The following is a 72,089-nucleotide window of genomic DNA, read 5'->3' on the forward strand; positions in this document are numbered from 1 at the left end:
GTTTATTCAGTTCCCCATTCTGAAAATCTGCTCATTTCTGGACCATGGAACAAGGCACATTTATCTTTTTTCGTTACCCTTTAAAATGACACATCTTTTTAAATTTTGTTAGTTCCATCTATGTGATGTATGAGATCTTCCTGAGCTCATAATATGTCACCACTGCCTCTGGATGACAATATTAGTAATAGATGTTGGGCTGGTGGCAAAGGATATAGCTCCCTGCTCCCTTATTTCTGCTTTTTCTTCTTTTAAGGCCTGAGCCCTGACTATCCTCCTCTGAGAAACTCTGTGTTTGCTAGCAGAATTATAACAACACATAGATAAAAGAAATTTGCCAGCAAGCTCCTTTTAGCTATTTATTTTTATTTCAATTTGCAAAACATAAAAAAGTATGTAGTCTGGGCTGCGAGCACATTTAACAAAGGATTAAAAAAGCAGACCAACTCCTAAGAGCTTTAGCAAACCACTAGCTTTTTCCCACATGCCAGGGCTCTTTGTCACATTTTTCAAGACTAGCAAAGTGAACAGAAAGGGCTCATTGTGGGTGGGCTTGGGACAGAGGTCTAACATGTGTGAACATGGGTTCAGTGCTCTTAGGCTGTTTGCTCCTTCAGTCTTTCTGCCTCTTTCCTCAGTGTCTGCATGGCAGAGGTGTGCATGCACATGCACATGGGCATACATGTGCACATCTTGCTCCAGGTGCATGTGTAGCATCCACGTATTAGAAATTATGCTGTGAGTAGCTATTCACTGCATTAGCTGTTCCTGATGTTTCCTGTTCCAGCTTTCCTCCTGAACTGCCAACATTAACTAACTTTTGCTTGACTGCCAGAACATGACACAATAAAAAAGATAAATTTCAAAGTTCCACAGATAATTTATAACGATTCCTTTCCAATTACCCCCAGTTAGTGTGGATAAACATTTCCCCAGAAGACAAAACACTAAACCACACTCTGGTATTCATCTTGACTTTTTAGAGAGATGGACTTTTACAAAGCGATCTGCTGCTTCACGGGAAGAAGAAAATTCCATTTCTGAAAATCAAGCCTTTGTTTGCAGAGAAACCCATACAGCTTGCATTTGCTGACTCTCTTCATGTGCTGCCAATGTGTGGGGATGGCCCAAGCCTGACTTTTCCTTCCATATTATACTTGGTGCATGTTTGCTTCCCTCGTGGGCTGTGTTTTGAATGTGTTTGTTTAGTTTCTCACTGTCTGCCATACTGGCTTCTTTATTCTTTTCCTTCTCGGTTTGCTGCATATTTTATTTCTGTCTTGCATCTGCACTTTGCTTTGCTTTGCTCAGCTGCGTTTAGCATCCTGATTGTATGAGGATGTGCTTTCTTTGTCTTTTTAACCTCTTCAGCATTAGTGCTCTGTTGGAGAGACTGCAGAAGGGAAGTCCAAAAAAATTAAACCCCTAAAATAAAGTCCTACTGACAGCAAGAAGAAAATTTAAAAGCCAAAAAAAGAGTCTGCAGAAAGCTAAAATTAATAAAACAGGCACAAGATTTTAAAAGCTGCATAATTTCTTCCCAAGCATAATCCAGATGTTACTCAATAAAAGAATCACATTTAAACATAAAAGAATAATATTTATTGCATTGTATAATAACTGTATTTTTTTAAGTGCAAGAAAAATATGAAAATGCCATATTCAGTAATACACAGTTTCCACAGGAATACAAACTTTTCTTAGCATGGTTTATGGCCATTGTGCAATATGGTCCTCTTAATCTCTGGTAGAAGTCTTCAAGGTTTATCATCAGCTCCCAGCATAAATGAACTCAAGATCTGGCTGCTTTTTTACAGAAGCTATCTGGGATCAGTGGGGTCATGCTAAAGATGAAAACGATCTGCACTGCCTGCAGAAATATCTGAGCGGGTCATGCTGGTTATCTTCCTTGCTTCACATCCCTTGTGGAAAACTAGTTGTCAATATTTGCATCAATGGGATGTCACTTGATGAGATACCTCAGATTTCTAAAGTGAACAGTTATACATACCTCATAATCTGTAACTGAACATAACAATAATCCAACTATAGCCAAGCCTGTGAATAGTGAATGTCAGAAGGAGAAAAGAAGCTAACTCAAAATAAGTTTGAAGAAAAGATTAGTAGAGCTGACAGATGGTACAGCACTTCAAGGAAATCACGACTTTCCCCTCCTTCCATCAGTTGCTAAGGAGAGACTATATATAAGAGAGTATCAAGAATATCAGCATTCAGGTAATGCTTAATTCTGATCAGTGTTTGAACCCATGAAGCCATGTATGGATGTAAGATGGTAGGAACATCTTCCATCTTAATCCAACCTGCTTCTTGGGACTGCAGCATCCATCCCCGTGACTATTTCTAAGATGGAATATGGGAATATTCTATCTTTTAAACTCTCCAGAAAACTGTTCAGGAGCATTAACCAGTTCACCATGCAGCTATGTATCTCTTGATTTCCACAAAGGCAAATGGGAACATCTCAGAACATACTTCCTTGCAGCTTAGTGATTCCACATTCAGTAGCTGCTTTAAGCCAGACCAATGATCTTTCTCTTTTCGGCTTTCCACAGGATAGGGTTCAACCCCATCAATGAGTGTATTTCCCTCCCTAACACTCCAGTGATACTTGGCTGAGAGGAGATGATGTAATTGTCATGACTGAAATGAAATTAAGATCAGTTGAGGAGACAGAGTATGAAGAACACACATTTGCTATAGAAATTCATCTGGCAAAGAAAAAAAAAAAACTTGCTTTTTTAAAAAACGATTGCAAGATGCATATTGTTTACTCAAGCTTTAACTGACTGAAGGGGAGAATTGAAAGGGTTGTTGGGAATCAGGCTACATCTAGATGGAGACCAGCCACCAGCAGTGTTCCTGAGGCCTCAATCCTGGAGATAGTTCTGTTCAATATATTTATCAGTGATCTGGATGCACGAATTGACTGCACCATTAGCAAGCTTGCTGATGATACTGAACTGGGAGGTGTCATTGACTGTCTTGAAGGACAAGAGGCCTTGAAGAGGGATATGGATAGATTGGAGCATTGGGTAATGATTCACGGGATGAAATTTAACCACCTGAAATGCCAGATTCTGCACCTAGTACAGAGTAATGCCAGGTACAAGTATAAACTAGAAGAGGAGTGGCTGGAGAGCAGCCCCCTAGAAAGGGGCCTGGGGGTGCTGTTTGACAGGAGGCTCAATAGGAGTCAGCAGTGTATGCCCTGACAGCCAAGAGGGCAAAACTCATTCTGAGGTACATCACACACAGCACAACCACATGGCCAAAACGGGTGATTATCCTACTGTGTTTAGAGCTGGTGTAACCTCATTTTGAACATTGTGTGCAGTTCTGGGCCCCAAATGTGCTTCCAGAGGGGGGGACCAAAGGTGGTGAAAGGGCAGGAAGGCATATCCTTTGAGTTGCTGATCTCTTCTCCCTGGGATCCAGTGATAGGATTTGCGGGAATGGTTGAAAACTATAGCAGGGAAGGTTTAGACTGGACATTAGGAAGCATTTCTTTACCAAGAGGATGGTCAAACAGTGGAACAGGCTTCCTATAGAGATGGTTGATGCCCCACACCTGTCAGTGTTGAAGAGGCATTTATTTGGACAAAGCCCTTAACACCATGTTCAATTTGGTCAGCCCTGAAGTGGTCAGGCAGTTGGACTAGATGATCATTTTAGGTCTTATCCAGCTGAACTATTTTATTTTACATTCTATATTCTATATTCTATATTCTATATTCTATATTCTATATTCTATATTCTATATTCTATATTCTCTTCTAATCCTTCCTTCAATAGAAGCACTGATATATTGCCTGCTAAATTATCTCCTTTGTCTCTTACTTTAATTATATTATATCTACTAATTTCTGAAAAGACAAGAAGTATTGGAGAGACATTCCAGCTGAGGAATAACCAACACAATCCTCAGATTTAGGTGAAGCCATGTTAACAACATTTTCCTCTTAAACAACATGCAGCACCCTAAAAAATGGCTACTTTTTTTAGTAAAGTGATGCAAAAAAATTTATTTGGTGGCCATACACAATAATGACGATTATGATGGGAATATATATGAGTTAATGAGGAGCACTCTTACTTGAGAACTGAAATGCACTAACAGAACAGGACCTTCAGGTGTACAGGATGGAGTCACCATCTCAGAGAAGGATGCAGTTACATGTTGCAAAGTCCTATTTCATGAAAGAGCTTCAGGGGAGGGAAAAGGATCAGGCTTGTACATTTTTGCAATGGAAAGCACCAAAGAGAGCCTAAAGCACCCTTAAGTGTTACTGGGATAATCCCCTAGGCTATAGTGTAGGTGAGGTTTAGGTGACTGTCAGCAAAATGTGCTGCAGATTAACTGCACGTGATGATGACACACAGAATGGAAGGCATAGAAAAAACAAGAGACTGGTAGGGCTAGTAGGAGGACAGGGCCAGTGGTGGTAGCTGGGGGATATTCATAAATTTTATGACTAGAAAGGAAGACAATAAGAAGCAAAGGCTGTAAAAGTGACTAATATGATTTAAGGCCAGCAGGAGAGGGAGCAGAGGTAAATGGATTAAGCAGTCACTGGAGGCAAGTTTTTTGGGTCAGAGCACAACAGTGGGGGTGAGGATAGACAAACATCACTCAGGCTCATTTCCCAGACCTTCCTCAGTATGCACTGCTTCTCTTATTCCACATAACAAAGACTTAAGAACCTCCTCAAGATTCCTCTTTTTTGGCTTGACTGACTTGGCTTCAATGAACTAGCTTCCATACTGGTGCTGTTCAGCATTGATCTTTCCTTTGTTTTTTGCTGTGTGGTCTGTAACTATCTCAGGCAGACCACAAGTGCCATAGTAAATCATTATAGAGGGAAAGTATAAATAACAGAGAAATGCAGCACCTAAACTGTACCTGAATTACACCTATGGTGTTTTATGAATAATAATCTACCCAGTTATACAAATGAATGGCAGAAATAGATAATGAAAGGGTAAGATGTAGAACTTGAACCAGATGTGCCGCAGCTCTGGTCAAATTAAGATGCCGTCAAGAATTTGAAACATTATGCCACACAGGTTTTCTAAAGCATTTAGTAGCACACAGAAAACTTGTTCACTTGGGGAGAAGCTGTGACATATTTCTAACCCAAGAAATATTACAGACCGAGTTGTCATCAGTAAAAAACAAGTTGGACTGAAGTGAAAGAAATGGTAAAAAAGTGACAATAGGAAGCCATTATGGGACACTGGGGGAGGATGAGAAAGCAGAACAGGAAATGTTTATGTAGATAAAGGAAGCCTGCAAAATAGCTACAACAGGAATCATAGAAATTTCAATCATCCTATCACTGAGGGGAATGGTAATTAGGAAGTATCAAATAAATGCAAAAAGCTGAGGACTTCACATAGCCCTGAATTGTCTTTAGTTTATGAATATGCAGCTCTAGATAGAGAAGCAACAGCCTCAGAAAGCTCACATCCTGGCTTTTATCTCCAATCCAAAATAGTGCAGAATTGAAAGAATCAGTTTATTGACCTTCTGGGTTATACTACTAGCTCTATTTTCTCAGGCCTTCTGCAGATGGTTGGGGGCTGGTATATTCACAGAGGATGTGGTTTATTTAACTTCTGGGGATTGACTCTTGTCATGTTTGTAGGGAGCATAAACTATAAATTGTTGCGAAGAGAACTTTGCAAGCTATGAGATGGTTAAGTGGCTACACTGTTTTACCTGAGTTATTCTTAACTGAAGTTGGCATAAAAGATAGGCAATAACTAGTCATTTCTGGAAATCTCAATATACACTAACAAAAGTTTAGTTCCATTTGCAGTTAAAAAAATCATGTACAAAATCCATTTTGCTGACAGCAATACCATATTGGCTTCTGTGAGGTTTAAATTCTCCACTGCAGAAGTGCCCTTAAGAAAGGGAGGCATTGGCAAAGCTTCTTTGTCTTGCAGTTGTAACAGAGTTGAAACACAGTTGAAAAGTTGAAAAGACGTGCATTTCATTGAAGTCCTGAAATACCTCACTAAGAAGTTGAAACAAAGTTGAAAGAACAGTTAAGTGAAAATTACTGGATGTTACTTAGGTGATCTTAAAGCATCTGGTAGCATTGGTTTTCTGTCCATCCCGAGGTTTTTGCTTGCCTTCTACTCAGACTCTGTGCTTCTGCTGCACCGTTCCAAGCCTTCCTTTACCCAGGGTTTCCACCTGGTCCTTCCAAGTTGACATACAGATACCCTTGGTGCTGGCCTCACCCAAAGCCATGAGGCAAGCATAAAATAGGTCGAAGTCCCCTCTCATACTGGACTTCAATAGACTCAGGGAACATCATCTTATACGAATGAGACTACAGTCAGAAAATAAAAAGAGTGGCAAGAGTAACCACCAAATAGTTACAGGATATAGTTCAAAGCATGTTCTTCTGAGAAGCAGAATCTCTACAATTTATTGCACTAGACTTAATTTTTGCAAAGATTCATCTGAACAAGTACTGGTATGTTACAATTCATAGCACATATGTCTGCTATTGTTATCATTCTGCACAACAATAATCACTTTAATACTAGCCCTGACTTCATTCAGTATTACTACTATAACACAGAATATTCCTTGACATCTGCTAAAATGGATAACATGATTTCATAGTATTTTATAATTTTTGGTCTTTATTTGCCCTGGTGAAAGATGTTCTAGCTTGATATTGCTCAAGACATAACTGTTGTGTCTGGAGTCATCCTTGTTTGTGTAACAGGAATCACACTTCTGCAACTTGCAGGGGATTAAAATGAGAATTTATTTTATAAGGAGACTGTGATTCACTAAGGTCTTGATGAAACTGTGGGAGAAAAGTGCATAGTTAATTCTACTTTTCTCTGATTCCATGTGTACACTGGTCTCCAAAAGCTCTGAAGAGAGGTTTTCAAGAACAAACACTAATCAAACCTTTTCCTTGGAAACTCTCACTAGCAGCCTGCAGAAATGCCTGCTTTATTTTAACTAGTACTTTCAGCAGTATCACACAACTGCTTTCATAATTTCAAAACTCTTATTTAAATAGCTGTGACAGTCAAGCCAATTATGCGCCCAAGACCAATTTTTAGTTATCTTTGGTCAGCTTCCACTAAAAACATATTTGTATCCCATTGCTGTCAGCTGAAATATTCTTTGGAAATCAGTATTATTTATCTCACTAGTTACCCTTTAACTTGCTTTTGCTTATTTTTACAATTTTTCCTTTTTTCCCTCTTCTACATTATTTATTTTTTTAAGGCTTACTACTTATTGTTTCTGCTGACCTTTGGAACCCTGAGCCTATGATGCTCTGGGATACTTTTTCCTATTTAAAATTCAAAAAGGGACATTCTAGTTTCCTTTCTTCCCCCCCCCCCCCCCCCCAAATATTTTCTGCCAGCTATTCCCTTTCAATAACATGACTACTTGATTTTGTTTCCCCAACTCATAGAAATTCATGTTAAAATAGGAGTAGAAGAGATTCTTTTGGCAGCCTGCCTGCTGAACTCTAGAAATGCCACTTCACATAGTCCATGCTTTGGATGGTTGAGTGAGTTCCAGAGAATATAGCTGGGAAGAAAAACCTGCAGATTGAAGTCTGTTAATCTGAGGAGAGGGGAAGCCATCCTCTAAATTGTTTCATTTAGATCATCACATATCTGTTTTATTCTGAGTGCTTCATTTTGGCAAAGTAATTCATTCTCTTTGCTGCTTCATTTGCTGGTCACTGTGATAACTCAGACGGCAGGCACTAGTGGTGCCAGTGAATTTTGTGACACTGACACCCATTTACTAATAAGCACATTAAGATATGGCACACAGACAACTATACAGTTATTAGATAGTAATGACTTTAGACCTGTGCTTACCTGAGTGTCCTTTAAGGCAGGAATCTGGCTGGGAAAGGATGGCTTTGTTGTCACTTCATGGTCATCTCTCCAACAAGATGATCCTAATGATATAACTGGGAAGTCCTAAAAGCATTTCAGTCTTTCATAAGTGAAATTAAACTGCAAGTTTACACTCAATCTTCGCATGGAAAATGTTAAAATTCACAGCAGATTTCCAGACATCTGCTTCCCAACTGTTTTTAAAATCTAGGTCATTATATATAGGTGGCATCAGATAAGTCTCCATGGAAGTCTCAGAATATTTTAAACAACAAAATAGGTCAGCTTTCTTTAAAGCTTGTAACCATCTAACACAAGTTTTTGTATGTGTACAGTCCAAGAAAGGTTAAATATCTCTCTTGACCACTCATTGAATAGAGATTTTTACTATTCCACATTCTCATAGCTCTCAAGACAGCATTTTCTAGATGAATTCCCCTGCTATTTCAATCTGTTTGATGGTTTTTGCCATTCACTATGAAACCTATGGCAATATAAATCCTATCTTGTTCCAGACCTTGGTCATTCATTTCCACATGCATTTCCACAGTCATTCCTTGACTGCAGGCATTTTCCCCAAGTTGAAAGTTTGATGGACTACTACTGTTTCTCTGATTTTGTAATTATTATTGTCCTCCAGACTAGGACTGAAACAGCGGTTCCAAATGGTACCCCGCTCTCTTTGTGCAATTTTACACATGCTTGCAAACAAATTTCAGACTAGCAGGCAACACACACTAATCTACATCACGCAGAGCAGAGGTATGCTGTAGTGCAGTGCTGGAGAGACCCAGGTGGTTTCAGTGGCAGAAGGATGATGGATGGGTAAGACATTGCTGGGTGAGGAAAGTAGTGGATGCTCTGACTTGGACTTTCTACAGGTAGAAGCTACTTTACCTGTGGAGCAGAATGTTGGAGGGGATGCTGCTGTAACTGAGGGCAGATGCGTCAGCTTGGGAACCTTTATTCTGGTACCCTTGCCATGGATCAGGTCCACTGCTTAGGGCCATAATCCAGTTACAGACATGTCATGATTACAAGCCCAGACATGTCATGATTACAGCCCAAAGACAGAACTACAATCAAAGCCTGACACATTTTCCCATCACCAGTCTGAGTGCCTGAGAGACCAGCTGAGAGCCAGGTCAGCGTGAGAAGGTCCTCACTAGCCTTAGTGAAATGCATGACATTTGGCAGCTCTATGGGCTATTGAAACCCCTAAAAACATTCCCAGTGCTATCAGAGGACTGCAGATCCTCCTTACAGGCTGCTTTCCTTGTACCATGAGAGTGCTTCAGGAACTCAGATAGTATCACCAACTTCTGAACATAAATTCACCTTCATCTGAAAGTGTTTATTATTTTTTCTCCTGAGCTTTTTATGCCTCCTGGTAATTTTTATGTACTTACCCACAATTGCCAAAGAATAAACTTGTCTCTTTTTTCATTTCTTTTCATTGCAACCAATGCAATATCCTTGTGACCATTGCAAATTCTACCACCACTGAGCTCTTCTGGCATCATGCTGGCTTGTGTTTTTAGGGTAGAGGAGAAGAGGGTTTTGTGTGGTCATTTAATGCATGAGAAAACTCATTAATAGATTTTCTGGGTAACTGAAATGTTGTTTTTTTCTGCAGAATAGAGAGAGCCTAACACTGCAAGCTTCCTCCTGATGCCCTGGCAATTCCAATTTGGTGTGACTGTTTCTTTGGAAGGGAAGAGTAGCTTGAACTCTGTCCTTATTCATTTTCAATGCTGCATCTAATCAATGAAGCAATTGTAATTTTTTGGTGATGTGAGTGTTGGCGTGTTTTAAACTGACAGGAAACCCATCACTTGTACAATTGCTAGGCCACAAGGTGAGAATGAGAAGGAACCAGAACAGAGACTATGAATACAGAGCTGAGCTCACAGAGCTGAGCCCACACATAGCTGAAGAAACTCACACACCACTCTCAAACAGTCGAAATAACCAGTCCCTTCATATTGGCACATTTGTAACCTGTTGTTGAGAAATTAAGGCAATGTCAAGAGCAGATGATAATTACTTAAGCTAAGCTGTATAAAACAGCAACAGATAGACTGCTCAAGCAGAGAGTTACAAAGATTTTGTGCAACTAACAAATAATGAAATAAAAGTATTGTGTGCAAATTGAACCGCCTGAAAAAAAACCAAAGTGAAAAGGTCTGTGTGCACTGTCAGTGGCTCCTTGTATCCCTGGGGAAGGGCGCTCTCTTTCTTGGCCATGGGAATACAATGCCGTTCCCTGAAGATGGCTAGAAGCAATACAGCCATCTACTGACTGACAGAGTTAACCACAGCATCTTTATGTGCTCATTTAACTTGCCATTTCCATCCTAAAATTGTGGCCTGTGGAAAACTGGTTTTCAGCAGAAGCCAATTACTGAAGCGCACAATTAATAGCTGATTAGTAACTTGCTGAGTCTCCCTATTACTCATTGCTTTGACATCTGGTTAGGTAGCTATGTGAATAAGCAGTCCTAAGCATGTGCCATGTATTTTCCCAAGCATGAGATGGCATCACATCTCATGGTTGACACGCAAGGTTGGTGTTTGCTGAACACTGACCACTTCATAAAAGTCTGAGAAACACTCTGGACACCAACAGAGTGTTGTCAGAGCAACCAGGCAAAATAAGGCGATGTGAGTGTTTTACTTAGGAATTATTGAGGGTATTTGCTTACGTTTAAGAGCTGTTTGTAGGTTGTATGCTGATGCACTTGTTTGGAAATGGAGCCTGACATGCAATACCCCATGTGCTATGTGACCTGAGGGCTCACATGTCCTAAGACCATGGAGTCTTGCAGGAAGTCCATGTCTTGCCACTGACTCTCATTAAAACAAACAAATGAAGAACATTTCAAGTTCATGTATAAGGAAAGTGTGAAAATGGAATGAAAATGCATGAAAAAGATTATTTGTGCAATGGTAACACCTAGATCCTGGATGGATGTCAAGAAGCTCCCTTTTACCAAAAGGCTTTTTTTATCCCTAAAGGAAAAAAAATTGTTGCTGAATAATCATATAAGGTTCAGCAGGAACAATATCCATGCTAGCAAACTGAAAAAATACCTGACATATTTTGTGCACAAGTAGCTGGCTGAGCGGTCCAAAAAGCACTCACAAAAACATAGTGAAATAGCAGACTTTGTGTAAATATAAAAAGTCTTGCATTGTTATGAAATGACTGTAGAGATCAAGACTGATCAGAGCAACTGACTCTGCCCAATAAGCCTCATGACAGGTTGGTGAATGGACATGGTGAATGAAGTCCCACGGTCCTCCTTCGGTTTAGGAGGAGCTGTGTAACCTGCAGTGCTGCTGTGAAAGCTCTAAACGCAAACGCTCTGTAGGCAGAAGGCTGATTACATACACACATGATTCCTACCCTTGTTGGAACTGGAGCATCCAGATTTACACGACTAAGACTTCTCTTTGAAGTGTCACTATGAGGAAATTGTGCCTTTCTTCTTCTTGCAACCACTTCAGCATGGCTTTAATTCAGCATGGCTTGAATTAAATTATAACTATGTTTAATCCCTATTGCTTACAAACCCATGGGCTGAATTCACCCTTTGCAATTTTAGAAAGAACAAAAGCCAAGGCATCAAGAATTACAGGCAAAATACCCCTCCTAGGTTATTTTGTTGTTTCTTGTTATTGCAAATTAAATGTTACTATAGATTCTCAGGACACAGTGTAAATCTCAATGTATATGAGCAAAAAGATTTTGAGACTTTAAACTGAGATTCAAGACTCTTCTTATGATATTCAAAAACTTGTAAAAACTTTCTTTAAATAAGAGTGTGATGCTTAATGGACAGAGATAAATATGTTATTATATAATCTTATAGCTACAAGAACAGCATTTCAGGCTGAGAAGGTTATATTTTTCAAAGTACAGATGTCAGGATGACATCTAAAAAGAAAAACACACGTAGACAAGCATGCCAAAATATTTAGAAGGAAAATCCAAACCAGCTTGTTTCCACTCAAAAGTAAACCAGAGTGTCATCACAACAAACATAAGACAATGGCTCAGACATAACAAATTATAAACACACAAAATATATGTATTTCCAGAACAATTGGATCCTGTTTCTGTAAATACTTGTGGACTTGAGTGAATGCATTAAGTTTCCTAGGATTGCTCATGAGCAAAGTTATTAGTTAGAGTCTGTAATTCTCCAGTCATGTGCAATGACATTTGCAAACCTGTAGGACTGGAACTTCAAAAATGGTAACTTGTTCTGAAGAGCGATGGTTTCTTTTCTATGGGTTGGATAATATTTAGCAAGCATTTGGTAATTTTTTAATAAATAATAATAATAATAAGCTATACATACAGCTATGCAGTAGAGCCTAAAAATCAACAGATTTTTCATAATCATTAGACTGGCAATTTTAAAAGGTTTTCCTCTTTTCCCTCACAAAGGCACATTCTCAGCCCAACAATTATTGAATTATGTGGTTATTTTCACTGTATAGCACGAACACACAGGGTGTATGGTACAGGGAGAGAGAGAAATCCTGAAGGCAGTGCTGGGAGTGATACTGCCGGGAGATAATGGCTGCACCACAGTTGCAAGCAGGGAGAAGGTGCATGCTAATTTCAAGCATTTTCATCACTACCCTGCTCCCACCCAGACACCACTGCCATAACCCCACTCCTAGCTCCATTCCTCATGCCACAGATACCACTGGAAGAAAGCAGTGGTGCTGGGCCATGCCATGCCTGGAGCATGCTGAAGAAGGCTTGGAAACAGCAGTCTTGCTCTGCTCTGCCCTTGCCATTTCCTCAGACCATGTCCTGGGAGCTGGGGAGGCAAACTCGAGACAAACAGCACTGCTGTGGTTAGTGGAGGAGCAATCCTTTCTTTAATAAAAAGCTGGGTATTCACTTACATATCTTAATTCTTTCCATGCATGTCCTTTCTTGCTCTCACCCCCTAAATTTTGCTCCAACAGAAAAACAGGAATTTGGTCTCATATCTGGGATTTCTGGATAGCTAGCAACCTGACTGGATGTGCAGTAGTGCAGATCAAATGATGGCTGCCCTGATAAGTGGCCAGCACACATACATAGATCAACTGCACTTCAAGTGAATATAAACGTGAGGTATCTGGACCATGTCACACTTACTACACAGATGACAGTTATCTGAGTATATGCCAGGAGATGCCTGTATCCTCATTTCTGCCTGTGTTGTCCTGAGCTTAAGTTAGGGATGCTGGCACAAACTTTATACAAGATAAGATAAAACACTTTTTAAATATCTGACAGAGTACCTGTAATGTAAATCAGCAGCCTGTCGTGTTTCAGAGGAATTTTTCCTTTGAGCATGAAAAATTCTGGCTGCCACCAAGTTGCTTTCTTTTTTTCTTAGGTTTTGAGACCTAAAAACAGTCAAAGAATAATTAGACTATAGGAAGGAGCTTTCCAATTATATTACATTTTACGTTGCCATTGATCCAGATGAGTCCATCACTGCTTCCGGGAGGTAAAAGGGATGAAACTCTTATAGGCAATGCCTCAACAGAGCTTGTATATTATAGAGAATGAAACAAGCATCTCTTCAGACAGCACTTGGGCAGTTCTTAACTGGGGGATAAGTTATTTTCCCAATAAACTATGCCCTTTCCTAACCAAATGCTTCCTGACACTGCTCTGAACACTGGGGCTTGGGAGTACGTTTAGATGGCAAGTTCCATGCACTAATTATACACTATTGCAAAAAGAACTATGAAGAAAGGGTCACACTTTGTTTCTTCCTAGTTTAATTAAATATTGCTTTGTTCTCAAATTAAGAGAGATCCTTTAGGGCTTATTACTTCTATAGTTATGGACCCAGAACTGTGGGGCAGCCTATCGTGACTGTGCCATGATGTAATGCACAAAGAAGCCCCTATTCTGCAGACAGTTATGCACCTACCGCATTTCATAAATTTCTGTAAAGCACAACCCGCTAGTTGCTTGGTCTACAGCTAGTCACTGTGGAGAATAGTCTCTGTTCCAAAGGGCTTATAACCTAAAAAAAAAAAAAAAAATAAATCAAGCAAGTAGCAAAAAACAAGGAAACATTTAGAGTGAGGAACACTATTCCAGGTCTCAGTGTCGCTTTATCGTATAATACCCTGTCAGTGTCTGGGTAGGAGCCGACTGCAATTTCTTCCACGTGGGCAAACTGCTAGGTCCTTGATGTTAATGGGGCGTCACATGAGTAAAGAATGCTACTGATGAAAGCAGAAGTGGGATCACAACACTGATGTCCTCAGTAGCCTCTTGTGGGCAGTAAGGTCAAAGGCTTTTTGAAAGTTAAAAATCAATTATATCAGTAGACTTCCTTGTATTCACTGCTTTGCAAAAAAGATCTTTCTCTGTAGCGATGCTGATTTGTCTCCAGTTTATCTTAGTAGTGTCTTAGAATTATTTGAAATTTAAAAAGACAAGGAATTTGCTAAATGGAAATAGTATTTTTGACAAAGACAAAGGCTCTTCTAAAAGAAAATCATGACACTACCGGGTTTTGTTAGATTTCCCATGGCCATTTTAGCTATTTGTTTTAATTAATTATTTGAAATTATTCTTCTTCAGCATTCGGCAAAAAACCACTTTGTTTACATTTTAACAATTTTTTTTATAATTCTCATAATGTTTAAAATGGGTGACAAATTATTGATAATATAGATCTAATTCGAACTCATGTTTAGGAATAATTACTGGTACACAAAAAAATTCCAAATAAAACTCCACACTAGCTCTGCAACTAAAAAGCCATTCTATACAACCATAGTCCATGTCTAATTTCAAATCAGAGATCTGATCTGACATCATAAAACACAGAGGTCTAGCTCTTTTATACTGCTGTTTTACAGAATAAAGAAGGGCCCACTCGAGTCCTGTCCCAGAAAGATACTGCTCACCTAAAACTTTTCTATCACTGCAGCTGTTTAACCAGCATATTTACTTTTTGATTTCCCTTGGAACAATAAGATACCAAGACATTATCTTACCAGTCTGTCTCTTTTGAAGCACCTCAAATGTAAGAAGGAAACGTATAGGTAATTGCTACTTCTCTTCAGTCTTGAAGATATCACCAGGGCAAAAATGTTTGCAGATGAATCACATTTTCATTTCACCAGTTCAAGAGGTTATGCCTTGGACATGTGTTGCCAACTCTGCTGGTAACATTGCACACAGTTAAAAGTGTTTTTCAGGATTTGTCAATAAATCCACCTTCATACCCCTCTTAGAAACCAGATCTTGGTCCTATAGGACTTTATTCCAGAAATCAACTGTTGGAACTGCATAGCCCTGTTTAATTCATTAGAAGCCCACTGCTATGTTGCTCTCTGTTCACCAGCTACCTATTGCAAACTGGTGGGGCCTTAAACTGTCACGTTCTTTACAAGATTTGCAAGTGAAAGCAAGTAGTTCTGTATTTCTCTTTCGGTCTGCTCCATTTGAATTCTCTGATGGCTAGAAAGAAGAAAGCTTATTAGCTTTCTTATCAGTGAATATGCTCTCTCTCTTAATAGCCCCTTAATTCTTGAAGCCTTCAGGATTGTAATATCTGAGACTGTGACCCCTTGTGAGGTTTGATGGAAATTTTCTACTGGGCTCAAAGGTTAGGGGGAGAATCAACTGGTACATGTAGGAAACATAAGCATATAAATCCTAAAAAACAACAGAGAAGCCCATTATTATATTTAAACACATACGCATTTCAGCTTGTTTGCTTACAGAAATATCAGAAATAACACTGACAAATTGTATACTTCTTGTCGAAAGATATGTAGTCAAACCTGTCTATCAGTACCGTTAATATGGCAACAAAAAGGCTTCCGAAGACATTTTTCCTGACGGAAATCTATTATGGAAATTCCTATAGTACTGTTGTGAATTAGTAATATTTCTGTTACTGAAGGGATGACACACACTTCCAGAGTGAAAAAACCCATGTGAACATGACCTTTCCCTTAGTTTTCTTAAGGAATAAACCTCTCTGGCTTCATGTATACAACCGAAGGAAGCACAAACAGCACAAACCCACTCTTTCTTCCAAATACATCAAGTTTTCCAGATCATTAATTGAAATGTAAATTCTGTGATTTACAATAAAAAATCTTGGCAAGGAGTGAAATACTGATTTTCTCAAAGTCATTTGTTCTAAAGAAGTAATGTGGGAATCCTTGTGATTGTTTCATGGTAAGGCACAGTTTTTAAAAAATCTCAGAGAGAACTGATGTGTCTGAGCATACAGATTCTCAAGTTCTTTCTGGTTGTCATCCCACATACAGGTCAGTCATTTCACATGACCTCAACTATTAGTATAAATAACAGAAGAGGTTGAATTTGTTGGTTGCAACTCAGCTTGTAGCTGCTGTGATTTTACTTTGTGTTACAGTGCCTAAGCTATCCCCTGCTGGCTTTTGCAGAGGAATGAAAGAAAGAAATGTTCCAGAGTTTTTAGACTGTACACTCACTATCTTTTCAGAAGATAAATAAATAAAATAATTAACTATTTAATCGAGAAACAGAGATGATATTTTACTACCAATAACTTGAGATTTTGATCTATTCCAGCTTGATAAATGGATATCAGCATAGACTAGAATCACAGAATCATAGAATATCCCAAGTTGGAAAGGACCCATAAGGATCACTGAAGTTCAACTGGCCCTGCACAGCACAACCCTAGGAATCACACCATGTGCCTGACAGTGTTGTCCAAATGCTTCTTGAACTCTGTCAGCCTTGGTGCTGTGATCACTTTCCTGGAGAGCCTGTTCCAGTGGCCAAACAGGTGGTTGCCCAACCTCCACCTCCCCTGGCATAGCTTCATACCATTCCCTCAGATCCTGTCACTGGTCACCAGAGAGAAGAGATCAGTGCCTGCCCTCCACTTCCCCTTGTGAAGAAGCTGCTGACTGTGATGAGGTCTCCCCTCAGTCTCCTCCAGACTCAACAAGCCAAGTGAACTCAGCTGCTCCTTAGGTGAAGTCCCCTCAAGACCCATCACCACCTTCATTGCCATCCTCTGGATGCTCTCTAGTAGCTTAATCATATAGTGTATCTTCTGTGCCTAACTTACTTAAGAACCTAGAAACATAGGATCTCATATGACCTGAATTTTTCCTTGGATAGTCTAATGACTGTATAAGAAGCCCCAACTCTCATTTTAGGTACCTGTTTTATTAATTTCAAGAGTCAGAAGATGATTCCTCAGTCTTTCATAATTTTAATGCATGAATTCCTTTATTTAAAACAATAATTTTTTTGGCATTCTTAAAAATTATTTGTCACAATTTTTCTTCTGAACTACAGAGATGTCACAGATGATACAAGTATGCAAAAAGATTTCAGTGGATGTGTCAAGGTATGTCAAGCCAGACAGGTATTAAGAATAATGACATAATTTCTTGCATGTTAAAATATCAAATGGACTCTTAGTGTGATACGATACTTCACAATGTATATTCATAAGACATTTGTGCCCCCATGACAGGGAGGTTGGAACTAGGTGATCTATAAGGTCCCAACCCATACCATACTATGATTCTATGATTTTCTGGAACATAAATTAATGTCAAACTATTTTTACAAGGTTCTAAGTTTTAGTCCTACAATGAGATTGTTGCAAGTGTCGTTCTGACTCCCGAGGGCCTGTGGAGAGTGCAGGGATCTGCCTACAGAACTGGCACAACATGCAGCTTCTAAAATGCCATCACAGAAAAGGTCTTACTGTTCTTAGTTTGTAACTCAGGAGATTTATTTGTCATCTCAATCTGAGGTTTTGTATACTAGTTAAAGTGTGTGTTATAGAAATCCTATGTGTGACTGTCAAATCATCAAGCAATAAGACTGCAACCATCCTGAATGCAAAATTTAAAACATACTGTTCGCATATTAATCCTTCCAAGTGCTCGTGATCAGCTAGCTGATCCATTTTGGTGTATTGCCTTATGTACAGATATTTGCCTAGTGCTTGGAAATTGTAGTCTATTCTTGGAAATTCCTGGGAATTCCAAGTAACATACTCTGGAAGTGACAGCATGTTCAGAATTTCAAGTGCAAACAATTGTTCTTATATAACATGGGAAGGTCTGGGAAACTGGTATGAGCACATCAAATATTGCAGCTGAAGGTGCTATCAAGTACCAGCCGCCCACTTTTACAATTTGATAAGAAATCTCAAGGATAACAGGTGCTGTAGGAACAGAGAGGTCTCATGCTCCATCTCAAACACAAGGTTTGCAAAGGAGCGGTTGTAGAGGAAAGTAATTATAAATCAATGAACATAAAAATTAAGACCTCTCTGTTTTTGCAAATTCTCACATTAGCTGTTGTCCATATTCAGGTTTTATTTTAAAGGGAGAATTAGGTCTTGGCTGCTAATGATATTCCTGCAGGCTCCTTTTTTATCTTTCCCTTCAGAAGTTTGAGCTCCTTACAGTCCTGTCTTTATTAGCAGAATTCTCCGTGCCTCACTTCAGCTTAATGAAAAATCTGATTCTTTGGCATTAAAGGGACACTATCTACTGGAAAAATCAGACCTGCCTGAAACTCTTGTGCCTTCTGTAGTTACATATAGCATTTGAAGACAGAAGGAAATATAAGGAAAGCACTGTTTGTTTGCTCAAGAGACAATTATTTTTTATAATAATTTTCTTGTTTTTATTAAGTTAATGAGGCCAACTTTTATTGCAGACATCTTTAGTAGAAGTCTCATGCACTGAACTTTTCCCTTATTCATTGTCATTTTATCCATCAACGTTGAAGGTTATCCCTTAAAGCATTTTCTTCCCAGAAACTGAAAAATCATGTAAGATGATTAAATTTTTGCAGTGCTCACCTGGAAATGCAGAAATTTATTTTATGGTTTTAGACAGAACTCTTGAGAACCATTAGCAGTCCATACTGGGACAAGTGTTGTTTAACATCTCCATTAATGACATAGACAAAGGGATCGAGTGCCCCTCAGCAGGTTTGCAGAAGTCACCAAGCTGAGTGGTGCTGGGATGCCATCCAGAGGGACCTGGACAAGCTTGAGAAGTGGGCCTATGGGAATCTCATGAGGTTTAACAAGACCAAGTTGAAGGTGCTGCACCTGGGTTAAGGAAACCCTTGTTATCAATGCAGGCCAGGGAATGAGCAGATCTAGAGCAGCCCTGCCAAGAACAACTTGGTGGTGCTGGTGGATGAGAAGCTGGACATGAGCCAGAAATGTGTGCTCACAGCCAGAAAGCCAATTTTGTCCTGGGCTGCATTGACAGCAACATGGCCAGCAGGTAAGGGAGTGATTCTGGCCCTCTATTCTGCTCTGATGAGAGCCCACCTGGAGTGCTGCATCCAACTGCATCCTCAGCCCAGGAAGGACCTATGGGAGAGAGTCCAGACCGCCAACATGATTAGAGGGATGGAGCACCTCTCCTATGAGGAAAGGTAAAAGGAACTGGATTTTTTCAGCCTAGAGAAGGCTTCAGGGTGACCTAGTTGTGGCCTTCCAGTACCTGAAGAGAGCTTACAAGACAGATGGCGGACATGTAGTGACAGGACAAGGGGGAATGTCTTTAAACTGAAAGAGGGGAGGTTTAGGTTAGGAATAAGGAAGAAATTCTTCCTTATGAGGGTGGTGAGACACTGGCTCAGGTTGCCCAGAGAAGTTGTGGATGCCCCATCTCTGGCAGCGTTCAAGGACAGGTTGGACGGGGCTCTGTGCAACCTGGTCTAGTGGAAAGCATCACTGCTTTCCAGTGAGGTTGGAGGGAGGCAGGGAGGAGGGAGGCAGGGAGGTTGGAACTAGATGATCCTTAAGGTTCTTTCCAACCCAAACCATCCAGTTATTTTGTGATTCTGTGTGATTTTATGGCCTCCACTCCGGCCATAAAATAGCATTTCCTGAACCTCACAAGGATATTTGGGGTAAATATAGAGAGGCGTTCCCACGCAGCGGTGACGGAGGCAAGACACACAAGCAACAGAGCTTTAACTCCGCTGGTAAGAAGTCTTTAAGCTTCCAGTCCTTGAGAACCCGCGAATGAACGTATCCAGCCGCGCAGCCGCCGGACACCCGCACCTTCTACCGGGGGCCTCCGCCTACGGCCGCAAACCGCCGGCCAGCCAAGCACAACCCCCGCCGCCATTGCGTCACCCCTCGCCCCCGCCCGGCCCGCGGGCGCCCCCCCGTGCCGGTCGGAGGCAGCGGCGGAGGGCGGGGGGACGCGGCGGCGGCACTTCCGGCCTCCATTTTACGCGGACGGCGGCGGCCGGAGGTCGGGGCGGTGTTGTGGGTAGGGGGGTTTGGTTTGACGCATTTTGGGTGCTGCGCTGTTCCCTCGCTCTTCCCTCTGCCGGGGTGGGGGGCGAGGGTGCGGTCCCCTGTGGCGGCGGTTCCCGGGGCGCCGGCACGAGAATGGACTCCCGCGGCTCCCCCGGGAAGTTCGCTCCCGGCCGCTGAACCCGCCCGCAGCCCCCCGAGAGGTTCGAGCGGCTCCGTGTTCCCGGGGAGGAGGAGAGCGGGGCAAGGGCCGCCCTTCTTTCCCCGCGGGCAGCATGGACCAGAGCGTCGTGGAGCACCCGGTGACCCTCATCATCAAGGCCCCCAACCAGAAATACACCGATCAGACTATCAGCTGCTTTCTGGAGTGGACTGTGGGCAAGCTGAAGACTCACCTCTCCAAGGTGTACCCCAGCAAGCCGGTGAGTTGTTGGCCAGCCCTTTTCCCTCGCCTTTCCCTCGCCTAAAGCTGGGACTGCGGTAACTTGGTCGCTCAAGACTTCTTTTGGACCCTGCAAAAGAAGTAAACAAGAGTCCTGCTGCTGAAGAGTGACCTGCGTGAAGGCAGTGGCTGGCCCTCTGCTTTCAGGGAAGTTGGCAGTATAATAGTGGCTTCTCTTCTACACGGTGTGAGAAGATCGCAGTGTAGCATCCTGAAAGGCAGTATCGCTAAAGATGCTTCCCAATGCTTCTTAAAGCTTTTTGGGGAACTGGGATATAGGTGTCTCAGTTAACTGAATTTAAGACTATTTGTAAATGTAAGAGTGCTACCTAAAGTAATTACAGTATAAGTGATATACCTAAGGTTAACACCACCTAGTGAATTCACTGAGGTGTGGACTAGATGTTTATTAATAATATTACTTGAAACATGCAGCTGAACAACCTCTGGATTTATTTCCTTATCTTTCTCTCTTTGAAAAGCCATTTTTCTTGAGGTTGTGCTGAAAATTCTCTGCACAAGTGTTTTACAAATATGTACGACAGCTTTTTTTGTTCCTGAGGATAATATGGTTTATTTGTGAATTTTTTTAAAATTCTATATTTGGCAATTAAGAAGAGGCTGTGAAAAAAACCAACATAGGTAATAGATAATACTGTACCTGTTTAGAATGGCAGTCATGCAGAACGGTGTATTTAAAAACTTGTTCCAGTATAAAGTGACTTTGCCTCTACACTGCAGTAGCCTGTGGGGCCTAGACTTTGCTATAGAAAACATCAGAAAAAGGTTTAATTTATATTGGAAGTTATTAGTATTCACCTAGTTCAACGGAAGAATTTTTTTTTTTTTGACGGGGGAAGGTAAAATAATAGCTTTGGGTCTCAAAGAGGGTTTTTGCTTTTGGAGAAAGAAGAAAAGCAGTCAACAGCTTGGGCTGTGTCACTGCTGCATTGAAATGTCTTAAGCAGTTTTGAGAGTTTGTGAATATAGTTATTGCTGTGAGTAATTCTCTACTGAGAAAGCCTGTCTGCTGTGAAAAACAAATATATGACTCCAGCTGATTGTTGCCTCTTCCTCCTCACAAGAATCTCCTCCAGTGACATTTGTGTTTTAACACTAGTTTTCTAACTCATCCTATGATCTTGATAAATTGAGCTCCTGAAAGGAAGGATCCTTAATGAACAAGAGGTTTTCATGTTGCATGTAGGCTTTGAACAGTACTATAATATTAAATTTTAGTTTCCCGAATAATCTTTCTTCTGTTGAAAATATTTCTCAACATGCCTCTCATTATTAAGTGACTATTTCAGAATCCCCCAAATTTTTCTGTGTTTAAAGAATGGTGAGTTTCTGTAGTGAGAATTATCTCAGTAGTTGAAATTTATTTTGGATTTGCTGTACTTGCATTTAAACTAATAACTGAACACAGTATCTTTATTTCACGGAACCTTTCAAGGTAATAACGTGGGAGAGGAGAAGGGTGTTTAATAGGATGGCTCCTATCTATAGTAAAATCAAGAAGTGTATTTTTGGCTTGATATGCTCTTGATGTTGAGTTCTACTGCTTTTTTCAAAATCCTTTAAATCTTTGTGCTTTTAGGAGCTCCCTCACCCCACCCCTTTTTTTTTATTCCTTTTAAACTAGATCAGTGTCAAAAGCTTGTTGATCAGATTTCTGTGTTCGCTGAATATGATAGGTCCTGGAAATAACTTCTATTACAATGCTATTTTAGGCAGAGTACATCAGAACACACTCTATGCAGGTCTTGCTGTGTTCTTGAAGTTAAGGGTGTAAAACAGAAATCAGTTGCTGTCACTGCCGTATGTTGTGTGTCAAGTTTTCGGTGTGACTTGAACTTCATTCTCCTTATGTGCCTCTGTAAATTAGTCAGTAAACTGATGGTAACTGTAAGTGTTGTAATTAAATTTACAATTTATTAAGAGTATATCTTCATAAAGTGAGGTGGTTAAAATAGGCAAATCAGAAGTTAGGCCTTGAGGCAGTGTTGTTTGTGATTTTTTTCTGGATTAATTTGTGTAAATGGCTTGCCTAAATACATAAAAATTTCAAATGTAGTCACATTTAGATTGGTTTAGTTGTTATTAAAGTTGGTATACTTTGCAAAGTAAGTAATTTAATAAGGTAAATAGCTTCAAAATGGTATTAAATTAGTTTGTGAGTCCATACTAAGATTCACATTCATCGATACTTTTGCTTCCTGATGGGACCAGTTTTTCACACGTAGAGCACTGCAGATATAATGCCCCTAAATGAAATGTTTATGTAAAATAACATAAGGTGGTTGTAAAATCAGCCTGTGTGTCTCAGTCTGGCAGATCACTGCACCTTCAGTGCATTAACCGCTGCATCGATTACAGCCGTAAACTAACTTAAAGCTGCTGTTTCTCATTTCCTGTAGTACCTGTCATCTAGCGTATACTTTGCCTTCAGTTTCAACCAGATGTGGTTGTTTGGAATTTTATTTCCGATGGAAGAATGGGAGAGAAGCTGAGTGAACCAAAATAACACGTAGCTGAAGCAGTATGAAGCAGTATAGCTCAAGGATGGCCTGTGTTCCTGAAGGACATTGCTAGCTTAGCTTAGGTTTGGTGGTTGGTAGTGTGCTGGGCGTAGCTAATTTGGACTAAGCATTGGAAAGGAAAAGTGGAATTAAAAAGCACTGACTCCGGAATTCTTAGTTTTAAATACATTTTGGATTTTGAACTGCAAACTCTCTCCCATCTCACTCTAAACTTCAGGTTCTAGAAAAATTTTATCTGATGCCATGTGCTTGCTTCTGCAGATGGGGCCACTCTGATTATGTATTCCGAAGTGTTTTTCCATCACAGTTCAGTGTTTGGGCTAGCAGTGAGCACGCTGTTCCTTGAAACAGGAGGTATGGTAGTGAAAACTCTTCTGGCAGAGGATGAGTTGAATACCTTTTCCATTTACTTTGGCATATATGTGAATTACTGTATTTTCACATTAATCACCTCTTCTTCCATCTGAATTTAAATGTTCCTCACTCCCTCCACGTGTCAGAATTCCAGGATGGCTTTCACCCTGAGAATTGCAAGTGATAATCCCGTAGTGCTCACATAGGTATTTAAGTTACATAGAGAGGAGTAAGGCCTCGTCTTCCCCCATTAATGTCTTTGGCTTAATATGATTAACAGTACTCAATATGTGTTTAACCTTTTCTTTTTCTGGTTTTGTAGGGAGCTGAAATGCATTACTGAAGGCTGTGTAGTCAGCTTTGAGGGGTTGTTTTAATCTAGCAGTTTCTCCTCTGTAAAGTATTCATATTTTAAAAGTTACTTGTATTTGTATTTAGGAAGATACCTCATTAGAAGAGGTTAAAGGGGGGCTCATACATAAGGTGTTGAAGAGAAGAATTTGAATTTACCATGTAGAATACTGAATTATGAGTTGGACAGGCAAAAAACCATTCTGTTGCCTTGTTGGATGATTATTTAAAGATTTAGAGTTCGAACTGATTTTGCTGTTCTGTTTTGGTTGTTTTAAGCACTTCTCTCTTCTAATTAATCCACAGATAATCTGTCTCAGGACCAAGAAACAAGGATTCTTAGATTTTTCTTCTGACTGCACTGGTCATTCTAAAGCAACAAGTCTGTAATTTTCAGGAAATTAAAGTTTTCTTTAATCTTGATGCTGAAAATTCTGGTTTTTGTTCTAAGAAGGTCTTTCCCAAATACAAAATGCAAGTAAGCTTACATTTTGTTAGCAGCTTGTTCCTACTTGAAAGGAGCAATCAAAAAAGATATAGCTCAAAAGAAGTTAGTCTGACATGAGAGCTGGGCACTTTTTGTTGGTGTTTTAAATGTAAATAGAAATAGTACAGCACTGATGTTGAATTTATTGCAGTTTTTTTATCAATTTGCTGCAAATAACTAGTTCCCTTTGTTGTGAAACTTATAAAAATAGTGTCTTATGTCACTAATTAAAAACACAGAAAAATACAAACTAATATAGAAAATTATTCTTAAATAGAAGTGATAAACTGCTCTGTACAATATATGGCAGGTTATGAACTCACTTTTTAAAGACATATTTAATCATTCATGGCTAGTATGAATTTGGGAAAAAAGTTAAAGCAAATGCTACTCAGATTTACCGAGTAATAATTTTATAATTATTTGCTTTAAGTATCTCTTTTTTGTTCTAGTGATATGACCATTTTTTCTAGGTAAAAAAACCCAGTTCCACAACCTTCCTATATTCTGCTAAGTTACTGGGAGTCTGTAGAGGGCTATTGCAAGAAAAAAACAACGTCAAAACTTCGGTGAAAGCTTTTTCTACTCAGAGAGATCTGGGTCTTAGTTATTTGTGTCTTCGTATTAGCAAGACAGGCGAGTGGGCAGCAGAAGGCTGGGATAGAAGGAGAGGTGTAAGACACAGTTTGTGGTGGGGAAATTTTTCAAATATTTCATGCTGATAATGCGTGTCTGTTCCACGGATGTTAGGCTAGATTTCTGCATTTAGCATTTGCTTATGTTAGTGCTGTCTTTCAAGTGATAAATGCTACTGAATTCATTTAAAGTGCAAGCAATAGTTAAACTGAACTGATCTGATGATTGGATTACCTTTAAAATTCTTTCAAAATTGGTGAATATTTGGGAAACTTTTTTTTTTTTTTAAAAGGGAGCTGTATATTCACATAGTTACAGCATTTTAATGACCCGCTAGTGTGAAGACTCTTTACAACTTTTTTTGACAGTGTGAACTGAATTGAATGGAATTGAGGTTTTCCTTTGTTTTGTTTAACGAAGTAAGCTTTGGTGTACTGGACATCTCACTGTAGATAGTTGCCCTGAATGTTTCCTTTTAAAAATCATTTTGTTATTGAACTGTTCTACAGAATAGAGATGAAGTTCATACCATGTGAGTAGCATATCACTCATAAAAAAAGAAATCTTTGTTTACTATACTAAGTTATTTTAAACTGTGAAACTGTAAGAATAGCAAAAAATGGTTACCAAAGTTGGAAGGCTACCTTAAAAAAATGCTTTTGCTGCTTCATGTTTTTTTAATGCTTTCCTCCTTGTTTTCTCTTATAATGATTTTTTTCTTTGACGGTATAAGAATGGGGGCCAGGACTAATAACAGAAATTCCTTGTCGAAAAAGATTGAAATTTGTGCTCTTTCATCATTCTATTAACTATTCTGGGGGGTGTTTTTTTTTGTCTTTGCCCCAACCACTTGTCCATATATTTTTTCAGAAAGTGCCTGGAAGAAAAGAAAAATTGCTAAAAGAAAGGAAATTTTGAATATACTTGAAAGTTTTCTAGATCAGCATATGCCATTAAGTGTTGTTAATTGTTATGACACTCTTGCTGAGTGTCCAATAGCAAAATTCTTTTTGAGAATTAATTTGGACTTGTGAAGCCTCTGAAATGTTTTTAAGCCTCATTTTGGTGGTCGAACATCTAAGGGGTTTTCTCATCTGCAAGTGTTATCTGCAGCTGTATACCTTACAGCAGCAAAAAAGCTAAATTCCTTTCTTTGTCCCCATCTCCTAGTCTACAAAGGATCAGAGACTGGTGTATTCTGGCAGACTGCTTCCTGATCATCTGCAGCTGAAAGATGTTCTCAGAAAAGTAAGCTTTATATAAACACCATATGATATTTGATCAAACCCCCTTTTTTTGGAAAATAGAAATTTAGATTTTTGTTGTTTAGCTTCAAATTTTCACTGTTGTATCGAGAAATGTAACTGTATAACGTTGATATGTTCTGGAAAATACATTTTCGAGTATCCCTTTTGCGTAGGATTGTGATACTTGTGGACTGAGGCATGCTTCTGATTAGTGGGAGAGCAAGTAGGCTGTGTAAGTCCCAAACAAATGTTGTGTTGTATGTCACAGAACCATGGAATACCATGGGTTGGAAGGGACACTTATAGACCATGTAGTTCCAACCTTACTGCCATGGGCAGGAGCACCTTCCACTAGACCAGATTGCTCAGAGCTCCATCCAGCCTGGTCTTGACTTCTTTGGACAGTTACCACTGTCACATAAATGGAATAAAACAACATATTTTGTTGATTTGGACCATAATTTAATTTCTTGTACAGACTTAAATCCAGAACTTACTTTAAGAATGGCACTTGTGTAAGCAAATTAATATGTAATAATATAAATATGAAATAATAATATAAATATAAATATGTAATATATTAAATATGAAAACCCAGAATTCTAAATTCCTGAATGGCTTCTTGGGAAAGCTGTTTGTCCTATTTCTGATTGTCAGCTATTAACCATTCCTGATGATGTTTGAAAGTTTGTTGACTCTTTTAATTTCTTTCTTTTTTTATTCTGTTGGTTCCTATTGGAAAAAAAGTAATTCTATTAATCTAATTTTGGATTCTTCAGTCAACATTTAAATCCTAATCCTAAATACACATGACATCTCATGTAGGAGATCTTGGCATACATGCACTTGGTTGTCAAAGTGCTTCAGATAGTTCGGAATGATGCTACCAAGTAATAGTGACTTCATTGAGTTGGTGAAGTTCTTAATTTTAATACTTAGTGTGGAGGAAAATCTCTGAAGGAGAATGGTGCTTTAGTGAAAGTGGGCAACTGAATTTCAGTATGAAGGATGGAGAAACACATGCAGAGGAATCTTCAGTATTGCTTCTGAAGTCTAACACTGCTCTTACTTTATAATCTTTATTCTGAAATAGAATTTATTAAATGAGATTAAACTTCTTACCATAAAATGGTTTCAATTTTTTATGTATAGGTTTACTGGAAAACTGAAGCTGGACTACTGCCAAGCAGTATATGTCCTGTACCACTTTAAAGTTCAAGGAAATGCTTCTATAACTTATCTCAAATCTTAGTTTTGCTTGTTAAGGACAAAATGAAGTCTCAGTCCTTTAAATTCACTTGGCCTGCTTACAGCAGACTGGTTTTAGGAAGCATGATTTCAAACTTTACTTATGTGCTAGAGGAGGAGTTTTGTAACTAATATCTTTTTTTCACTATACAGGGGCTATGCTTAACTTTAAAGGCATTTTAGTAGTTGTAGCCTAGGGTTTAGTTAAAGAAGTCTAGTGAATTTGCAAACACAGCAGTCTTAAGCAGAAGTTAGAAATTTGTGTTGGAAGAAGAGGAGTTTCTTGTGCTCAGGCTTTTAAGAACTTTTTGAAAAAAGGTATGGTTACACAAATTCAATCTTATTCTCTGCCATATTCTTCCTACTGGATTAGCTATGAATTCCTAATATTATCTGAGGATTTACTAAATCTCTCAGTTTAGATTTGTGATACTTGCTCTTTGATACTGACCAGTGTGATTTCACTGATATAAAATACCTTGAGGCTGGAAGTTATGGCACTCCCCGAGCATAGTGATGTCCAACACGTTATGTACGAATAGAAGTATATTGCAATAAACTGTCACATTCAATAAAGCTGTACACTGTAAGCTTACCAGTGATATGTCTAGCTTCCCTTGCCTTTCCCAAGGCATAAATTCATATCTAGGTAGAAGGTGACTAGTTAGGTTAAAGGCTTTTGACGTGGTCAGAGTGCTGATCACCCGTGCCAGTGCTTTCTGATCCTTGCTTACTGTCATGGACTGGTAAGAAATTACACTTAATGTAGTAGTGAGGCTGTGCTTGGGGTTAGGAACCAGTACATGTGGAGGAGTTTAAATGACTGTGAGTGCATCAGCTATGCCAGCAGTAACACACAGTCATGTATAAAAGCACTTTTTTAGTTTTCTTTATTTCTAGAGATTAAAACTTAAAAAGTGGGTAAATGGGTGTTTTAACATTTTTTTTTATGGTTTTAAAAACCGTCTCCAAACACAGCATTTCTAAATGTCATCTTATGAAAAACAGCAGCTTGCCTGCACCATGCTGATTTCAGAAGAGGACAGAGAGGTATTTTGTTGCTTTTCTTTAAAATTTGGTTACTGAGAAAGCTGCAGTGTGCAATCTAAATACGCAGTCAGAGCTGTTCTGTTGCTATGGCCATATAAAGGGGTGTTTTAATTTGGTACAGTGAAATAGCTTCAGATGGAAGTTGTTATGGCATCCATGTTGAGGGGTGAGCATATTCATGCAGAATTGGCATGGGCATGCTGACACGGCTTCAAGTGGTGCCACTCATTTGCTTCCTCACTTTCAAATGTTTAGGAGTACTCCAGCCCTGTGTAGCACTTTTGAATAGCATTCCCTGAGTGTGGAATATCTACAGGGGCTTTCATTTGGGTGTCTTCAGGTTAGGCTTGAGCAAAGCTTAGACAGGAGTGAGGTGAAGGCAGTGGCTGGTACGTTTTTCTTATCTTGGTTTGCTTGTGGAACTCCAGCACCTACATTTTTCATGTACCCTTATGTTGTTATTGAATAACACTCTTCATTAGATCTCAGAGCAAATGTAAGTGTTCTTAACTTTGGGGAAACTGAACCTTGTAAAAGGTTTGAAATTTTTCCAAAATACAAGTTAAAGCTTGTGATATACTTCCTCATGTGTCTCCCAGGGTTCTTCCATTGGTTCTGCTATACTGCAGTTCTAGGGAGAACTGGGGTGTTAAAATGTTCTATATGTTGTTGTGGACAGCTGCCAAGAAGACATTAGCTGTGAAACAGTAGGATTCTGTTGTGCTAGGCTGAAGTGTTGCTGTATGGTCTCTCTGTTTTGTATAATGTTTCTTTAGTGTTTGCAAATGCAACTTTGAAAGTGGATTTTTAAGGACAGTTTTTGCTTGTAAATTTCTCAAATATTGTTGCTTTAGCTTTTCAATTTCTTTAATTTTTAGCAAGATGAGTATCATATGGTTCATCTGGTATGTACTTCCCGGACACCCCCAAGTTCTCCAAAACCCAGCACCAGTAGAGAAGGTCACGGAGCTTCAACCTCCAGCAGTAGCTCAGTGAGTTTTTTGTCATGCGCAGGACATGAATGTCTTCTGTGCTAAGGAAACTTTCCATTAATTTCTCTTGTAACTTTTTATATTTGACTATAAAATACTGTGTTGAAAGTAGAGCATGCCATATGAATTTGTACAATTAGACTTGATTATTTAAGGGCATAATTTTATTTAAACAGATATGACCCTTTTTTCACATAGTAATACAATTATGTTTATTAGATGATAAAACACTACTTTTTCTAAGCTGTTCTTTCATTTTAACACTATATTAAAAAGTACATTTTCCTTTCTCTCTATATCCCTGTCTTTAGCAGAAATTGTGCTGTGTATTCAGAATTTTAGAAAAACTTAAGTTCAGATTTATTTTGTGAAAATTTGTACCACTGAAGAGAGACCAGTGGTACAACTCCTGTTGTGAGATACAGGTGAAATTTGGCCAGGGTTTATTGACAGGAAATGGTCAGTACTTATGCATGAGCTTTGAGGTAGTCATAGTATCTGTAAGACAGTGAGAAGTAGATGTTCTTAACACTTTTGTTAGTTAAGCTGTTAACAGAACACGTTTTTTTGACTGTGATTTGAGCCTTGCCCTCTTCACACCCTCCGAAAATGATGATGATCTTTGTACTGTGTTTTAAGTGCAGTTAAGGTTTCTGTTGTTGACTTGGTAGTCATTACTGTAATTCTTGAGTTTTTCCAGAGTCGGCAGTAGCACTAAGCTACCCTTGAAGGTTAGTCAGAAAGGGATGTGTACAATACCATTGCAGGTACTTTTCATCAGAGGTGTGTTGATTGTCAGCAAACGGAAAATACCCTTCAGTAATAAGCTGTCTGTCTTCATTCTGCTATTGATAGGGTACTGTATCAGACTGCTGTGTGACAGTCAGAAACACAAGCAGTTTAAGCAGTGGTAGAGAGGGGACAGTGGTTGAAACATCTTTTCAAAGGCTGTATTTATATCTGTTTGCAAGCAGGACAGGGGGCCTCCTTTGTGATTGTTTCATTGCTATGCAGATCAGTTGGAAATGTTGTTTTTGAATGACTTGTATTAATGCCTGCTAAAAGCAGGCAAGTATGCACAGTGTTAGGTTCATAATACTTTGAAGGAAACAGCCTAAATCCAAAGCTTGAATGGCTCTTGTCCTTTCCTTTGTTTTTCATTTTTACTCCCCCTCCCACTATCTAGTGGTAAACTTTTCTTGTTTTCCTTTGTAGGGCAAATGTGATATGGATGTCTTAAGTAATTGCACCTCCTCACTTCCTGAGTTGTCAAAGTTGAAGAAGATTTTCTACTGAGTAAACATTGCAGTAATTCTTAGCAACAGGATTTGAGGCTTATTAAAACTGAAATAATGCATCTCAGTGGCCAAATTGTAGTCTTGTTATGGTGACAAACAATTTAGGAGCCAGCTGTTGTTCTACTTCCAGAGTTAAGTATTGATTCTTGGAAAGTATTGAAGATCTGACACACTAGTTTTAGGTGTGTTTTGGGAGCCTCAGTATTTCCTAGCTGCTTCCCTATTAGCATTGGCAGCCCTGTTGCAGCAGAGAGCGCAGCAATTTGGATTGGGCAGCTGGCACAGTGAAGAGGATGAAGAGTAGAAGGGGTAACTGAAGACAAGGATAGAGGAATGGTATTTAAGTCACTGCTGGCACTGTTGTCTCTCAATATAAAGTCATATCCTGAGGTTGTAGTTACTGCTGTTAATGATAGGCACTAGAATTTTTGTTGCTGCTAAATATTCTTTCAGTTAAGGTTTAGTTTGCCTCAGCTTTTTGAAACTGTGATTCCCAGCAACTTGTGGTTTTCTCTGTAACTTATCAGGTGTTGAGCCTTTCTGAAAGCTTTTTTTTTTAATATGTGCCCTAAGGCTTGTCAGAACTGATAAACCCCCAGATGACTTGCTGGTGCTTATATTCTCAATAAAACTTGCAACAAAACATTAAAGCAAATAGTTTTTTAAGACACAGTAGTAAATCTTGGTAACTGTGGCAAAAAGATCCACAACTGCAATTTTATTTTATTTTCAAGAATTCAGACCGTTCTGGATCAACTGCTGCCTCACCCACAAACCAAGAAGCTTCATCTACATCTTTGAACACTAGTGCAGATGGAGTGAGGCATCGTAATCTTCCACAAGCACAAAGCAATCCCACACCGAGCCACCAGTTCCCTTATTTAATGCAAGGGTAAGTGAGACTGCAGCAATCCTCAGCTCTTTGGTACTCTTTAAAGTACTTCAAATGTTCAGTTGCAGTTGGGTTTCTTTCAGCCTGCAGAATGATTTGGCTGTTTCATCTTGAAGCATAAGTCACATTAGAAACCTTTTTTTCATATGAAAATAAGTGGTTTTAGCCAGGAGTCAGTCAAAGAAGTGTCCTTGGTGCTCCCTTTCAGGCTGCTTTTTTATTTTTTCTTCATGCTCTTTGCCCTCAACTTTGTGTGGACAGAAGTGCAGCTTTAATATATCTAGTGGATGGAGTTAGTAATGTAACTGATAAAATTATTGCTTCTGGTTGCTTTTTTTTTTTTTGTCCTTTATTCTAATAGTCAACACTAAATTCTCACCAGAATATGATGGTTCTTAGTTTTTGACACATAAGAGATGTAATTCTTCACTTTTTCATATTGGATTCAACTGTAGAATATATCTGCAGGTGTTTTGAGTATATGTTAAGTGCTTGTGTATCTACAACGGCATGTTTAAGTATTTTCATGCATACCAATGAAATATAATCTGTGTACATTTGTAGATCAGATCTATTATTACATAACTACCAAATTTTTATCGTTTGTTTTGCACTTAGAAAGCAGCTTTACTAATTTTAACCTATATGGCCTTTGCAGCTGCTTAAACATGTTGTTATTTTCTTTCAAGGGGAAAACAGGAGGATAGTGCATTCTGAGATGATACCTGTCATTTCCTCAGGGAGCACTTTCAAGTTTTATTTCTGACAGGGTGTTCTCTCAGTACTGTAATAGATTCTAGAAACTTATTTGAATGTTGAAACAAAAAACCACCAAGCTATGAACCTGCTAACAGTAACAAGTGTTTCTGTTGCTGGAAAGAAAACAGATATCAAGAACTGTTGAAAGTTTACTTAGTTTCAGTACAATTTACAATATCTAATTAGAGTTAACTTGGACTTTACTACTGTTGATAGTTTTCATCCTGCATTCCTTCAAGTTTTTTTTTATTTTCTTATCTGAAATGTCCTTTCTGCTGGGAAGAAATAGTATTTGCAGTGGGTGGAGCACTTATGCTATTCTGACCATGTACATCTTCACAGAAGTGGTCATACCTGGCTTAATGTCCAACCTAGGTGAGACCAGAGGTTGACTGTCAAGGCTGCTGTTTGGTGTAATGTATATTAATTCTGGAAGCAATTTATTATGTGTTGTGTAAATGGCTAATCTGTAAAAAAGTTTTTAATGTTTTTCTAATTAGCTTTTCACATGGATGTACTTGAGTTTTTGTCATGCATGGTTATCTGAATAGGCTGTGAACTTCAAAAAGGCAACAGAACCATTGTTAAATCTTTGGGCTGAAATAATTCAATTAAAATAAAGTGGGATGTGTCAGTTTGGAAGACATTGCTGCCTTTGAAAGAAAGAGTAATTTAAAAGTCAATTAAAAATGACTTGCTATGTCTGGCATGTAATGTGAGTTGAGAGGAGTGGATCTGTAGACAGAAAGAGTTGCTGAGAACCTGACATCAACTGCACATATTTCAGGGGTTTCGGTCTTATTTGGACTGTCTCTAGCTTGGTTACCTGGAATAGGGTCCTGTTTGTGGCTGAGGTGCATTCATAGTGCACCTAAATCACATATTTTGTTGTTTTTTGTAATCCACAGTGATGCAAGAGCATTCTGTGGTGCAAACAGAATTGTATAAGAGGAAGTGATTCAAGGTTTTTAGGAGTGCATTCCAAGTCTTAACAGAAATGCCAAAATAAATGAACCTTAAATAGTCTTAGGCTTTTTTTTTAAAGTATTTTAATGGAATGCTATCAGAACTTAAAGTAGATATTTGTGGACTGCTGGGCACCAGCTCTGCTCAACTCCAAATAATCTATGCCCAGTGCCTGCTGTAGTCTGCTTTCTTCTTGAAAAACCTTTTTTTTTTTTTTTTTTTTTTTTTTAATGCTTCAGTAATCTTAGACGCATCTGGTTTTGCTTTAGGGCATTGCTGCTTGTATTCCAGCAGTAAGAAATGCCCTCTTCTTTTAGCTGCTCTCTTTAACATCATTTAGGGCAATGAAATCTAGCTTTAATGTAATTTATACACAGATTGAGACTTGTTAGGAACAACGAAGATTCATAGCTGAAACTGGCATTGCTTTGTGTATTTTCATGACCAAACACTTCAGTTCTAGCTGCATGATGAACTATAGGCACTAGTGATGGGGAAAGGTCTCCAGGTGTTTGAAAATGCATGTGATGGTCATTTTTTTTGAGCATTTTGCAATGCTTCCATTAGTAAACTGATTTTTACAAATAAGTAACATGAATGTTAAGTGATTAAATAATGGTTTTGATGGTTTTTCAGTTCCTGGCACAAAACCTCAGTAAGTTGAATAACCTTTGGGAAAATAGCATTTAATTCAGATAGTTTTAAATTGTTTCCTCTGTAATATTTAAACATTCTTTTGCTTTTGAGCTTTTGCAAATGCTGTTTTCTAAAAATCTAAACTTGCGGTGGGACGGGGCAAGTAGTTTATGTATCTGCCAAGTTAGTCTTCAGCTGAGGAGAACAAGCACAGCATTGTCTGCTCTTGTTGATCAGGGCCCCTGCTGTGCTGTGCAGGTACAAACAGAACAGATGGCTCGGTCCTGAAACGGCTTGCATTTCAGATTGGAGAGTACTTGGAAGCAGTAAACAGACAAGAAACATCAAGGCAGGGAGACTGTTTGTCAAGTGTGGGTGGCCCCTCCAGTGAAATGTTTTCATAGTGTACACAGTCATGTTTGAAAGCAGATAACAAAATTACATACTGACAGCACGCAGTATGTTGTAGCACATAAATACCTTGCTGTGTCAGTCACCTTTGCTCGCTGTATTTTTTTCTGAGTAGCAAATAACGTAGAGGAGGATATTGAAATAGTACTTGAAGTTGATATCCCAAGCTCATATGAGATGTCTGTGGGTCAAGGTTAAACAAACCCGGTTATTGTCAGTCATGCAGCTTTTGAATCTGAATAAAAAGTCTTATTTTCCACTAGTGGTAAGCAGTACATTCATGATGATCGTAGCTAATTAGTCTGACCTTACAGTCAAATTCAGTGCTGGTTAGCTCATTTTGGGTGTCTTCCATAGACCAAAAGAAATAATTCTGAGCTTTCTAGCCATCCTAAGGAGCATGTGTCTTTTCAGAATATTCCAAAGCTATCTCTACTATTGGAACTGTTTTCTGGCTTATCTGGGTTTTTTATTGCCTGCTCTGCTTTGTTGCCCAGTCTTTGAATGCCTGTACAGATCCTACAGATCTTCTTTGCTCTTGTGCTGTTGCTGCCACTCTTCTGAAATATTCTGCTTCCTACCTTTTTCTCCTTTTGGAAAAAGATAAGGAAAAAGTACATGCTACTTTCCTTTTTCTTTAAACAGCAAGCTGGCTTGCTTTGCTGAGAAGAGCTTCTTCCTTCGGGGAGGTTCTTCTCACTGAAATATGTTACACTGTTTGGAATTGTTTCTGAATTTCATAAGCTAACTTAATGCCCTGACAACTGTAATAGCTGTATAATTGACAACATCTGCTTAATTTTGATTTTTGATGAGCAAAGAAAATACTGCTGTGCTAGTTGTCGTTCTAAGCCTGAAGCCTGTTGTAAGCCAGTGTACTTTTGCTTATTAAAGGAGCCTGATCTTGGAAAACTTAAGTCTTGCTTTTCAAATAGACACATCTCCTAGAAAAGCTATTGGAAAAAAAAAGGAAATTCAATAGCCCACCAAAATATTTGAATGTGAAAGAAAAGAACATGACATAACTCATCTTTTGTGGTTTCACATGTTTTGAGTGGTTGCTTCATCTACTATTAAGCTTTAAGACATCAAGAAAGCAACTTTTGAAAGAGTTTGGAAGAAAGGAGAGACTCAAATCCGGTAATATTTCTAAAAGATGTATCTGTGAGGGTGAGCTATTAGCCTGAGGCAGCTCAACTTTTGTTGAGCTCAACATAGCAGTTACAAAGAAGAACCCTAAAGTCTTTATCTGATGAGGAAAGGAACTGGGTGAATTCCTTCAGAATTCACGCGGGCAAGTTGGGTAGCACTCCTTGGTGACTGAGCTGACAGTGATACTGATACTGATATTCTACCTGCTTGAAACTGAGACACTGCTCAGTGGTTTGTCTCAGCATAGTACTTAATGACCCCCATGCAGAATATTTGAATTGTTTTCTCAATTTGAGAGTCAAATGTTTTATGAATTTTGGAGGAATCTTATTTCTCAAAGTGATTGCCAGTTCCAGGGATAGAAAAACACATTCCTAAAACTTGCAGCTGTAAATCATGATTAATGTTTTTCAGTAGCAGCTTGACAACTTTGCTGCTTCAACATGTTAATTATGCATAAATAAATAGCATCAGCAGGGCTGCCAGTTCACCCTTTCAATTTTTTAAACAAACCTAGAGTATTGCCTCTGATTATCTCAGTTTGTATTTGGTATCAGGAAAGTAATTTTGCTTGCTCCCCCCCATTGTCAGAACAGGTTATAACTAAATACAAACATAATAGTTTTAGCAGAGGTCATGGAGTTGCATGGCAGGCTCTTGTCCAGAGTTACAGTGAAATGCTTGTTCATGCATAACATGGAAAAAAAAGATTTTAATGTCTTCCCCCATCTTTCTTTCTGGGCATGTCGTATATATCTGAATGCCTGGTAGACTAATGAATTCTCTTGGTGATATTTTTGCAGGGAGTGCCTTACTTAGGGAACAGGTGTAGTCTGCAGTACAATTACAGCAGTCTCAGCTTTTGCTTCCTGCAGTCTGAATAAACTTTTCTTCATGCTTTATACTCTCATGCTGTCCTGAAAGATGTCCTGGTTTACTACAGTTCACTACATCAAAATCTTTTGGGAAAGAGTTGGAAATCTTGCCAAAACATGCTATGTGCTCTAGGAGGTAAGAGAGACTTAAGAAGTCTAAAAGCAGACAAAACCAAACCTAAAACCTGCATACAGGAATTTTACCTCTTTTGCATGTGAACCAGAGCTAAATGCCCATAGGGAGGAGAATCACTTAATGCTCTCATTCAAGGTGGGGGGAATATAAATCCTTTACAGTGCTCTTAGTGGCAGTCTTCAGAGCTGTATCTGTTTGTTGTCTTTGCTCATTCATTTGTTCACATCTTTGATCACAGTAATATTTCAGGTATTGCTTCTAAAAGAAAGCTGTAGAAGATAGTAAGTTTTCCCTTTACAGCTCCTGTAGCACCTTTAAGGATGACCCCTGAACTTAAAAGGAATTGCAGGGAAGAATTTCTGCAGTTAACACAGTTCTTGAAAAATTTTCAACATTGTTTTCTCCCAGGGATGCAGCTAGTGACAGACTAAGTACAATAACATAAGTACTCTTTCTGTAGAAATAACTTTGCTTATTAATTTCTTTTATGAAAATATACTGCTTTTTTGGGATGGTTTAGATGATCTCACTACATGTTGTTTGGGTGTTATTTCAGTGCATTATTTTAGGGGGGCTACTTTGTTTTTTTAATAGTAGTACATTTTATAGATGTAGCAATTTAGAGCTGAATATTTTTCTTTAAATCCTTCTCTAGCAATATAGGCAACCAGTTTCCAGGCCAAGGTGTTCCTGCTGGATTTTCTTTGTATCCTTCCTTCAGTCCCTTACAGATGATATGGTGGCAACAGATGTATGTACGTCAGTACTACATGCAATAGTAAGTCTGTATTATCTTAGTACTGAGTTACACTAATGAAAAAAATGTATTAAATGTTGTGTGCAGGATCAAAATGTCTGTTTGTTTTGTCTGGGTCTGTTGTTTTACACTTAGTTTTGTCCAGCAAATTATGAAATCCAGCCTTAGATTGGAATTAATGTATTAGTAAGTAAAGATCTAAGGGAGAATGCAGTTTGTTTTGACACATATTACATGTGAAACTTTGTTTTTACTAGTGTAGAAAAGAAGAATAGGCTTAGTAATTACAGTGCATGTTTTTTGACAAACCAGTTTTGTGTTTAAAATTTTAGCCAAGCTGCTGTTTCAGCCCAAGTGACTTCCAGCACGGAGCCAGCAAGATCTGCAGTTGCCCAGGCTGTCAATTCGGAACGTGCTCCTGCAAATGAGCCCGCAGCAGTGCCAAATGTAGCCGTTCAGGAGAACAGGCCTGTAAACCCAAATGTTCAGATGAATGCACAGGGTGGCCCAGTAGTGAATGAAGAGGACTTCAATCGGGACTGGCTGGACTGGATGTACACGTTCTCTAGAGCAGCAATTCTTCTGAGCATTGTATACTTCTATTCTTCTTTCAGTCGATTTGTCATGGTAATGGGAGCCATGCTGCTGGTTTATTTGTGAGTACCACAGTTGAGTATAGCTGCAGATCTGAGATGTGGAGTACAGTGCTAAGGTATAATCCATTTAAAATTAAAAATTACCCACGTGCAAAAGTTTAGACACTGCTCCTTTGCGATAGGGTGTGTCTGTTAAAAAAAAATAAAATTCAAACAAGTAGACAAACTGATACAAAGAAAGAAAGAAGTAATTCTCAAAACACTTTTACAGTGAGTTGGATGCCACTTATACCTGAAACACAATGCTCTTAAATGTTGGTGACATTAATAGGTCAGTATTGTAGAATTTTGGGATGAAAATTTAGAAAGGCTGAGAGTAGGGAAGTTCATCTGCATAAAGTATATACTTGCTTAAACTTCTTGGATATGAAATGGCAGAGCTAAGCTCATGTAAATTTCAAAAATAACTTATGTGATCTGTGCAGTAAATTTTGTTAGGCAGAGTTAAAGTAGTGATACTGTAATGGTGGGTACTAGATCTGGTAGAATTGCAGGGACTTAAAAAATTTTTGCCACGTGTCATAAAGGCCTAAGTGCACGCTCTGTTTCATTAACAAATATTAGTACTGTTGTCATCGCTTCCTTTTGCATATGAAAGTACCTTAGTGATGTAAGTAGAAGTGGAAATCAACAGTAATGCTTGATATTTTGGACTGATGTCATTCACTGAGAGTTTCCTTACACTGTAGTCTCAATCCTCACAAGGGCTGTTCTGTTTTTCTTACAGATAGGATAGTTAAAATAAGAATGTAGACACTTGAAAACATGGTAAAGGCTTATTTAGTTTACAGTGGCAATGTGGTTCAAGCCTTAGCTGAAGTTTAAATTCTTTTTTCCACAGAAAATCAAATTTAAACTATGAAAAATTAATGCCGCTTTTGAAAATTTATATAACTTAAGTACTTAAAAATGGGGAGGATACCCAAAAAAAGTATTCTACATATTTAGTCACCTAATCATGGTACATTACTCTTCTTCTGAAACTGAGGGCTGTGAACCCTAAGACCCTTCTTAACTCAAACATTGAAGAATAGCCATTCAATGTAAAAGTAAGAATTACAGAAAAATAGATGTAACTTTATTCGTTCAAGAGTACTTAAAGAATTTACTGAAGTAGTTAGCTGTAGCAGAAAAATCTTTTTGTTCCTTTCAAAAGAGAGGTTTTCAACTGTTCCGCTTTCTTACATAGACACCAAGCTGGATGGTTTCCCTTTAGGCAAGAGGGAGGCCAGCAACAGGCAGCCAATAATGCAGAAGTGAACCGTGATGGGCAACATGCAAATAATCCTGATCTCGAAGAGATGGTGAGTAAGGGCAGACATGTCTTTTGAGACTCCTATATATTATATTGTAAAGTATATAACACCTGGACAGAAAGTCAACTTTTATGAAATGGAGTTGATTAATGAGAAAGGTTTCAGCGTTGTCCTCAGGTTGTGCCTGCTGCCTAAATTCTGTATTTTTCAATTCTGGCAATTCCTGATTGTCTCTACTTCAGTCACAAACTTTCTTCGTGCTAGTTGCTTCAGGAGGTTGTTCTGAGAGAAGTCACTTAATGTAGAAAGATACTGCTGGTTACCTGTGTCAGAATTCTGGAAAGAAGCAGTTGAATTGCTTCAATTTCTGTTTTTAAAGGAGCGACTTATGGATGATGGGATTGATGAAGACAGTGGAGAAGATGCAAGTGAAGATGGCAATACAGAGCAGCAGCCTGGATTCATGGCTTCTGCTTGGTCCTTTATCACAACCTTCTTCACATCACTCATCCCTGAAGGGCCTCCACAGGTTGGCAATTAAAGTGGAAAAGGAACTGTGTCAGGCAGCCTCAGTAGCCATACGTAGAAGTGGAGCAGATTCTAGAGAGTGTTCTAAATACAGTGCAATTTCTGAAAATTTATAATGTTATCTTTTTGATCATGGTGTACAAAAATGTGTATTTTTTTTTCTTTTGGCTTTCTCATGCATTGAATATTTTAAGCACAAGTGGACTACTAAATGCTTTCTTTATGATTCTTCTTTTTCTGAAGAATAAAATGTAAAGATATTGGTCTTCCATGTTTTACTTTAATTTCAAATATGTGTTATACTGAGGCAAAGAGCTTGTACTTAATCTGCACCATTACCTCTTTAAAGAGCTGTTAAAAATATGAATGTTGGCAGACCTTTCTAAGTGCTGTCTGTTTATCTGAGTAATGTATCTTGTGTTAGTTTGGTGCAGGGTGTGAATTCTTACATGGGATTTGAAACTTACATCATTCCTGAGGGAATGCTGTAAACACAAGGATTGATTTGTTAATGGCATGTTGTCTTCATGCCACAAACTAAGCCACTTCGTTTAAAAGCTAAAAGCTTTTTCTTGAGACTGTACTGAAGTTCGTTAAAGCTGGAGGTGTTTGACAGCTCTTCAAAGACAATTGACAGTGATGGGATAAACCTTAAATGTCTGATGCATACAGTACTTTTTAAGGACAATATAGCTGCTCTGGGGTAAAACGTGTACAATAGTTTTTTTAATAAAAAGTGTTATGGTAACTCTTTTGGATGTTTATATGCATATTTGAGTGCAAACGGCTAAGTAGTGCATCATTAAGGATAAGGACGTGATGAATTTGAGAGTGGAATAAAGTTATCATGGTGGCATTACCAACACTGACTAAAGTGATGTGTTTTTAGTACTGTCCACACAGTTACGGGTATGATCTCAACAGCAGACTATCTGTTGTTAAACTTAATTAACCTAATTAAAACTGAGAAAAGGCAAATGGTGCATGAGATATCACAATGTGATGTCAGGTTTTCGGTTGCTTTCTTTAGACTTTAATCGTAGTCAAAAAGGTACATTTGATTTTGTTCCTAGCTCTGAAGTTATCATGTACTAAACTTAAAAATGGCTGCAAAGGTTCTGTTATACTACAACTAAAGGAAAGTCAATCCAACTTTCCAATTTCAGGGCAAAGTTCTTGAATAGGTCTGAACAAGTGAGAAATAGGGATTTATATTATGCTTAAGTCAAACTGCTGAAGCTATGCAGCGAAGTTTTAAACCCAAAGAAAACATTTAAAGTTTTTGATTCTGAAACATCTGTCAGGATTTCTAGGCCTTACCGAAAGCTGACTCAATTGGAAAAAAAGAAATTCGAACAATGGTTTTAAACTGTTTAAGTTAAATAGAATGTTTTTTGAGTAAAAAAATATTTCTTAGAAATCTGTGAGAGGAGGAGAAATATAAATGTAAGTTTTATAAGCATCAGTTATTTTATTTGCTGTATAGGCAGCAACGATGAATTAGTCATGTTTAATTATGATGACTTCCTCCTATTTTTGCTATGGAAAGCTAGTCTCAGTTTACATTCTTTGCTACATTAAACATAAAATGTGTAGACCTTGTCCATGAAATGTTACCTTTTTAGTTTGTCGGGTGGGTCTAACTGGACTAGTATTTAAGGCCTGTTAAAAAAACTTAGATTTTTAAAGGAATGTCACAGGGGGCAGTCTTGGATGTCATAAGACGTATTTCTGGAATGCTTGGGAAGAAGTTTCGTCTGTTTGACCTGTGTGTTCTCCTTCCCGCTTTTACCGAAAGTACATTTTTCTTTTTGTCTTGGTATCTGTAACCTGGGCAGTTATGACCTACCAATATCTAGTTATTGACAGCCATTTGTTGCTTCTTATTGTCATTTTTTAGGTTTCTGTTTGTTTTCCATGCTGTTGGAAGCAATTGGTGGAAGCTGTTAAAAGACTAGATTAAGAAAGCTGCTCTTATGCTGTTAGCCCTGGTTTGGTTAAAAAGTGTGGAATTGTTCCTATTCAGACAAGGATAAATGTGTTGACAGGTTTCACGAGGTTGAAATAGTGAAATAGGAGATCCTGGCAGTTGGCTAGGTATTGAGGGAGATGTTCCAAGAGTTTTAACTGGAACACAGAGCTGGAGCAATGAGTTGAAGAGGCCAGACTTCCAGGAGAACATCTTAAGGTCATCAAACCTCCCGGCTTCCGCAGCTTACCAAGATATGAGCAAGGGAAAGCAAAAATATGGTTACTGAGGGAAATCAGTGAGAAGTAGCAATGAGATATGAAGCGTTACCAAAGAATTGGAGGCAGAGGAAAACTACTGACAGGAGCAAAAATAAGAGAAGGTGTGATGATGAATAAATACAAAGCAAGAATTGAAAAGCAGATTGATGTAAGAGAGGTGCACTTTTCAGAAGAGGAAAGAACTTGATGAAAATGAGTCAGATCAAGTCTTTGTATGTGTTTCTGAGCAATTTTCATATAGAGTTGATGGGAGAGAAATTAAAACCCTAGGAAAACAGTTCCTTTTTTCTTAGTGTATCCTTGTAGAAACTGTTCCATAGCATAAAACACAATTATGTAGTACATGGTTCTAGGCAAAGCTACATTCTGAACTGTAGCAAATCTGTATCATGAACAAAAGGCATGAGGATGAAGGCATTGTAGGATGTGCCCCAGTATTGACATTCTGTCATGTATCTGTACATCACCCACTTCTACAACTTAGAATACAGAAAAAGTGATTAAAATTAATTCTTTCCCTTACCTTGCAGGAAGACGTGATATGACAGATAACCTACATTTAGAGGAGTCCATGTATCTAATGGCAAGAGTATGCCGACATGTGCAATGGCTTCATGATGTGTTAATAAAAAGACATGCCAGAAACAGACCTGAAAGTGAAGCATATTCCATCCATAATACTTCTTGCTGTGAAGAGAGAGATGAGATCAGCAGTGCTGATGGAGCAGGTGTATGAAAAGAGCAAGACATAGCAACTCTTTTGCATTATTTCTTAATATTGTGCTTTGAAAAACACTTTGCAGCCAGTGTATATCCACACATACACCTGCCTTGACTTCTCAACTGCAGTTTACATCAAGTTTAGCAATGCCACTGCTGGCTTAACAGGTTGTCGTGGTTTAACCCTAGCTGACAACCATGTACCACGCAGCTGCTTGTTGACTTCCCCCTTTCTTCCTTCTCTCATGTAATAGAAAGGAGAATCAGGAAAAAAACTCTTAAAACTGATGGACTAAGATAAGAACAGTCTAGTAATTGAAATAAGTGAAATATAATGATGATACTAATAATTGTAGTGAAAAGGGGAGAGAAAAAACCCAAGAAAAACAAATGCTGCACAATGCAGTTGCTCACCACCTGCTCAGGGATGCCCTGTCTCTCCCTGAGCTGCAATTGGCACAATTCTGGATAACTCTCACACTTTATGTACTGGGTGTGACATTCTGTGCTATGGAATATCCCTTTGGCCACTGTGGTTCAGCTGTCCTGGCCATGCTACGTCCCAGCCTCTTGTGCACCTGCTTACTGACAGCTCACGGGAAACTGAGGAGACCTTGATTTGCAATTGCACTGCAAGACATCAGTGTTGTTCTCATACTGAATCCACAACACAGTACTTCCTAGTACCAGCTAATAAAAAGAAAGTGAACTCTAGCCTAGCCAAAACTAGGACACAAGTGTAACATAAACTGGGGAATTGTTGGGTACAAAATAGTGGACAAAGGGGTCCTTATTCTCCCATTGTGAGCTTGCAATCTCTTCTTGATGCTACTGTTTGTTTTGGAGACCTTGACAGGCACAACTGGCTTTCCAGTTGCTCACTGTTGCACATTAATTCCCATGACTCAGAGAAATTATCACATGGTACTCCAGGAAAAGTTTGCTTCTAAGACATCACTACCTTCCTACTACTGCTGCAGCTGAAGGAAAAAAATCCCTAACATTGTGTGTGAGGTTTGTAATCTTAACTGCTGCTGCAAAATCACTGATGCTTCTGTCATCTTAACTGTTGATGCAAAATCACTGATGCTTCTGTCAGATGGTGTGATTAGTCATGTTTTGCTGCTTGTTTCCTGTGGGTCCTAAAAGTCTTCTAGTGTAATTCATTTTTTAGCAGCCTTTGCTATTGCAAGGAAGCAGTTCAGAATTTACCCCAGTGATTGTGAACTCTGACCTATTTTTGTGTATGTTTAGGGCAGTTGGAGACCCAACTGCAGCCCAGTTGGGTATACCCTTGTTAATAAGATTGGAGGCCTGCATTAACTCTGGTTCCAAAGCATCCAGGGTGATGGGAAAGCTTTGATGCTACAAAGCTTTGCCTGCGGGTGAGGTATTCTTCTTTCAGATTGCAGTTAGTATAGGTGGCATGATGCAAACTGGGAAAGAGTTATTTCACCGCTTCTTGTTTGCTTCAAAGCTGCTGGCTGTCCAACTAACCAGGTAATAAGTAGGTTTCATCATGATTCCTACTCCAAACAAAAAAGATTTGGCCGTTCTGCATGGTGGTGGCTCTGCACGAGTGCCAAGTCTGGAGTACCTGTTCAGCTACTGCCTTAGACAGCAATTGCTGGGAGACAGCTTCTTGCTCTTGGCTAGATTTATTCACTTGCAGCTGTCTGTGCAAGCTATTTATTGCTTTTGAAAGAAGCTGGAGGGGGGCTATTGTAAATGCTTAGCAGTTCAGACTTATTTGCAGGACAAGGTACCCAGTAGCACTGGTTGGAGAAGAGAGGAGCACATACTAGACCTGAAGGAATTATCCATAAAAAGGCTAGGGCTGGCTAACTTTAGAATTTGCAGAGGTGAGCACAGTGTCCAATGGGAGAATGCCCAAGGCACACAGGAAGTATTGCCACTTCTTTACCAAGATTAATTTGTGCTTGCCCTAGAGCTTTATACTTTGTTTAAAATATATGAGGAAATGTTGCTCTGTAACAATAGATACCTTTTTTTTTTTCTTTATGTGTATCAGTGATACTGATGTGATTTCACTGCTTGAATTGTTGTCAGGGCCTGGGATGGTAAAGTCAAAGACATTCAGTTATTCTGTCAAATTATTTGTTTAAAGTTTCATTTAATGCTTTGCTCTGTGGGCTTTAGGGCATAGCTATTATGTGCCACTTTTGTGATAAAGCTGGGCCTAAAATTTTTCAAAGCTGTGGGAGGAGTAGAGGGGAAAGAAGGATTGCATTCCTAGATTTTAATTGAGACTATTCCTGAAATACCAAGTGGTGTTAACTGGTTTTACTCATCCTCATGAGGATAAGGTTCTTCAGTGGAGGTCTTCATTGGATACCTTTTGCAGCAGCTTTCCACTACCTAAAAAGGGGGCTTACAGGATGTTAGGATTCTCACATAGTTTTATCAACTGCAAAATTACTGGTCATTTTTGGAGTAGGGAGCTTATATCAGGGCAGCTGCAAGTGGAATTTACTCTCGCGGTAGTGAGGTGTGTGTAAGCAGGAGAAAACGTGATGGAAAAAGACTTGATTTTTTTTTTTTTCCCCCTAGCTTTGCAGAAATCTAGAGAGGGAGAAGCAAGGTGTGAGGAGAGTATGAGATGGACATAATTGAGTTATGGATCATGTTCAATTTTAAAATCTGGGAGCTTTTGTGTGTGTGCCAATGTATTTTCTTTATGCCTTTAGAAAGACTGCTGACCTTAACTGCTGGTTGGAAAGGAAAGCCGAGACCTGGTCTTTGTGTTAGTTATTGTGTTTGGGGGGGCTTTCTTGGAGTGTTTGGTTTAGTAACTTGGCTGCAAGGTTAAAACCGTAGTCGTGAAATAACCGCAGCAATGTGAAAATGCACTGCTGTAAAAACAAACGAGCCGCTCGTCTAGCCGGTGAGCGCTTGACGCTCCAATCTGTCGACGGGAGATAATTAAGGAAATGAGTAATAGACCAAATAAGAGAACGCGTCATGTGTGTGACGGGGTTAATTCGGGAGGAGCCAGCCCCCCTTACCCTGCCCCCGGGTGCTGAGGGCACGGCCGGGCCGCGGGACGGGGCGGGCGGCGGCGCTGCCCCACCGCGCCGCTAGATGGCGCCGCTGCCGCAGCCGCGCGGGCTGCCGGGGTGGCAGCTGGGGCCCGGCTTGTCGCTGCGCTGTCGGGGCCCGCCGTGGCGGTGCGCTGTCGGGGCCCGCCGTGGCGGTAGCTGTCGGGGGCCGCGGGAGGGCACAGGCATTGCCGGCCTGGGCACAGGCACTGCCGGCCTGGCCGCAGACGGCGGCCCCAGGCTCGCTGGGAGTATAGGGAAAGCCTGTTGTGTGCTTGTCCCGCGGCAACAGTAGCAGGTCGCTGCGGTTAGCGAACGTGCCGAGTGGGCGTACTGTGTTTAAAGAGATGTTTATTTGCGCTTTTACCACGTCTCCTTGCCAGTGGCAAGCGTGGCGTTCACCTTCAGGAGATGGCCGACGCTGCCAGGGGAGGCTGGGTAGCTTTCCCTTCATAAAAAGCACCCCTAACCCAAAGCATCCCTAACCCAATCCCCCCTGCGGAACCCTCGGCAGAGGCGACTTGCTGCACTTGGCACGCAGGCTCACTCATTCCATGAGCCCCGCTTGAGTTAAGTGGATGAAGTATTGTGAGCGAGCTGCTAAATTGCTCCTATTGTTGAAGCTTTTCTCTGGCTTGAGGGCTTCATATTCCAGGCTGTCTCCAAACAACCGTGTCTGTAGCTTGCCTGTTCCCGAGCCACTAGATTCTCACATTCAGATGCTTGTGGTAAGGCTGCTGCTTGGTGAAGCAGTGCTGTAACAAGCTAGGCACCCTGCTGTCTTCATCTGGCTGAAGAAAACCAGCCTCCAGATTATGTGACACAGAGTGGGCTCTGGGAAATGTGGAATCATCAGTTTATTGCGTTGTATGCTAGTTTTCCAGTGCTGTTGATTTAAAAGAATTTTTGTTTTTGCCCTGTGGCCAGAATTATGGGGCGTAACACATAAGTTGCAGCACGAACATTGTTAATTAAGATGATTTTGCCTGACTTGGTCTTGATACATCTTAAATTAATCTTCCTACATACTAATTGTAATGCTAAAGACATCATGGGTCTTCCTAGTGAATAGCTATGATGTATGGATACATTTCCACTTCAGAGCAAGTATTTTTTTTAATTCCTGGAGCAAATATTTGTCTTAAGTCATCTGAACTTTTCCCAGGCACTGCTGGTAGAGGACAATTGATACCTTCTTAATGCTCCTTTGCTGATTACATTTCTTTGGTGAGGGCTGGAATTCCTTTGGCCTCTGACAGGGGCTTTTGAGGCCCTTTACTGAGTGAGGGGATAGTATCTGCAAAGATCCAGTATCATAATATGGGTGACATTACCCTGTGTTACATGACACCAGGCAGAGGTTGTAGCATGTAGAGGTTGTCATTCTTATGGGGTTTGTGAAGTCTGGATCAGTTCTCTGGTCTGATTCGCACTCAGGCACATGAGCAGATCATCTGGTGCAATGGAGGGGAACAGCATGACAGGGCATGAGAGCACCACTCAGCAGCAGCAATATCTTAAGGGGATGTTGCTGTCAAAGATTCTGTCTCATGAGACCATAGCTATTGTTCCAAAGTCATTTTCAGGAACTAGGAATCCAGATTTTTAAGGCACTGAACTGGTTTAGACAGCATCTTGGGTTTGAATTTCGAGGGAAACACATAAGAGTAAAATATAGGCAGAATCCTAAAGCTGTTCATCTTCTTCATCTGGTCTTTGGGCATCATATGAAGCCAGTAAATAAGCTGAGTGGATTTGGGCCTGTTTGCACTGTACAAAGATCTGCCCCTGAAGTTATCTGAGCTATTACAGACATACATAATTTTACTTGTATATGAAATATTTATTATCATGTGTCCTTCAGTTTCTCTCTACCTTGGATTATTTGTGTGTCTACAGCGATCCCAATTTCCTTCCATTTTTCTCTGTACTGACTTCACTCCCCTTTTTCTGATTGCAGTTTAAGGACCTTCCATGTGTAAAATGAGAGACATAGATTAGTGTGATAACTATAAAGTTTGTTTTTCTTGTTTTGGCATTACTTTGTTTCTGTGAGACTGGTGTAGCATAGTGGGCAGTGGTGAAAAACAGATGGTGAAGCTCAGGGAATATGTTGTGAGGAAAAACTCTTGGGAAGGTCTCTTGCTCTTTGCTATGCATTTGTAAACATTCTGAGATGCCTGATGTCTGTTAAAGAAGGAGGTAAAATTTTAGTATTTATTGAAGGGAAACAATACCAGACTTTTTTGTCAACCAAGCTAGAGAGCTTGTACAGGAAATTGTAGGTTATTATACAATAGGGATTTAATTTTTTTTAATAAGAAATATTCAATGGCTATCATTTATTTCCATTCCACTGTACACACCCAGTGCATCTTCTCTTTGGCTATCACAGTGCTTCATACTCCTTTTGGAGCCTCTCTGTTAATGTGGACAAAGATCCTGGACTTCTGTGCATTTTGGAAGTTGGCTTTTATGATGTATGAAAACACTGAACAAGTGCTTGGGAAAATATTTGCTTTTCCCTCTGCTCCGCTCTCTTCTCCTGTCAGTTCCATGTCAGCTCAAAAACTAGGCTTGCCAATGATTTAAATTGTATTGGGGCTATTGTGAAGAATTTGGCAATATGAAATGCCACTAGTTGAGATGGAGATTTTGAAAGCATGTCCCATAAGATATCACGTTAAACTCCATTTCTGTGTTTCTTGGGGAGGATCTTTCACTTCAGGCAATATAATTGCCCATCACTGTGGGTCTGCAGTGTCCTGACAGTACATACAATAGTAAGATCACAAAATCAGATATTTGAGAGCACAAGTAGCATCATTGAAACAGGTTTCAGAAAGCTTTGTTGATACCAGGAGATTTTAGTTTGTCCTTAAGCTGAGAGAGAGCCTGTTGCCTTGGTATCCACAGTGCAGATAATACCATTTCATCTAGCCCTTGTAGTGCTGAAAGATAAAAGAATTAGGTCAAAGAACATCAAGGGTGAATTATTCTGATTTTCCAAGTTTCCTATTAAACTCTGGAGTTTATTGCACTGCTTTCTGTGTAGAATTTTCCATTTTTAAGAGGAAAAATTGGAATTGCAAACATGGATAATGATCATCTCAAATCAATCTGATATTAATTTTATTGGCTGCACTAATGTTTTTGCCCTTGTAATTTAATAGCTATAGTGATCTTCCTTGTAAGGATAACAGACTGACTCACTCTGTATATTCACATAGACATACAAGCACTCACCTGCAATTACATTTATATCTAAGGAGCTCAGTTTGGCAGAGCCTACTGACATATACCAGCAGAATCTGCTGCAAAATGTTGGGATTTTTATGTGTAGAAGAACAATTATGGATCCTACACCACAAGAGAGATTTTTTTACCTAAAATTGCAGTAAGTGAACCATCAGTTGCTGTGTTTCAGTGAGGATTTGGAGCTGATCTCGAAGACAAACCAATAGAGAGCAGGGGAGCTCAGCAGCCAGAGCCATGAGGATGGTGAGAATATGCTACCTTTTTTTTTCCCCAAAGCAAATCAACAGAACAAAAGATAGCTCCTGAGATAACAGTGGAGGTGGTCTGAAAAAGGAGATAGGCTAAATGCCAAACCTGTGGGAGGAGTCCTTGTGACTGCAGAGGTGGATAAGCAGAGCAAGCTAATATCTGCCTGCTGGGTACCTGAGGATCTGTATGTACTACCACAGTGGTAGCTGTCTGGAAGAGTTACCAGCGAGTAACAGAACTTGACCCATGAGTACAAAACCTGAAAGCCTGCGCACAAAGAGAAAAAAAGTGATATAACAGGGGGTCCAGCAGTAAATAAAGCAATTAGGCTGACAGACCTAAGTCTCTGAGTGATAATTCTGGTGAAAGCAGAGTCAGGGAAGCAACCCAGATTATTAAGAAAAGTCTATCTCGGTTAAGGTGCAGGGCATATGTATGTATAGTGTAGTGTATAATTATACAAACCTTTCAATTTTTTAAAAAGACAACTGTAGTGTCAAGGCCAGCAGGGTGTTAACACAAACATGTAATTAACATTGCAATAGAGTCATATGAACTACTGGCAAAGGACCTTGGTGGGATTGCAAATACATTTTGGGAACAGAGATCATAAAAGAAAATCAGATATTCAAAGAGGTGCACTATTCAGGACAGATTAATACAGTTAAAGGTGTTGATAATTCTTTTTTCACAGGATGACAAAGCAGCAGAAAGGGATAACACTAGTCAAATGGACCCACTTTAGTTTAAACATTTATGGGAAGAATGGTAAAAAATAAATCTACTGGTATAATATTGTGATTCTTGCTAGCAGATATTCAGGCTTAGATTTAGAAATGGGTGGGTTTCTGTAATTCAGTTTCATCTGTAAAATCTAGGTAGGGAAAACAGTAGCTAGGATTAGTAGGATCCAGATAGTCTTGTGTCCAGTGATTGGCAGATTTCTTTACTAGTCATTGGTCTAATAGGAGTCATCAGTACTGTAAACTCATTCATGATCAGCAAGGATTTTACCAAAGAACAGACTATCAAAATCAAACCAAACTTCTTGGGTTGACTGAATGCCCATAGAGTTCTTTTAAATCAAAAGGTTGTTACAGAACACTAAGATGTTTTATTTCAGGAAAGCAAACATTGCGAGTAGTAACGAGTGGAGCAAGGGGGACTAATGACCTCAAGGACTTAGGGTTAGAGGCGATTTGGAGCTGCTGACATCAAAAAGTACAGAACTTCCCTTGACTTTAAATGAAGACAAAAGCTTTATAGGGAAGTGCTGGAGAGACAATTGGAACATGAAACATTGTGTCTGGCAGAGCAGATTTTATGGTCCTTTGTGACAATTTATTAGTTTAGATGGTTAAGATAGGGACGAACACAAAAGCTAGATAAAGAAGAGATAACAGGAAGCTTTGCTGACAGGGGGATTACAAGTCTGGAGACATGTTTTAAACATAGCCCTGAGGAGAAGAATTCATATTGAATAGTTCAAGTAATGATCTTGCATAGAAAACTAGCAGTGTTTTTAAGGATGGATTAACATGGGCAGTCAGATGGCAATGGGGTAACATCCCTTCCCCTTGGGCTCTTCCAGTGGTAGGTTGTATGTTGTGGTTACAGCCCTCCTAGCCAGAGCACGTCTGTGGCCAGGCTCTGGAGTACCAATGAAACTTGATACTGACATGAAGTTATGAGGCATCAGCAACATGAAGAGGATGGTGATGTGCTTTAGTGAGGACTGGACTGATGAAAATAGGATGAAATACAGCAATGCAAAGAGCTAGGTGAAGAAATTAGTGAGTAATAACAGGAATTACTCTTACAAACTGAGAGCATCGCCCTTGGAAACAGCAAAGGAAGAGTATGTAGGGCATGTTGCATGATCAGGTGTTCACAAGGACTCATAGGTGCAAAGTAACTAGGAAAAAAATATCTGCAGTCCTGATGTCTTAATGTACCTTGAGTGAGAAATTGGCAGAAGGGAAGGAATTATTAAGTCCACTGTTCAGGGTGCTAGTGTAAAATGCTGTGTACAGTTCCGCTCTCACCAAAGTGAGACCCCACACAGTACAGTTCCGTGTTCACCATAGATAATCTCCAAAGTGGAGTGGTATGGAGGGAAGAGACGCTTGGATGGCCAGGAGAATTTAAATCATCTAAGAAGGTGAAAATGAGGAATGATGAACGTTGCCTTGGGAACACATCAAGGAGATAAACTCTGTTGAGAAGAGTAGCTCTTTAGTGTAAAAGGCAAAACTGGCCTAAAGAGGGATAGATATAATCTCCAAGAAGAGTGGTAGGGATGAAGACCATAGGTAGGTGTAAGGTGATGCTTGAGGAAACTCATGACAGGGCTGAGTTCCCTTTCAGTTCTCTGATCCAGCACCCTCTTACCAGCATGTTTCTTCGGGTTAGGAGTTTGTGAGGAAACATCCAAAATGTCAGGGCAATAATGTATTGATGCAGCAATGCTACATGAGACCAGCAGGTCCAGAGAGGTGATTCTCCTCCTCTACTCTGCTCTGGTGAGACCCCACCTGGACTAATGAGTTCCACTCCAGGGTCCTCAGCGCAGGAAGGACGTGGACCTGTTGGAGCGGATCCAGAGAAGGGCCACCAAGATGATTAGAGGGATGGAGCACCTCTTCTATGATGACATGCTGAGAGAGTTGGGGCTGTTCAGCCTGGTGAAGAGAAGGCTCTGGGAAGACCTTGGAGCAGCCTTCTAGTACCTAAAAGGCACCAACAAGAGAGCTGGAGAGGGACTTTTTACAGAGGCATGTAGTGATAGGACAAAGGTGAATGGCTTTAACCTGAAAAAGAGTTGGTTTAGATTAGATATGGGGAAGAAATTCTTTACTGTGAAGGTGATGAAGCACTGCAACATGTTGCCCAGAGAAGCTGTGGATGCCCCATCCCTGGCAGTGTTGAAGGCCAGGTTGGATCAGGCTCTGATCAACCTGGTCTAGTGGAAGTGTCCCAGTCCATGGCCAGGAGGTTGAAACTAGATGATCCTTGAGGTCCCTTCCAACCCAAACCATTCTATGATTTTATATCTCATGGAAGTCACAGGGCACATGTAAGAAACAAAGTGTAGTTATCAGACTTGGAATCTGTCCTCAGCACTGGAAATAATGTTTGCCTGTGTGAAAAATTAAATTCCTGAAGACACTCAGTTTTATGAACTTTACTTATATGCCTCTTCCAAAAGAATACTAATAGTTTCTTTAGAGACTTCAGGGAGCTCTCATTCCTTATACTGTTGCCACTGTCAAAAGCACAAAATTCCACTGGATGAGCCTGGACTGTCAGAGGCTTAAGAAAAAACATATTGGATGCCAGCAGTTTAAATTGAGTCATGTAGGATCAGAAGTTTTATTCCTTGTGGCAGAGGCCATTATGAAGGATACTGTTAATGTTTCCTATTATACTTCAAAATAGTTTGTTTGGATACATGCAGCTCTCAGTGTCTTGGAAGTTTTGCCTACCAAAATGTTGATAGCAAAATCAATGCCTACGTGCAATGGTTATGACCTTCTATCCTTAATTCACCTGTTATACTTACTAATCTGAAAACAAAGCTGGGTAGAAAAAATGGATGCCTGCTTATTAATATCAGAATGGTAATACTCTTTAGCCTCCTATAACTTAAAGCACTGTGAATGGCTTTAACAAAGACTGTTCAAAGTTTAGAACTTTTAGCAGATGGGTAAACCTTTCAGAAACAGTCCTTGGACTCTGGAAACAGGAATGACCAGTGAACTGCCCACCCCGTACAGCTGCCCATAAGCTACAGACAGGGCTCTCACACTCCTGCCACCACTCCTGCCTGGTTGTATAAGAGCTCTCTTCCCTGGGCATTGGCATGTTATTTTGGAGGCTACCAAGGTGGTGGAGTCTCAGACACAAATAAGAAAAGACATAGATAGGAAAGATAAAGAAACGTAAGAGACAAGAAGGATGTAAAAATGCCATAATGAACTCGTGTGTCTTGAGAAAACCTCTAATCTAATGAGAATGGATTTTGTTTGAGAGATTGTACTGGTACAATTAATTATTCATGGCAGCGACATCGTTAGGATTTCATTTTATTTAAAGGCCTCTAAGTGACTTGGAAAATTGGGTTAAGCTGAAGAGGAGTTTCAGGAGAGAGACAGGGGAAAGCTTTTCCTTTTATTGGTTTTGTCTAATATTTTCTAGATAGCTATTAGAAGTACAAACACAAATTACACTCAATCTTTAACATTCCTACATTAAATGTGGGCATAAATTTGAACCACATAAATATGAGATCTGGGCCAAATGGGAATCTAGATGGCTTTTTGTGGGATGAGTTAGATACCATTTAAGTGACCTACTGTCACTTGTTGGGGACTTGCTGTGTTTCAGCACTGTACATTAACACCAGGCTGTGATTGGTGGCTCCAAACCTGGGTTCCTAATGTCTCATGTGGTGGAAAGAGAGGCTACATGGATTTTCTGTTTGTCCTGCAGCAGCATGAGTGTAGACACAAATGGAGGTTCATGGGGCCGTGACCCTAAAACAAGAATGGCTTTGGCTGAGATAAAGTTTAGTAAGTCTTTCCTTTGCTGCAGTAGAAAGCAAAGGCAGAAAATGAAGATCAGTAGCAGCCAGACCTCTTCATGTACAGTAGCTAAAGTGTTTTGCACTTGACCACACCACCAGGTGTATTGCCCCTATTGACAGACAAAAGCACTTTCCTGGATGGTTTCTCACCTCTCTGGAGAGGAAAACCTGTACACCAGCCTGCGTGGGGCGGGTGGTGTGCCCACAGACAGCTCTGTCATATGGCCCGAGACCACATGCTCAGCAAGGCACAGGTCATGGGAATAAGGCAGGCATTACCCTCCTCCTCTCCCCTTCCTCCCACCCCTGTAAATCCATACCTGATTCACAGATAGGTTAAGCAGCCTCAGAGCTGCTAGAGCTTGTATACTGTTGAGAAGATTGGGCTTTTTTTCTTTAAGACATGGATGCTTAGCCTGGGAACTATGCAGGCGTCTGAGTGTTTAAAAAGTCTGGTTTTCTTTTTCTTTTTGTAATGTTTATTTGTTCCTTCCCTTGTAATTCTCCCTGTTAACTCATGGACATCATTCAGGGACAGATTTAAATCGAAGCAGACAGACTCCAGTTCTGCTCTGTCCCTTGAACAGTGGAGATTTGTTTAAAAGTGCTGTCGGGAGCACACTTGGTATGACTGGAATGCTCGGGGCTTTATTTTTCATTTCACATCACGTGCGAAGTAACGCAGCTATAGCTTGGAGACGTTCCTGTGGCCCTGGTGGTACCATCTCAGCCTTGGTTGGCTGAGGGTTGTGTAAATTATTTACAGCAGCTTTACTGGGGATGCTCACAAACAATGGACTGGCCACTGGGAGGAATGAGGGGGATGAAGCTCATATGGACCGAGGCTTGAGGCCTTGGGAAAACACATTGGGCAATGGCTCTTAAAAATGAAAAAGTATGTCTGCAAGTAGTGGTCTGGATCCAGTTTCAGGCTCAGCCTGAAACCCAGAGACAATCACTCTTGCTTTGATGTCTGGAAGGGTTTGTTTCACAACATTTATATCTAGCTGACACTAGGAGGGAAAACTCCTATTGAAATTTACTAATTAAGAAGACGTTTCAGTAAGAAAAATGCCATTTGTTCTACAATCCGCAAGTGTCATCTTACATGAAAATCCACAACAGCTTCAAGCTCTCAAGTTCTGACTCACCTGGAACATAAGCTGAGTCACAGCAAGATTTTGGCTGGCATGGGTGGTACGACCTAGGTTGGTCTTGAATCAGAAGAAAAAGTGGCAGTTTGCACTGTTTCACCAAAGCTGTGGCTTGCCAGCAGCATCTCCCAGGTGATGTTTTGGGCATCCTGTTGGAGCTGCAGCCTAGCCAGGCTGGGAAGTCACAGCCCTGCAGTCCTCCTGGTTCCCCTGTACTCTTCTGTTGGTGCTCACTGCTCCTCTGAAGTCAGGTGTGCAGTCGCTTCCAAGAAGAGCTAGAGGCCTATATGTCTGAATTTTGGAGTGCCTCTAATTGCTGCTGCACTGTAAAGAGAGGGAGAGTGCTCCACACCTCGTAGATGGAGGCTTACAGAACAACATGGCTACCTAAAGCCTGTGTAGGCAAACACATTTTACTAGTGGTTAATTGATTTCCAGTGAAGAGTTTGAGATGTCTCAGCTCTAGGACTTCTGGTGGTGCTCCCTTGGACACTGTTGTGTTTTACAGTGTATATATCATGTAAGGAAGAGTGGACATCTCTTAATGTACTTAAGACTACTTGCCCTCCTCTGGCTGCAGCTGGGGAGAAGTGGAAATGTCTTCCCACAGTGTCTAATCTAGATTAATCAGTCTGAATGGATGATTGTTTCGGGCTGTGAAGCCTCTCTCTCTATTCCTCAGGGCTCTGCTCTTACTGCTCACCAAGAGGAAAACTTTTTTTGTTTTAACACGGGCTCACAACCTCCCCAAACTTCCAATAGATGAAATGTGGCTGCAGCCCAAGTGTTTATTTAGACTTCGAGAAGAAAGAACCACAGAAGGAAAAAAATCTATTCAAATAATAAGACTTTTTCTGCTGATGGCTTTTTGATGACATTGTTTTGGTGGCTAGACACTTGACTTTACAGTATATAAATATTAATTTGCATTCCCATATGAGGAGAAAATTCAAGTCAAATAAATTCAAGTCAATTTGGTACTCCCATTTCTCTCCTTTTAAAAAGTTCCTTATTATTTTTGCAACTAAGTAGTATGCGTTTGACTAACCATTCATTTTTCCCATGACTGACTTTCGATAAACACAATCATTTTAAAAATAGAGGTGAAAAGTAACTTCTCAATAGAGTAATCCTAGCAAAGAGAATTTCTTGTAACATTCGTTATCCACAATGGTAAATGGAAAGCTTAATACTGTACATGAAAGTTGACTGGTCAATCCTTAACTCATGAAAATAGTTTTCCTTCAATACTGGGTCACACAAACTTGAGTTGCTCTCCCTGGGACTGTAGTGGCACTATTCAAACTGTTGAAATGCAGCAATGCTTTTCTAATCATCCATTATTAAATCTCAGTCATCCAGATTCTTGCTAAGCAAAACTTCCGATGATGCCCTTTAACTCTGGTCCAGTTTGTATCCGAGCAAATTTCAAAACCCTCTTCACTTCATTAGAGCACTGTGTTGGCAGCTGCACAACAGCCTTGTTGTATCAGGGCAGTACAAGTACGTGTTGCTTTACAAACACAGATCCAAACTCTATCACCAGGCATGCAAGGGTTTGTGTTTCTGGGCTCAGTCGGCCTATTAGTCTACTTCAGAGAAACCTGCATACTTAGATCCTATCAACTTCAGTGAGAATGAATACCTCCTTTGGTGTAGATCCAACTTTTTCTGATTTGGGGTTGGATTTTGATATATCCTTTACCTTTGAGTATTTGTTTAAGAAATCAACCCTTTCTTTTAGAAAGATGACAGGATTTGGGAACTTTTACCTCAGTTCTTTGGAAGGAGAAACAGTAGTTCCTTCCACATGGCAGTAAGGACGAACACCACATAATCCTAGGGCAGGAACTGGTGCTTGCTTGGGTTCCCTTAAGGATCCCCATGCTGCAGTGTTTTTAGTCTTTTTTCCCTAGCAATTAGGGAAAAGCCCTTATAAGGATGACACCATGTGTTTTTTTCTCAGAAGAAAAAACATTAGTCAGAAAAACTAATGTCATCTACTAAGCTCTGTTATCTCAGGATGAGCTGACTTGAAACAGCATTGTCTGGGAGAAAGCTGGTTCCAAGCTACAGCTGCTATGAATTAGCACAGGCCCAGCAAGGGCCCAGAGAAAGGCTGTGAGCCTTGTGTGGCTGACAGGAGAAGGTTTAACATTGTTAAGTCTGCAATGGGTTGTTGGGTCAGTTTGGTCTGAGTCAGTGTAAGTGGTGAGTGGCTAGGAAGATCCTCTCCTTGAGAGCTGTGTTGGTAAATACAAATTTTGAGAATATTGAAGCTTCCTGAGCAGTCAGTAAAATGCAGGAGTGCTGTGTAGGAAAGGATAGGTGGAGAGAGCTAGATGCATCTTTTAATGGATGTTGTTCCTTTGTTTTGGGTGGATTGGTATGACTACAAGGGAAATGATCTGTGGCTAAAAGGTAACTGAAAAACTGATTGGCCTTCATGGAGACTGATAGGAGAGAGGGGAGCAAAGGTTTCAGTGAAGAAAAAGAGGGAAGAATAATGTTCAACTAAACAACTTTGATGATGAGAAGGGAAATGCAAAGCTAAAGGAAAAGAGAAATGTCAGCAATCCTAAGCCTGAAGGCACTTGCTGATACTTCTTGAAGGCATCTGGATGTCTATCTCCCATCCCATCTTGATGCCTTGAGTAGCTAGCAAATACTTCAGGTGTTCAAACTTGGAAAAGGACAGCTTACAAAGCTGTGCTGGAGGCCATTCATTCTGCTTCAGTAGAATGCTAAAAAACTTCTTTAGTGAGCTCTGCTTTGGCTGCCTCCTCTCCTGTGAGTTTCATTGCCTGTGCTGGACTGGTTGAGTGGTTCCCTCCTACCTTCCCCATGACTTTTGCAGGCTTGGACCTTCCCCCAGAGCTGGCTGGTGTTAGTTTGACATCATACCCTGGCAGTGATAAGCATGTGTCTGGATTTTTTTTTAAACTGGAGGTTGTTTAAATACATCAGTGAAACACTGTGTACTGTGGAACAGGAATAATAAACTTCTGAAAGCTCTAGGCTCCTGCCTGGTGCCAGGAGAATGAGCGATGAAGATTTTTTGCACTGCAAATCCCAGCACTAACAGGGCCCCTTGATTTGGTCCAGTGAGTCTCTGTATGTGGGTGCTGAGTACAGTAGCATAATTTTAGAGGTGTGAATTGATTTGTCCCATTTTTCCCACCACATGTCCCAGGATACTGGGAGCGGAAATCTTAGCTAATTGTAGGACAGTGGGCACAAAAAAATTAAGTGGCTAGATTTAATGAAAGTACAAGCTCTATTACTTTTTTCCAGCCCTTAATTATTTTTTTCTGCTTGCTTAGCTCAATTAACACATGGGAAGGGCTGGTTTGTGCCTGACTCTCAAATAATTTGAATGTAGATTTCCTCAGTAGAGGTTCTAATACTTTACTATACAGATGGGTACCTATGTTGCTTCCTGATATTGTTTTCCGAGTTCAGCACATAGATCTGTCTAGATTACTGTACATTTTATACTCTTAGCAGCTAAAGGTTTAATCCTCAGAAATAATCCTCCTTCTCAGAGCCAGTTCTTTTCCCAGTTGGATCTCAAAACTGAACTTCAAAGCTTCATAGAAATTTGAAGTTGAGGCCCATCTGTATTATTCTTAGACTGCTGTATTTGAAGTACATGGCAGCTGCACTTGAACTGTAAGCTGCCTATCCAGGAACCAGCAGAGTTTAGGTCAGAGCTCAGCAAAGACCAAATGCTGTTACTCAGCTGAATTTTGTGTTGGAGTACCTCTGCACCAAACTGCGGTCACGGTGGTGACCGTGGTGTACGCGTAACACGGTCAGACATTCCTGAGCATCCCATTTGGCACCGAACACTGTCCAAGCTTTGGATTTGTATCATCTGGGTCATGGTGATTTGAAGTTCCCAGAAAGCCTTGCAAGGTTAATGTAAATCTTCAAACTGATTGTGTACTTTGCTTCTAAAGTGAAAAAGCTGTGTAAAGGAGAATTAGATGTTTTGGAGTGGGTTTTCTTTGTTTTGTGTTGTTGTTTTGGTGGTTGTTTTTTTTTTTTTCCTTTTTCTTTATCTCCCTCCCTAGTAGTTGGGCATGTGCAAAAATATGATGCTCTGACTTAGTGCGAGTGATCATGCAGTGAGTGAGAGGATCTGGCTGTCCACAGCTGTATGATCCCAAGGATGAATGTGTTTTTGCATAGCAATGCCATAGAGGTACCACACGTTCTATGTGAGCAATCTTATCTGGACACTGAAGTATGGCGTCCTAGCTTTGGTTTTGAAGCAACAGCATTAAACCAGACCCCTCTGAATATGGCTCATATCGGGCCATAGTTTGGTGACTGTTTTATACATTTAGCATGAATTTGTGCATGCCCGCACTCTTCTTTGTTGTTCCACAGCAGAACTGCTGTCCAGAAGGATAGCTGCCTAGATGAATTTGAGTTACGTATCAAGACAAAGGTAAATAAGTGCATATACACTTCATCAGATCTGAATTACTCTGTTAAAATATGAACTGCCTCTTTTTGGAACACCCCCAGATTGCTGCTCCTCTTCTAATTTAGTTAACAAAACCATTACAATATACTTAGAGAAGCTGTGTGTTATTCTCCTGGTTGAGTACATACTTCTGGCTAAATTCCTTTGCATGGTTTGTACCCTGGACAGCTAAATGTTTAGTCCTTAAAAATAATCCTCCCTCTTGGAGGCAAATGCTTTCCTTTCAACACTGTTTCCTTCATACCAGGCGAGGGTGGGATTCCCAGCCTCAGGCTGATCTGCAGCTCTAGACTGAAACTAAATACAATGCCCTGGGACCAAGTCCCATCATCTGCAGAAGCTGGGCAAAAGGAAATGTTTCTTGTGTTAGCTCAGCTTGTGGCCACACTGGGAGAATTTGTTTTCACACCAAACAGTTGGCTGATTTCTCTGCTGGGGGGAAAGGAGAATCAAGGACTAATCTCTGAGAGAAAAGGTTGTGCCTTAGAAATAGTCTTTTCCAGAGACTTGGCACTATATTTCAGTGGTTGTGTGTATACAGTACTTCCCTCCCTGAAACGCAAGCATAAATGTTTTACTAGTCGTACACTTCTGTGCAGGGGTCAGGTGAGTTGCTTATATATTTGCTGCTTGTTGTCTTTAAACCCTTGCACAAGTAGAGTGGGGCTTGCCTAGCTCTTATTCCAAGAACATCAATTTTGATGGTCTTGGTGACAGGGTCTGGGTAACTTATGAAGCCTAGCTTGTTTGCAGAGCGTTGCCTACCACGTACTTTTGTTTCAGGTTGACTTCCAAGTTCAAAGAACAACATGTTTAAAATGCTGGTTTGAAAACTCTGTGCACCCACTTGATGATTATTCTTTTTAATCTATTTCCCCCGTGCAGTTCAGTGCTATCTTGCCAGGAACAGCCTCTATTTGATTTGAGTTTTGACCTCCCATTGTGCAGGGAACTGAGAGTCCTCTTGGGGTTCCGAAGCTCAGCCTGGCACAAGTCTAAACACGGAGCCTGTCTCTGTGTGTGGTAACGGGACCGCCACTCTGGGCTTGTAAATCACCACCCATCAGGAGCAGGAGGTGACCGCCCTTCTTGTTGTTGTAGCAAATATTTTGAGTGAAGTTTTCACATCTCCCTCTTGAGTGATGAGAGAGGGCATTAGAGATGCTGGGTTTACTTCTGTGTGTATGGGGATCTTGCATGCCTGCAGGTTTGCTAAGCATGTTCTTTAGCCTTTATTTTCTATTTGCTGTTGCATCTATGCCAGCTACAAAGTACTAATTTCTGCATCTTTATACCCTTCATTTGGAGCACCAATAAATCCTGGTTACTTGTGTTACAGGCAAAGCCTTTGAGGGTGGAAATGTGTCTTCTTCCGGTGAACAGGATACTTGCTAATAACTGGCTCTGTGTCAATAAAAGCAATAGGATGATTGGACAATGTGACAAAATATTTTCATTACAATGCATACTGCCTTTCTGAAATTCCAGCAGTGATTTTCACTGGTTTTGTTGAAAACATTGCTATTACATCTTGTCCATTGTGTTAGAAGACAGAGCTGTATAGTCAGTAGAGATTTTTAATTTTTCAAACTATGTCAGAATTGTCACTATCTTATTAGAATGTAGATCACCGAGGATTTGCTGGGTCTAAGTATGGCAAATAACTTCTATTAGCTACTTTCCACTTTTTGGTAACTAATTTTAGACTATCTTGTTAACCAATGGACAGCATAACCACTTCCAAACTCTAGATGGTACCCTTAAAGAAGAAAATAATCTTGCACTGCATCATAAAAGCTACTCTGACTTGAACATGGTTCTTGAGGTCTGGAATACTGAGCCACAACTCAATGCCAAAGTCCTGGCATTCGACATAATGACTTGTAAGAAAAATGTACATAGTCAAGAGTAAACAGAAGAAACATATGAAAGCTGCAAATGACTACTGCCATTCAATTTGTTGGCAGTGAGTGAAAGTGCCTGTCAATGGCAAAGCATTGAGTACGTGTTGAATATAGGTTCCACAGTCACATCCAGCTCTGTTTGTTTTTCTCTTTTAGGGGTGTATTACTTTTTGCTAGTTGGTATGTATTCAATTTCTTCTATTTCTCTTCTAAAGTCTGCTTAAGAAGACCACAAACTATTGCTGAAAGAAAAGGAAAACTGAGTCAGTTGTTAACATTAATTGCCTGTTGCTTGATATCCTTAAGCTAGTTGCCTAAAGGCATGTATGTGGGTTTTAGAGGATAAGAGGGATTGTGAGGGGAATAAAATGGAGATCTCTATGGAAATAAGATTTAGCTTTATGGCTAAGGAGAGGAAAAAATGATCATGGACAAACTTTTGCTCTTTAATCACTGTCTTGGCCTATCTTGTCCACCAGTTTCTTTCCTTGCAATGACATCACCTGAAACAAGCATTTTCTGAGTAAATCAATGCAATGTCAATGGTAGATAGAATACAGCAGAGCCCAGTGTTATACTGGCATAGGGCTGGTTCTTTGGCCACATAGGTGGCTGAACACCACCCATGAGTTTGTCTGTGCCCCACTGAGTTCTGTGGTCAATGTGAGATGCTCTCCATCTGCACCTGTGGGTTTGGTCTCACAAGGGCTTCTTCTAGAAAGTTTATCAGTCTAACCAGATATCTTGTTTAGTATTTTGGAGAACTGACCCTTCTTGAAGCCAAATCCTTCTGGGGATACACAAGTGCAGCTACAATCAAGACAGCCATAAATGAAATAACACTTCCTTGGAAATTTATCTGGGGAAAGCACTAAACTAAAAGCAAGCTATCACTCTTGTAAATCTATGTGGGTGATTTCACTAGACTTTTATCAGCAGTGGATTTTGTTAGGGCTTTGCCATAACAAGTAGTAATGCTCTCATACAGACCAACAAATTAGCACAACAAATTAGGCAAGTATGCAGGAGTGTTTACTGCCTCAGCTTGAGAGTAACTTTTGACTGTCTTGATGAAACTAAGTGTACAGATATGTTGATTGCCCCAAGCAGTGGCTATTTGCAGAGTTACCAGAGTTATTGGTTATCAGCTCCTTACAGTTAAAGCAGAACAGGCTGTTGAGGTGCTTGGGAATTGTCACTTGTTTTGTGCCACCTACACCTGGCATTCACTGTGAGATGGGAAGTGTGTTGCTTCAGAAGAGGGTAAGAATGGTCTAATTCTGGCATGAACTCTGTCTTTCACCTTCTGTACAGCAGGAAATGAGATTTGGATAAATTAGAGCAGAAACTTTGTCCCACTGCCAAGCTTATGCAGGCAGGATAGTTGTGGTTCTGCTCTCCTGGGAGCTGGGGTGAGGGCAGGTACCATGGTAGACCATAAGCTGTTCTGGGCGGTGTATAGCTGATGCCCTTTCTCATGATGTGGGCAGAGACTTGCCAAGATGAACTTCCTGCCATATGAAAAAATAGCTGTGTGTTTAACCCATGGGGAAGTAAGTTATTGTTAGCTCCTCTTTTGCTTTGAAGTTCAAGCCATAACCAATCCATACAGTCAAGGAACTGTATTAGCTTCAAACAACCTGTAGTGAATGCAATGCTCAAAGGCACATTCAGTTGAAACAATCCACACTTAATCTAACTCTTCCTTCTGGACATATGAACCCAGAAGGTGCAGATGGTTCTGATGTGCAACTGTAAATGAATACCTGGTGGACACCTGTTTGAAAATAGAAGCTTGGGTTAAGCAGAAGTTAAGCTTTTAGAAAGATCAGTGAATTGGAGTCAAATTGCATGTCTTGCTTTGGCTTCTACAAGTAAGTTGAATATTTAGTGTGGCCAAGCACCAGGAGCACCAATCATGAAATAAAATGCCTTCTAACTTGTTCTAGCTAGTTTGGTTAACCCTGACTCTTTCCATCACTTTCCTCTTTGTTTTGCTGCAGAGAGAGGCTCTACTAGTAGTTAGTAGTGAAATGGATCACATGTGCTTTCCATTAAATACATCAGTGTCAGCAATCGGAAGTATTAGAAACCCAGACTGAGGCTGTCTGAATTTTGTGAAGGTCCTCTACAGGAGTTAATGCACTCCCCTGCCAAGTGTAGTGTGGGCCCATTTCAGGCTTGAACCTTGCAGGGGCACACTACAGCAGTTCCCCGAGAAAGCATCTGTTTTTGTAGAAACACAGCAATGCTTTTAGGGACGTGTAGGAAGAGCCTATGTTTAAGCCAGCATTTAACACTGGAGTAGCCCTGGCTTGGGTTTTCAGGGTGTTTAGGGACCTAGTGCTTCCTGCAGGCTCAATAGCTTTGAAAATCTAGCCTAAAGTGTCTTGAACTCTGCCCTAGGTAAGAAAGGCAAAGGTAGCTCTGAAATGTTCATTTTCTGTGTATTTCTAAAATTAACCAAATAAACTTCAACCTAGATAGATCACTGGTTCAGTGGCTTACAGCAAAATGTAATAAAATGAATAACTGTAGGCTTTAATATAATCTCACACAATTATATTACTGCCCAATTACTTTTTTGACCTCTTTGGAGCCATGCTTCCCTTAAAATACACACAGTGTGCAGTTCTCACTGTCCTCTCAGTGTCTTTTGTGTCAAGCAAATTGATAACTCTAGTATGACATCATGCCTCTGGCTCCTGTTTGTAAGAGCACAGCAATGTGAAAGGCGTTATGTGTCTTGGATGAAGGGTTTGGCTGCTCGATGCCTACAAATGCTTGCTCAGTTTTTCAGATTCTAGAGAACTCAAGACAGCTATTTATTTTCCTGAAATCATTAAGCCAATATGACAGTTCTCTTCTGTCAGTGGCTGAGTTTTTTGAAGTCAATAGGCCATTCTCCTAGTAAATTAAGCCTACTGAACTAACTCTGCTACCTCCTTCAATAGTCTATCCAGTCAATCCTGCTAAAAGGCACCTTCACTGACTTTGAGTACAATGGGATATTCCCTGGCTCTGATTTAGGAAATAACTCCAGCATCTTCCTGGTTGTTTTTATTCATGAAAATATTTTACATAAACTGATGCTTGGAAGAGAAAGACATCGACACAGCACCTGGTTCTAGAGAGTCTAGAAAGGGCACCAGAGAGGTAGACTTTTGTCTACAACTGTTTTGAAATGTGTTATAGGATTTTTGTTAGTCCACAGAGAGTGCAGGACAGTAGATCTTGTCCTTGTATTATGCTGATTGGAATATGGACCCATATTTTATGTAGTTGCACAAGGGGCCATAAAGAGGAATTGTAGGTAGTTTATATGGACTGAGTAATCCTGGACATTTTACTTCATCATCCCCAGGGTTAAAGGCTCAAACAAGACCTTGAAGGTCTGCAGGATCAGAATTCAATTCTGTATACCCACAAATCATGCTAGGTTTTTTGTGCAGTGGAGGCAGAAGGAAAAAGTACAGCTTGGCAGCTCACTTGATCAGACTTGAAAAAAACCCAACCTGTAATTGCATTAAGGGGTAGAAGCTACAGACTGAAGTCTTGAAAAGAGAGATTTTCCTGCAGCCTGAGAGCAGTTGTATCTCACAAGTTGTGTTTTCAATGGCAACTTGTTTCCAAATGCCAAGTCCAATAATGTCCTAGACATTTCTAGAACAGTAGTGAAGGAAGAACTCTTTTAATTAAGAAAGAAGCATTTATTTTGTGCAAGACATCATTGGAATATATAATGCATTTTATGTTGGTGTGTATGTGCAATATTCCTTTTCAACTTTCAGTAGAGAGCTTGAGTGCTTTGAAGACCTGCATTAAGCCTCATTACTGTCTCTGAAGCTATCCAGCTAAGAGTCAATACCCATAATCAGAAAGCACAAGTCTTTTAGATGTTGATAGGTGGAGATGCCCGTGCTGATGCAGAATGTACTGTTTGACATGCAAACTGTCTGGCAGAAGGTTTCAGGTTCACAGTTTTATGGGTGTCTCAATCCAATCCAGTCTTCTGTGTTACTTTGAAATATGGTCCTGTCAGACATCTCTCCCTGGAAAGGGCAAGACCACTGGTAATGCCTGTCTCTGCTCTGTAGCCACATTACAGGAAGCCATGCCAAGAGATAGAGTGTAGGGTTAATAGGAAGCCATGATGTCTTACTGAAGAAATACTTTCTAGTTCATTTAACTGCTTAAATAAAAGGTTTCAGGACTCTCTAGTTAATAAAGATACTATTACCTTTGCAATTTTATTTTTTGTTGTTGGTTTTTTTTTAATAATCTTTCATTTACAGACAGATGGGATCTGCTAGCATTCAGTGGGTTTGTCTCCCTGGATATGAAAGGAGAGGCTAGACAGGGGAAGTAGTGATAGACATGAACTTCTAGACTGCTGTTGACATTTTAAAGGCAACTGCAAGGCATTGAGGGCTGTGAATATCTCTTCCAACTTTAGCACTTTGCCTTAAAGAATAATAGAAAAGGCAAGACTTGGCAGGTATAGATACTTCAGGTTTCTTAAGACAGCATGTCTTGAAACTTGCTCACTCTTTCCCAGCTGTGAGAGTTCATCTCTTACACTACATGAAGAAAGAAAAAAAAGATTTGAAAAGAAATCAGCAGGGATGATTGCAGTGAAAGAGAAATATTAAATGTAGTTTAGAGCTGGGGGGAACCTTTGTTTTGCAGATTATTTTCTGGCTTTCAGCCTGATCCAGGAAACCACTTCTATCAAGAAAATGAAAGATTAAAGCCAGAAACTTAATTGCTTAAGAAAAAAGATTTACTACCCATGAAGTTCATCGGCATCCAAAATAAGGTCTGTTCTGTAGCGTACACTACATCTCAACCACACGGAAAACTATTGCAGAGAGAAAGAAATCCTTCCATCTCCAAGAACAGGCTTCTAGTTCCACCACAAGAAAGTGATTTCTCAATACCACTGGAATGTGGTTTCTAGTACAGAATTTCTGCTTACAATATTCTCCTGTCATCTGGTGAATTTAAAGAATGAAATTATAAAGGAGGAAATATTTTGTTATTATAGATCAAATAAATTAAGGCCCAGTTAGATGAATAGCTTGTTGACTTATCCATAAGACACTTTATTTTTCTTCATGTCTCATTCATATAAAGTAGTATAAATGTTGCTCTTCTGGCTATTAGCATGTGATGCAACACATACTATGTCTTTGTGCTGTCTAGGACAGTGCCAAGAAGATAGCTCTTCTAGTGCAAAATGGGACAGCCAAGAGGCTTTAGAAATGCCAGTTCAGTACTTCAGTATTTTCCAAGCTGTGCTCTTGTTACTGTGATTGTTATGAGAAAGAAAAGAATACTGTGGGTTTAGCCTTTGAAAAAAAAAAAAAAAAAAAAAAAAAAAAAAAAAAAGGGGCAAAAAAAGCAACCCAAAAAAACCCTCAAACCCATGCAGTAACTACATGTGTTAGGACTTTGAATTATAAGTTACCTTGCTGTGGATTACCTGTCTAGTGGAATAAGGGCTTCCCTTTTCCAAGGGCAGCAAGAGAGGTAATGAAATAAAATCCTGAAGGAGTAGAGGGCTCAGATGAAAGGCAGGAAGGGAGAAGGAAAAGCAATGAGCAAGAGCAGCAGTGTGGGTGTCTGTGGTGTTCAGTAGCTGTAAGGTAAATTTAAGTCTAAAAAGGGGGGTTCTAGACTCCCAGTCCATACACACTCAGCCATACTGTCTGTCTTCCTCCATGCACTGGGAGGGAAGGCAGTGATTGGGCTCTGAGGGGAGTCGGCTCCATGATACTTCCGTCGGGACCCTCTGAAAGATGAAGAAAAAGGGGGAGACTGTGCTCAGTTCCTGTGGCCATGGTTCAGTCCTGACAAAAATGGATCAAAAGCTGTGCTGAGATGAACTGATAGTTTTAATCAGTGGAGAACCTTGTCCTAAGGAGGTTTCTGTGTTTTAGAGTGTAGTCAACTTCTCTTGTGCCTGTCACAGTTAGATCACCAACATCCTTTTGGTAACAACCTTTACTAGAAATGGGTAGTTTGGAGAAAACCCTGAAGTTGGTGCCAGACCAAGGCATCTGGTTTGCTTTCACATGTCCAAACACCAGTAATACCTTTAAAGCTATCTGCAGGCATGTAAAACACAAAAACGTGCCAAATTATATACATTGGAAAGTGGTTGCCAAGAAATAATGACAGTAATTATTTTCACTGGCTTTTTATTTTTTTTGGCTTGTCCACATCTGTGAGCCCGGAAACAAGTCAAATCTGGGCAATATGTGTTGGAATATGAATTTCAGATTAACCACCTTCTCAGCAGCCCTCTGGCAACACGCTTGCCCCAATGGCTGGTACATATTGTGGTTCCACTGTGGACCACACAAATCAGGAGTTGCTGCAGAAGTTACCTTATCAAAATTAACTTGGGAACAGGGTCTTCCCTGAATGGGAAGACAGAGGACTGCAATCCAATTTAAAAGTCAAGCATAGAATTAAAAGTATTGTCAAGTACCTCTACCTTCTGAATCTTTTATTTCAGTATTCATTAGCACAAATGGTTGCTCTCCCCTTTTCCCAGCTCAGCCAGACAAGCCTATGTGCTTTGTAATTAACAGGCTGGTGTCTGGTGGCTGAAAAACTCAACCCATCTCACTGGTTTATTGTTTCAGAAAGGCTTAAATTTGAAAAAAGCATAAACATCTGGGTTGCATTCCTTAAGTATCCTCATATATCCTGAGTTGAGAAGAGCAGAATAGTGTGTTGGATAAGCTGGCGTCTGAAGGTTTAAAGACTTCTGTTTAGTGCTTTGTAAGATATAACTTGGCATTTTGTGGTACTTTTCAAAGAATGTATTTACTTCCGGGCCATATTTTCCTTCCTTCCTTTGAAGTTTGTTTCCAGGTTTTTGATATTGTTGTGATTTAACTAGAGAACTGGTCTTATTTTTGAATGTACTAAATTCTTCTTTGGTTTTATGCCTACAAGTAGGTACCAGGCATTTAAGTTAAATGATCAAGCACCGCTGAGGTGTTGTTTTCCTGCAGCCTGTTAGCTTGTTCATCAAGAATTCAGTGGTATCTGAAGCAGCTTTCTTCTTTCTAAAGCTGGACTGAGGACCAGTAAGTTTGCATGGCTCTATCTGCTGTGCCTTTTAAATAGTTTTGCTTTTCACGTGGCAGAGTCGTAGCAGGGGTCCCTTGCTGCATATGGCACGTATGTGAAGACACTGATTTCAGCAGGATCCACAGTAAAATATCAAGGGCTTGTGAGACTCATGGGACATTGTAAAAACAATAGAAAAGAGTGTGTCAAAATGCCTCCATGTGCAAGGCACATACAAAACTTTCTGGGGTGTGCAAAGTGTGTGTTCAGCGTAGTACAGGAGTCAGGGTAACATGGTCTCCTTCTTGGACCGCACCAACCTTTGCTGCTTTGCAGCCAGTGTGCTGGGAAGCATGTGACTTGGTGGCATGTGCAAAAAACCTGTTTTCTTTACCCCTCCTCCCTGTCCCAAACCATTTATTCCCCAGTATTTAGCTAAGCATAACCTTAGTTTCTGTGTTGTTTGAAGTGAAAGTGTTCCTGTGTGAGTTCTTGGCTCTTGAAAGCAGTTGGCATCCTGTAGAAAAGTCTCATTGGATTTGTAGACACTGTGAATTTAGTACTCTGAACACGCAATAATACACCTTTCCTGGCATAAAGAATAAGGTAATTGAATTCACAGGAGAAAAACATTAGCGTAGAGCAGATCATGAGACAGGATGAAGGTTGAGCCAAGTCTACTGATGTTTACTCCTGTGATGTGGTCACTGTGACTGATGACAAAGGTGCAAGAATAGACATCTGAGATCAATGACAGGCTGACGAAGAAGCTCCTCTGTTGTATGCTGCTCTGCCATGGGGTTCTTCTAAATTGCCTGCCTCTGTCAAACAAAAGATGAAATAAGTACATAGAGCTTGCTCTGGAAAGACTCCCTCTATCTCCCTAGTACTTGCTCAGCATAATTTTATTAACAGGAAAACTATTTTCCAGTTAGTCAGCTAAAAGTTCCTTACTTGTTTATTCCATTCAACTGAACCATGGAGGTCTAGGGGGAAAGTTCAGTGCTATGTTTGGAAAACAGAATGTATGGTCTTTGGTTCTGCTAACAGAAGACTGGTATTTAATCTCTCTGTCCTGTCACTTGTGTCAAAAATAAGACTTCAAATTGGCCCTCAAGTGTGTCGTGAAGTGGCCTGCTGAAAAAATCTCATAATTTCTCAAGGATTAGAATAATATGTGGCTGACAGTTTCACTTTAGCCTCCATTTACTGGGCAATTTGGCTTTGACTAAATTCCCCCTGCCCCAACATATCACCAAAGTTTCCCACAATTCAATCTGTTACTGAAAACAGAGTTACTATTTCCTTCTTAGGACCAGTGGGGTGCAAGCCTGGCTGAAAGCCCCCCTGAGAAGTGGTAGCTGCAGTGCAGCTCTCTGGCACAAATTTCTGTTGCTGAGGAAAAGCCTCAAGAAAAAAAGGGAGAAATGCAGAGATACCTTCTGAGTCCTTTTACACCTCGATGAGGACTGAACCAGAAATGCAGCCTGTCTCTCCCAAAGAAGGAAGTTTGTTCTCCTGGGCAAACAGCTTTAAGATTCTATTTTGTATTACTTTATGAAATTATGAGTCCTTGGGTATCGGTTCTATTTAGGTGAAGCAGAGACATCCTGTGGCAGAACTTGCCTTCTGTGGCTCTGAATCAGCAGGCTATGAACATCTCTCTTCTCTGCTCTTGAAACCTCTCTGGGAGATCAGAAAGCCACAGGCCACTTTATTCTTTGGGCTTGGACTATTTGCCATATCAAAACTAGTATGGACTCTCTAGAATGGAAAAAATGGTCTTCAGACCCCTGTTCCCACTAAGGAATGGGGAGGCTTGTTTGTGGAGTGCCTGCCCTGGGGCAGGGACTGCTATGAATCCCCTCTGATTTGAAGGGATCACGTGTGGACAGCTGGGGAGTTGCAAGGATTCCCAAGGGGTCTGGGAGCTCCAGGAGGCATGGCAGGATACTCCATTATGGAGAAATCGAACTGAAATGTTCACTAGATGAAAAAATAAGCAGTTTCTTCCTTTGATATAGTATATCAAAGCGGTAAGGTTTCACACTGGAGGATAAAAACACTCTCAAAATGTCATTGCTTGCAAGGAACAGAAACTTTAGGGCAATGATGCCACAAAGACCCTAGAAGACCAGCCAGCTACGTGCTTGCACTTCCCCTTGGAAACACCATTGCTTTCTAAAACGTTCTCAGACTAAAGCTTTTAAGGCTTTCTCAACGACTGCAGACCTCCCTGTAGCTGGGCTCTTACCAAAGAGGTTCCTCGGGGCTGGAGGATACAAAGAGGGCTATCAGATTTCTTGGTCATCTTGAAAAGGACTTGAAACCTCATCAACAATCCCCTTTGAAATAGTTTAGGAACAGTGATGACCGATGTTGTGAAAAATGCCTGTGGTGACTGTCCAGCTGTTGTTACACAGCACCTGCAAGGTTCATGGATGGGAGGTACTAGGAGAGGGGGTTGGAGAATTTGAGGCATGAAGAAAAGATATCCTAAGAGCTGAGGGGTTTGACTTCACAGACCCATATGTTTTCATTTATACTTAGTGGTATGCCTGTGCAAAATATTTAAAAATGACTTTGTAAGGATTGAATTGATTAAACAATGGTCAAGGCAAGAAGGAAACAGGCTTAGTGTATGAACTAGAGCAAGGTAAGGGAAACTGCTTTTAAGTCCATTATTTATGATATCTAACCATAACATCATGAGGTTGAATATAACGATTATCTTATTCACTAGCAGTGCTCATCTGGTACCTGTGATGTTGCTTCTGGCTTGAGTGTAGCCCATTGCATGCATTGGCTACCTGTGGTTCTTTTAGTGAGGGACAAGGGTCAGAGGATAGACAAAAATCAAGTATTCTTCCCACTCTTTAAGTGTGTGTTACCTGATGTCCAGTGACCACCCCAAAATGGATGTTACTTCCAGCATTGGAGGTGGGCAGCTAGAAAGTTGTCACAAATCTGAATGCAATAGTGGAAAGTGGAGCAGCCTCTGCTATGCAGAGAAGTGGTTTTTTTCACAAAAATCATCACTGGCTCAAGAGTGGACTAAGAAAAGCTGTCCTCTGGACTATGATGTGTTAAACACTTGTAGTCTGAGGCTCTTTGGCAGTCTCTGGCTGATGTTACCCGCAAAGGCCCCATTGAGCTCAAGTGGAGCAGGACACCACCCAAGAGACAAATGGATCATGAGTGGCCTTTCCTGTGCAAAGCTCTGGATGTCAATGCCTTGCAGATGCTATGGAAGAATAAAACACAGGGCCGTAAATGGAAAAGCAAGAACATTGTGATGTAAATATGGCTGGAGTGGAAAGCCTTATCTATAAAGAAATAAAAAATGTGTAGTCAGCTTTGCACTAGACAGCTCTTGGAACACAGGAGAGCTGTGAAATGAACACCTGGCTAGAAGAAAAGGTCTCAGACACGATGGCC

At 40.1% G+C, this 72,089-nt stretch overlaps 1 protein-coding gene and 1 long non-coding RNA gene across 8 annotated transcripts; one reads left to right on the forward strand and one right to left on the reverse strand.

Moving 5' to 3' along the window:
* Positions 1 to 393: 393 nt before the first annotated feature.
* LOC135419861 (uncharacterized) lies at positions 394 to 14,375 on the reverse strand. Its single transcript, XR_010433195.1, has 4 exons — positions 13,872 to 14,375; positions 13,228 to 13,335; positions 7,897 to 8,001; positions 394 to 1,393 (listed from the first exon to the last, which is right to left on the reverse strand). It is a non-coding gene; the product is annotated as an uncharacterized LOC135419861 (long non-coding RNA).
* Positions 14,376 to 20,162: 5,787 nt separating this feature from the next.
* On the forward strand, positions 20,163 to 42,790 carry HERPUD2 (HERPUD family member 2). 7 transcript variants are annotated; one of them, XM_064670124.1, is made up of 10 exons: positions 20,166 to 20,641; positions 26,203 to 26,280; positions 29,456 to 29,569; positions 31,602 to 31,759; positions 36,608 to 36,694; positions 37,350 to 37,472; positions 37,784 to 38,107; positions 39,297 to 39,411; positions 39,743 to 39,892; positions 42,672 to 42,790. In XM_064670124.1, the coding sequence occupies exons 1-10, from the start codon at positions 20,495 to 20,497 to the stop codon at positions 42,684 to 42,686; spliced, it is 1,311 nt and encodes a 436-aa protein (XP_064526194.1). In that variant the 5' UTR covers positions 20,166 to 20,494; the 3' UTR covers positions 42,687 to 42,790. The 7 variants fall into 7 exon arrangements, with proteins under 7 accessions (XP_064526218.1, XP_064526201.1, XP_064526230.1 ...); XM_064670148.1 differs by lacking the exon at positions 29,456 to 29,569 and having other exon boundaries at positions 20,163 to 20,641; XM_064670131.1 differs by lacking the exon at positions 26,203 to 26,280 and having other exon boundaries at positions 20,163 to 20,641.
* Positions 42,791 to 72,089: the final 29,299 nt, after the last annotated feature.

Source organism: Pseudopipra pipra, chromosome 1 (assembly GCF_036250125.1).
Source record: "Pseudopipra pipra isolate bDixPip1 chromosome 1, bDixPip1.hap1, whole genome shotgun sequence".
In the NCBI taxonomy this organism is placed as follows: domain Eukaryota; kingdom Metazoa; phylum Chordata; class Aves; order Passeriformes; family Pipridae; genus Pseudopipra; species Pseudopipra pipra.

Coding starts and splice junctions, on each gene's coding strand:
- HERPUD2 (XM_064670124.1), top strand. CDS start 20,495: ATGGACCAGAGCGTCGTGGAGCACCCGGTGACCCTCATCATCAAGGCC. Junction 36,695..37,349: donor CATGCTATGTGCTCTAGGAG/GTAAGAGAGACT, acceptor ATCCTTCTCTAG/CAATATAGGCAACCAGTTTC. Junction 39,412..39,742: donor ATCCTGATCTCGAAGAGATG/GTGAGTAAGGGC, acceptor CTGTTTTTAAAG/GAGCGACTTATGGATGATGG.